Raw genomic sequence first — 66,247 nt, 5'->3', positions numbered from 1 at the left:
AAAGGATGGACGTTTTATAGTTTGCTGCCCTCTTGTGGTACGGAAGTGGTAAAAAGATGCTCATTCTCTTTCACAGTGTCCCGCTCACTGGATAAAGTGTGGAGCCGCACAGAGAAACACACACCGTCTCTGCTGAGGGAATCCCGGGCTGGTGCAGGTGACTTTCTCTCTTTTTTAAAAATTTTTTTCCTTCAAGTTTTTATTTCAATTCAAGTTGGGGGGCGCCTGGGTGGCGCAGTCGGTTGAGCGTCCGACTTCAGCCAGGTCACGATCTCGCGGTCCGGGAGTTCGAGCCCCGCGTCGGGCTCTGGGCTGATGGCTCAGAGCCTGGAGCCTGTTTCCGATTCTGTGTCTCCCTCTCTCTCTGCCCCTCCCCCGTTCATGCCCTGTCTCTCTCTGTCCCAAAAATAAATAAACGTTGAAAAAAAATTTTAAATTCAAGTTGATTAACATACAGGGTAATGTGAGTTTCAGATGCAGAATTTAGTGACTCATCACTTACATACAACCCAGTGGTCATCATCACAACTGCCCTCCTTAACCTGTCACCCATTTAACCCATCCCTCCTCCTTTCCAGTAACCCTCAACTTGTTCTTTTTTTTTTCAATATATGAACTTTATTGTCAAATTGGTTTCCATACAACACCCAGTGCTCATCCCAAAAGATGCCCTCCTCAATACCCATCACCCACCCTCCCCTCCCTCCCACCCCCCATCAACCCTCAGTTTCTCAGTTTTTAAGAGTCTCTTATGCTTTGGCTCTCTTCCACTCTAACCTCTTTTTTTTTTTTCCTTCCCCTCCCCCATGGGTTTCTGTTAAGTTTCTCAGGATCCACATAAGAGTGAAACCATATGGTATCTGTCTTTCTCTGTATGGCTTATTTCACTTAGCATAACACTCTCCAGTTCCATCCATGTTGCTACAAAGGGCCATATTTCATTCTTTCTCATTGCCACGTAGTACTCCATTGTGTATATAAACCACAATTTCTTTATCCATTCATCAGTTGATGGACATTTAGGCTCTTTCCATAATTTGGCTATTGTTGAGCGTGCTGCTATAAACATTGGGGTACAAGTGCCCCTGTGCTTCAGTACTCCTGTATCCCTTGGGTAAATTCCTAGCAGTGCTATTGCTGGGTCATAGGGTAGGTCTCTTTTTAATTTTTTGAGGAACCTCCACACTGTTTTCCAGAGTGGCTGCACCAATTTGCATTCCCACCAACAGTGCAAGAGGGTTCCCGTTTCTCCACATCCTCTCCAGCATCTATAGTCTCCTGATTTGTTCATTTTGGCCACTCTGACTGGCGTGAGGTGATATCTGAGTGTGGTGTTGATTTGTATTTCCCTGATGAGGAGCGACGTTGAGCATCTTTTCATGTGCCTGTTGGCCATCCGGATGTCTTCTTTAGAGAAGTGTCTATTCATGTTTTCTACCCATTTCTTCACTGGATTATTTGTTTTTCGGGTGTGGAGTTTGGTGAGCTCTTTATAGATTTTGGATGCCAGCCCTTTGTCTGATATGTTATTTGCAAATATCTTTTCCCATTCCGTTGGTTGCCTTTTAGTTTTGTTGGTTTTTTCCTTTGCTGTGCAGAAGCTTTTTATCTTCATAAGGTCCCAGTAGTTCATTTTTGCTTTTAATTCCCTTGCCTTTGGGGATGTGTCAAGTAAGAAATTGCTATGGCTGAGGTCAGAGAGGTCTTTTCTTGCTTTCTCCTCTAGGGTTTTGATGGTTTCCCATCTCACATTCAGGTCCTTTATCCATTTCAAGTTTATTTTTGTGAATGGTGTGAGAAAGTGGTCTAGTTTCAATCTTCTGCATGTTGCTGTCCAGTTCTCCCAGCACCATTTGTTAAAGAGACTGTCTTTTTTCCATTGGATATTCTTTCCTGCTTTGTCAAAGATTAGTTGGCCATACGTTTGTGGGTCTAGTTCTGGGGTTTCTAGTCTATTCCATTGGTCTGTGTGTCTGTTTTTGTGCCAATACCATGCTGTCTTGATGATGACAGCTTTGTAGTAGAGGCTAAAGTCTGGGATTGTGATGCCTCCTGCTTTGGTCTTCTTCTTCAAAATTCCTTTGGCTATTCGGGGCCTTTTGTGGTTCCATACAAATTTTAGGATTGCTTGTTCTAGTTTCGAGAAGAATGCTGGTGCAATTTTGATTGGGATTGCATTGAATGTGTAGATAGCTTTGGGTAGTATTGACATTTTGACAATATTTATTCTTCCAATCCATTAGCACGGAATGTTTTTCCATTTCTTTATATCTTCTTCAATTTCCTTCATAAGCTTTCTATAGTTTTCAGCATACAGATCTTTTACATCTTTGGTTAGATTTATTCCTAGGTATTTTATGCTTCTTGGTGCAATTGTGAATGGGATCAGTTTCTTTATTTGTCTTTCTGTTGCTTCATTATTAGTGTATAAGAATGCAACTGATTTCTGTACATTGATTTTGTATCCTGCAACTTTGCTAAATTCATGTATCAGTTCTAGCAGACTTCTGGTGGAGTCTATCGGATTTTCCATGTATACTATCATGTCATCTGCAAAAAGTGAAAGCTTAACTTCATATTTGCCAATTTTTATGGCTTTGATTTCCTTTTGTTGTCTGATTGCTGATGCTAGCACTTCCAACACTATGTTAAACAACAGCGGTGAGAGTGGACATCCCTGTCGTGTTCCTGATCTCAGGGAAAAAGCTCTCAGTTTTTCCCCATTGAGGATGATGTTAGCTGTGGGCTTTTCATAAATGGCTTTTATGATCTTTAAGTATGTTCCTTCTATCCCGACTTTCTCGAGGGTTTTTATTAAGAAAGGGTGCTGAATTTTGTCAAAGGCCTTTTCTGCATCGATTGACAGGATCATATGGTTCTTATCTTTTCTTTTATTAATGTGATGTATCACATTGATTGATTTGCGAATGTGAACCAGCCCTGCATCCCAGGAATGAATCCCACTTGATCATGGTGAATAATTCTTTTTATATGCTGTTGAATTCGATTTGCTAGTATCTTATTGAGAATTTTTGCATCCATATTCATCAGGGATATTGGCCTGTAGTTCTCTTTTTTTACTGGGTCTCTGTCTGGTTTAGGAATCAAAGTAATACTGGCTTCATAGAATGAGTCTGGAAGTTTTCCTTCCCTTTCTATTTTTTGGAATAGCTTGAGAAGGATAGGTATTATCCCTGCTTTAAACGTCTGGTAGAACTCCCCTGGGAAGCCATCTGGTCCTGGACTCTTCTTTATTGGGAGATTTTTGATGACTGACTCCATTTCTTCGCTGGTTATGGCTCTGTTCAAGCTTTCTATTTCCTCCTGATTGACTTTTAGAAGCGTGTGGGTGTTTAGGAATTTGTCCATTGCTTCCAGGTTGTCCAGTTTGTTGGCATATAATTTTTCATAGTATTCCCTGATAATTGCTTGTATCTCTGAGGGATTGGTTGCAATAATTCCATTTTCATTCATGATTTTATCTATTTAGGTCTTCTCCCTTTTCTTTTTGGGAAGCCTGGCTAGAGGTTTATCAATTTTGTTTATTTTTTCAAAAAACCAATTCTTGGTTTCGTTGATCTGCTCTACAGTTTTTTTAGATTCTATATTGTTTATTTTTGCTCTGATCTTTATTATTTCTCTTCTTCTGCTGGATTTAGGCTGTCTTTGCTGTTCTGCTTCTATTTCCTTTAGGTGTGCTGTTAGATTTTGTATTTGGGATTTTTCTTGTTTCTTGAGATAGGCCTGGATTGCAATGTATTTTCCTCTCAGGACTGCCTTCACTGCATCCCAAAGCGTTTGGATTGTTGTATTTTCATTTTCATTTGGTTCCGTATATTTTTTAATTTCTTCTCTAATTGCCTGGTTGACCCATTCATTCTTTAGTAGGGTGTTCTTTAACCTCCATGCTTTTGGAGGTTTTCCAGACTTTTTCCTGTGGTTGATTTCAAGCTTCATAGCATTGTGGTCTGAAAGTATGCATGGTATGATTTCAATTCTTGTATACTTATGAAGGGCTATTTTGTGACCCAGTATGTGATCTATCTTGGAGAATGTTCCATGTGCACTCGAGAAAAAAGTATATTCTGTTGCTTTGGGATGCAGAGTTCTAAATGTATCTGTCAAGTCCATCTGATCCAATGTATCATTCAGGGCCCTTGTTTCTTTATTGACCGCGTGTCTAGATGATCTATCCATTTCTGTAAGTCTATCCATTTCTGTAAGTGGAGTGTTAAAGTCCCCTGCAATCACCACATTCTTATCAATAAGGTTGCTTATGTTTGTGAGTAATTGTTTTATATATTTGGGGGCTCCTGTATTCGGTGCATAGACATTTATAATTGTTAGCTCTTCCTGATGGATAGACCCTGTGATTATTATATAATGCCCTTCTTCATCTCTTGTTACAGCCTTTAATTTAAAGTCTAGTTTGTCTGATATAAGTATGGCTTCTCCAGCTTTCTTTTGACTTCCAGTGGCATGATAAATAGTTCTCCATCCCCTCACTCTCAATCTGAAGGTGTCCTCAGGTCTAAAATGAGTCTCTTGAAGACAGCAAATAGATGGGTCTTGTTTTTTTATCCATTCCGATACCCTATGTCTTTTGGTTGGCTCATTTAGTCCATTTACATTCAGTGTTATTATAGAAAGATATGGGTTTAGAGTCATTATGATGTCCGTAGGTTTCATGCTTGTAGCGATGTCTCTGGTACTTTGTCTCCCAGGATCCCCCTTAGGATCTCTTGTAGGGCTGGTTTAGTGGTGACGAATTCCTTCAGTTTTTGTTTGTTTGGGAAGACCTTTATCTCTCCTTCTATTCTAAATGACAGACTTGCTGGATAAAGGATTCTCGGCTGAATATTTTTTCTGTTCATCACATTGAAGATTTCCTGCCATTCCTTTCTGGCCTGCCAAGTTTCAGTAGAGAGACTGGTCACGAGTCTTATAGGTCCCCTTTATATGTTAGAGCACGTTATCTCTAGCTGCTTTCACAATTTTCTCTTTATCCTTGTATTTTGCCAGTTTCAGTATGATATGTCGTGCAGATCGATTCAAGTTACGTCTGAAGGGAGTTCTCTGTGCCTCTTGGATTTCAATGCCTTTTTCCTTCCCCAGATTAGGGAAGTTCTCAGCTATTATTTCTTCAAATAGACCTTCAGCATCTTTCCCTCTCTCTTCCTCCTCTGGGATACCAATTATGCGTAGATTATTTCTCTTTAGTGCATCACTTAGTTCTCTAATTTTCCCCTCATACTCCTGGATTTTTTTATCTCTCTTTTCCTCAGCTTCTTCTTTTTCCATAATTTTATCTTCTAGTTCACCTATTCTCTCCTCTGCCTCTTCAATCCGAGTTGTGGTTGTCTCCATTTTATTTTGTAGCTCATTGATAGCATTTTTTAGCTCCTCCTGGCTGTTCCTTAGTCCCTTGATCTCTGTAGCAAGAGATTCTCTGCTGTCCTTTATACTGTTTTCAAGCCCAGCGATTAATTTTATGACTATTATTCTAAATTCACTTTCTGTTATATTGTTTAAATCATTTTTGATCAGTTCGTTAGCTGTCGCTATTTCCTGGAGATTCTTTTGAGGGGAATTCTTCCGTTTTGTCATTTTGGGTAGTCCCTGGAGTGGTGCGGGACTGCAGGGCACTTCCCCTGTGCTGTCTTGAATAACTTGCGTTGGTGGGCGGGGCCGCAGTCAGACCTGATGTCTGCCCCCAGCCCACCGCTGGGGCCACAGTCAGACTTGTGTGTGCCTTCTCTTTCCCTCTCCTAGGAGGGGGATTCACTGTGGGGTGGCGTGGCCCGTCTGGGCTACTTGCACACTGCCAGGCTTGTGGTGCTAGGGATCTGGCATTATCTGGGGTGGATCGGCAAGGTGCACAGGGTTGGGAGGGGCAGGCTCAGCTCGCTTTTCCTTCGGAGATCCGCTTCAGGAGGGGCCCCTCTTCCATGGGCCTCTCGTCTGCGCTTGGCTCCGGAGACTGTTCTGCTAGTCTTCTGGCGGTTTTCTGGGTTATTTAGGCAGGTGTAGGTGGAATCTAAGTGATCAGCAGGACGCGTGGTGAGCCCAGCATCCTCCTATGCCGCCATCTTCCCAGGATCCCCCTTTTTTTAATTTTTAAATTTTATTTTTTAAAATTTACATCCAAATTAGTTAGCATATAGTGCAACAATGATTTCAGGAGATTCCTTAGTGCCCCTGACCCAGTTAGCCCACCCCTGCCAGTAACCCTGTTTGTTCTCCATATTTATGAGTGTCTTCTGTTTTGTCCCCCTCCCTGTTTTTATATTATTTTTGTTTCCCTTCCCTTATGTTCATCTGTTTTGTCTCTTAAAGTCCTCATAGGAGTGAAGTCATATGACTTTTGTCCTTCTCTGACTAATTTCGCTTAGCTTAATACCCTCCAGTTCCATCCACATCGTTGCTAATGGCAAGATTTCATTCTTTTTGATTGCTAATACTCCATTGCATATATATATATATACCACATCTTCTTTATCCATTCATCCATCGATGGACATTTGGGCTCTTTCCATACTTTGGCTATTGTCCATTAGTGCTGCTATAAACATTGGGGTGCATGTGCCCCTTCGAAACAGCACACCTGTATCCCTTGGATAAATGCCTAGTAGTGCAATTGCTGGGCTGTAGGGTAGTTCTCCTTTTAGTTTTTTGAGGAACCTCCATACTGTTTTCCAGAGTGTCTGCACCAGCTTGCATTCCCACGCAGGTGACTTGCCATTGAACCAGGGCTGTACAAGGGGGCTGATGAACCCTTACCTAACTGGACTGCCCGGCCAAAGAGGTCAAACCCGGGAGGTTCCCAAGCCGAGCCTTCAAAGCCTCCAGCAGTGTTTGAACTAGGGTCGCTCTCCTTTTGAAAGGCTGGACTGATGAGCACAGACTGAGGTCCTTCAGCTGGCCTTACTCCCTACCCCTTCCTCCTCCCTTCTCTCTCACTTCTTCATTCTCTCCTTTTCCAATCCCTAATGTAGTTCTGCTTTGTCTCCTTTGTGGGCTGAATCGTGTCCCCTCAAAACCTTTAAGTGGAAGCCCTAACACCCAGTACTTGAGCATGTGACTGCATGTGGAGGCAGGGCCTCTGAAGAGGTGGCTGAGTTAAGATGAGGCTGTTAGGCCCTCACCCCATCTGACTTGGGTGTCCCCATCAGAAGAGGAAAGTTGGCCACAGACGCGCATGGAGAAAAGACCATGTGAGGACACGGTGAGAAAGCGGCCGTCTGCAAGCCAAAGAGAGGTCTCAGGAGAAACCTCAGGAGAAACTGAGCCTGCCGACACCTTGATCTTGGACTTCGAGAACTGTGAGAGATAACTTTGCTGTGTAAGCTCCTGTGCTGTTTGGCTGTTGGCCGGAGCAATCTAATCCGCCTCCCTCAAAAAATCCTCATTGCCACAGCGTCATTTTGAGGTTTTTTAATGTTTATTCATTTTTGAGAGAGAGAGAGAGAGAGAATGAGCAGGGGTGGGGCAGAGAGAGGGAGACACAGAATCTGAAACAGACTCCAGGCTCTGAACTGTCAGCAGAGCCTGACGTGGGGCTCAAACTCACGAACTGTGACATCATGACTTGAGCCGAAGTCGGTCGCTCAACCGACTGAGCCACCCAGGCGCCCCTAGAATGCTCCATCTTGTAGATGAAAACTTTCCTAACAGTTAACTTGTCCAGAGTCCCCTGGGCAGTGGGGGCCAGTCAGGATGCAACTCAGTGCTGCCTCCACGCACCACCTCCACCTCCGAGGCCCAGAGTGGCCGCCTGTCCTTGAAGGTCACGGCCGGGAGCTGGAAGCTGGCGGCTGTCTGGCAAACCGTGAGAATGCTGATCATTAGCCCTGCTGATCCCCGTGAGCGGCGGTCGGGTCTCTCCCTTACCTGTTCAGAAAAGGCTCCTTACCTCTGAACACCCTCCAACATGCCCAATATGGACATTCTGGTCTTTGTCAACAGTGACTCCTAACCACACTGTTATTCTTTCAAAATATTTTATTAGTGGCACATGGAATTTTAAGTTAAGCAGTTTCTTTCCAGAGAGAAGACCTGACAAGACTAAAAAATTGTCACAGCAGAAATACCATTTCCAGTGTAAAGAGAGATTAACAGAAGTAGCCTCCACTGAGGAAATTACTGTTTTCCCTGTGCTGACCACGTTGTGCACACGCCCACCAGACAGTGCGAGGACGCAGGAGGCCCCGTGCAGCCCTGCGGGCTGGGCGCCCCTGTCATGGCCGAGGCGGGGAGGTCCAGGGCCCTGTTACCCAGCACGAGGACCCGGAGGGGCTCCAGCAGGCGGAGGCTGGTGGCAAATGCCAGGTGGGCAGACTCCTGTGGGAGTCCTGGAGGGCCCTCAGGCTGGCAGGAGCTCCGCAGAGCCCCCCCCCCCCCCAAGCCCCCTCACCTCCAGGGGGCACTTTTGAAGTGTCTGCGACTACATTAGTAAGTCAGAGGAGACCCGAACTTTCTTAGAAAACTCAGTTTATCCTCTTCCAGGTTCTTTCCCCTGACATTCTTCTGACTCAAAGTGAATTCCACAGCATTCTGCGGTTCTCTGGGACTTGGCCCACGAGCTCTGCTGCTTCTGTGTACTTTCAGATATGCCACTGGGTCCTTTCCTTCCCGCCTCGCCCTTCACTGGGTCCCGTGGAGAGCCTGCAACCGTGGGAACTCTGGGAGCGTCTGTCTGACCCGCCCCCCCCGCTCTGCTGGGGGTCTCCCACTACCAGACAGCGCTCCCTGCGCGCAGGCGGCTGCTGTCACATCAGATGATGTCATTTCTTTCTAACCTAAGACGCTGGGGCCGATTCAGGAGAAAGACTCAGGACTTGGTCATGTGGACTAGTCTTACTTTGACCTTAATAGGGGGATTTCTCTGAGCACTTTCGGATCTGCCCCTCAACCAAACACTCAGATACTCATTGATCAAGGCGACAAAACAGTGACAGACTGCAGAATTTTCCATTTCTAGATCTAATTAATTAAGCTAAATCTCCACACCAGGAAGCTGGACTTTCCCTTCAGGACAGCACCTAGAATACAATCTTCACGGTCCTAGGGCAGGTCAGTGACATTGGTCTCATCAAGGTCAATTCCAGAGTGCAGCTGGCAGTCCTTGGCGGCCGCCCAGGGCATGGAGGCAGAGGTCCACTTCACTGCCCAGTCTCCTGCTTTGCTGACCAAGATGACGCCGCCTAAACCCTTCAGCTTTGACTTCATATAACCCAACGACATGTTGGCAGCCTCTTCCAGTGTCTTTCCTGAAAACAAGGAGAGGCTGTGAAACAACCTTTCAATAAAAAGAAATCTGATGGGAAAATCATTTGTAGCATGAAAAACCAAAGTGAGTTAACAAAGATTCTGGGCAAATGATTTCTTTTTTCTTTTTTTTAAGTGCTTATTTATCACGAGAGCGAGTGAGCGAGTGTGGGAGCGCATGTGCCTGTGCGAGTGGGAGAGGGGCAGAGACAGAGGGAGAGAGAGAATCCCAAGCAGGCTCCATGCTGTCAGCTCATGACCTGAGCCAAAATCAAGAGTTGGATGCTCAACCGACTGAGCCACCCAGGTGCCCCCAAACGATTTCTATGTGAATGCTTCATAGAAGGGTCCTCACCGTAAAAGACCCTCTGTGCACTGAGGCAGAGCTTGACATCAGCCTCAGCAGACCTGCTTTTCTCCCACACCCAGGCTCAAAGTCTCTCTACTGCCCGAGATGCCCAACTCAGACAATATTCTAAATGCACTTCTTTCCAAATCCTAACAGAAGGTGGGAAGAAGTCAAAGTAGGTAACAGCCTGAAAGGAACATCTAAAGCAAATTAAAAAGGGTTTCATCTACTTTCCCTCCTATTTACGAAGACCTTCCGTTCACTCGTCTTCAGACAGTATGCATTTGTTCTATGTACCTTGTTCTACGTGGAAGAGAGTGAGTCTGGCCAGATTCACCTTCAGGATGCTCTCCCCGTGCCCCGTTGTTGAAATGGCACCAATGTCATTGTCAGCATAACCTCCAGATCCTGCCCCCAAAAAGTGACAAACTGAGCAGCAACAGTGAAGAAAGTCAAACACAGATCAAGTCTAAGGCTACGTAAATACTAAATCCCAAAGAGTGCCAAAGTGTGGACAAACATCAGTAGCTGTGACGCTTTAGTGTGAACAAAGCGCCAGGTGATGACCCTGAATCCAGGGGGATGAAGGGAGCCCCGGGAGGGAGGGCAGGCCTGACCCTTCATGGAACAGCTCCCGGAGGGCACCGCGGGTAGTCTGCGCAGGGCGAGGCATATACAGCCACGCCTACCCCCGCCCCTCACCCGCTTCCAGAATGAGGCCATGTGCTTCCGTGTCCACGCAAACACTTCCACTCGTAACGTCGCTGGAGCAGCAGCGTGTGGCTTTCATGCCACTCAGATCCAGTAACTGCCCACTGAAATTCTCAGCTTTTTCTGTTTGTTAATTTGAGCCCAGGCCTGGGAAGAGGGTTCGTGTATGTAAACCTCTGGGACGAAGTCTGCAGATCCCGAAAACGGGGCTAGAGGGAAGAGGCCCTCGGGGGCTCATGGGGGACAACTGGAGCCTCCCCCGTCTCCCTCTCCAAGTCCTCCCCAAAGCCAGGTGGGTGACTGTGGATGGGAAGGGGCAGAGCCATCGGGGGGCCCACCTATGCATGGCGTGTCCCCAACCCGGCCGACCATTTTATTCACGATGCCCCCCGTCGAGGTCGCGTAGGCCACGTTTCCGTTGCGGTCCAAGGCCACGGCGCCCACGGTTCCTAGGTTTCTGCCAAAAACAGAGAGAGAAGTGACAGGCTGAGACGAGAAACACTCCCACAGGTAACAACGTAACTTAACAGCACTTACATTCCCACATTAGAGGTTAATGGCAAACGGGCCACACTTTGATCCCAATATTCCTGACTCACGGAAATGGCAAAGAAAGCCCGTTTGCCTTTTATTCTGCAGGTCGGGTAGATTACTAGACACTCTTCTAGACCTCGGCTTCAAGAGCACATCTGATCCCAGCACCTCTGACCTCTAGCTGTGACTTACTTGCTAAGTTTTCTTCTCTGGGTCTCATTTTCCCCACCTATAAAATGGGGACAAAGCAACTGGGTGCTGGGGCACCAGGGTGGCTCAGTCGATTGAGCGTCTGACTCTTGATTTCGGCTCAGGTCATCATCCCAGGGTCATGGGATCGAGCCCCTCATCTGGCTCTGTGCTGAGCATGGAGCCTGCTTGGGATTCTCTCTCTCTCTCTCTCTCTCTCCCTCTGCCCTTCTCCCCTGCTCAGGATTCTCTCTCCCTCTGCCCTTCTCCCCTGCTCATGCGCATGCTCCCTCAAAACAAAAGGCGCATCTCAAACTTCAGTGTGCATAAAAACCCCTTGGATCCCCGGGCCCACCCCAGAGATCCCGAGTTGGTGGGTACAGGGCGGGACCGAAGACCCTGCATTTCTCACAACCTCCCAGGTGAGGCTGATGCTGCCCACCAGACCCCACTTTGCCTCTTTCATGGCACTTGCTGCAAAGACGAGATAGGTTATTGTTTTCTCTAACGTTTTATTATACATTTTCAAGTAAAAAAGTGAGAAGAATATAATACAGTACAATCACAGCTCTATACCTGCCACCCAGGTTCTATAACGAACTGTACTTGAGGCACAAAGTGCCGGGCACAGCAGGGAGCTGAATCGACCACGTCCCTTCTCCTGTGCAGCTTGCGTTTGGGGGGCAGAGGGCAGCAGTGCAATACAAATTTGCTTTATGGAACGACAGTAAAAACTACCACGAGTCCAGAAGCATGGAGACACCTCAACACAGGGCCTCTCTGAAGGAGGTGAGGGCAAGCTGTGCCGATCGCTGGGGAGAACGCTCCTGAAGCAGGAACATGATTGCTAAACTCATGGAATCTGGAGGGCACTGTGGCTGGAGAGAATAAAGTGAGGGAGAGTGAGGAGGGACGGCCAGCACCCAGACCATGAAGGCTCTGATGGGCGGGGTGACCGTGCACCCCGGTTACTTACGACAGTCCTGATTTATGCCTTTTGTCCCTGCTTGTTTCACCTTCGCTCTCAAGATCAAGTTCCAATTTGAATACTAAATCACACGGTTCTCCTACGTAAAGGCCGTCGTCAGGGCTTTCACTCGGAGGCGGGGAGACACTGGAGCACTTGAGCCAAGGCTCATCTTGTCACAAGAGGAGTTAAGCTTTAAAAATACTATTCTTACCACGACGCGCGTCCACCAGGGTGGCTAAAACGAGGAAGACTTGGTACCAGGTGTGGCCAGGATGTGCAGGGCTGGGATGCCCCGTCATTCCTGCTGGAAATGTAAACTGGTGCCCACACCCCTTTGGAAAACCATCTGGTGGAATCCACTGAAGCTGACTTAGCAACAACGCTCCAGCATTTCTACAGTCATCTGGCAGAAATGTGGTGTTCACCAAAAGAGGACACCCAGATGTTCGCAGCAGGACTGTTCGTAGTAATGGAAAATGGAAAACGACACAAATGTCCAGCAGAGGTGGAGTAAATGAGTGGAGACACAGCCATGAAACAGAATGATGCCGGCAGGGGGTGGGGGGGTGGGGGGGTGGTAAGCTGCCGCTGCAAAGCTGCAAACAATACACGGATGAATCTGAGAAACCGGGCGATGAAGAAAAGGAATGGCAATGTGCTGTTTCCTGATCTGGGGGCCGATTGCATGGGTGTGTCCACCCTGTGAAAACTCACTAGGGGTACATAAGATTTATGCACGTCTGGGGTGCCTGGTGGCTCAGTCGGTGAAGTGTCCGACTTTGGCTCAGGTCATGATCTCATAGTTCGTGGGTGTGAGCCCCGCGTCGGGCTCTCTGCTGTCAGCTCAGAGCCTGGAGCTTGCTTTGGATTCTGTGTCTCCCTCTCTCTCTGCCCCTCCCTGGCTCGTGCACTCTCTCTCTCAAAAAGAAAAAAAAAATTAAAAAATTACATGAGTTATTAAAAAAGATTTATGCACCTCTGTATGTATGCCACATTTGTACACAAAGTCTCTCTTAACACGATTATTCTAGCAAATGTGTGTTGGCAGAGGGAGATGAGACTGGAACTAGAGACTGGTCAGGGGGTTTGAAGAGTCGGTGGCCTGTGTGAGGGTGGTGCTGTGGTGTGGAGAAGCAGGCTGGGCTGGAAACATTTTTTTAACAGAGAAGACAGCCTTAACACTGAGGAGGAGGGACGCAACGGCAAGGAAGAAAAAATGATCACAGGACACAGGCACATTCACAGAAACGAATGAACCACAGACAAATGCCAAATGCTCAAACTTGTTACTAGTCTAGGAACAGCAAATTAAAGCAACAAGTTTAGGGCGCCTGGGTGGCTCAGTCGGTTGAGCATCCGACTTTGGCTCAGGTCATGATCTCACAGTTGGTGGGTTCGAGCCCCGCGTGGGGCTCTGTGCTGACAGCTCAGAGGCTGGAGCCTGCTTCAGGTTCTGTGTCTCCCTCTCTCTCTCACCTTCCCCTGCTCGTGCTCGGTCACTCACTCTCTCAAAAATGGATGAATAAACATTACAAACACCCTACTAAATAAAAAAAAATTAAAGTGACAAGGTTACCCTTCTCATGTCAGAGGAAGAGAGGCAGTCCCGGGCTCAGCTGGTGGCGGACCCACGTTGAGGCAAGATTACAAATACAAATGGAGGCCCATACCCCATGTTTACTTCTGGGAAGTTGTAAATACGTTCTATTCTCTTAGAGCGATGCATAGGCTTTTAAAAATATTGTAAAGCTATGGCTCTTGTGTGGCTGAAAGTTGGCCAACTACCAGCGGTGACTTAATTTCATTATGATCGTGCCCATCTGGGTTCTCTGTTGATGGCTGGATGATGGGAAAAAGAGATGTGTGCACGCACGCGCACGCACACACGCGCACGCACACACACACACACACCGCCCCGGTAAGTGATTGCGTGTCTACTCCACAAGACTGGCTCTCCTGCTTTGCTTTCAGTTTGGGAAGCCGTTGCTCTTGTAGCTGTATGTCCGTACAACATTCTGTTCTGTTGACCGACTGCCATAAAGACAGATCTTTTTGAGTCGGTGTAGTTCTTAGCAGGTTTTTAGGTAATTTTAATTTGGCGAAGCTTCACTCTGCTGAGGCAGTAGCAGCTGGAATGACCGACAAAATTCCTCAAGCAATCCTTGGATTTGGAAGCGCCTCCCGATCTGAGCACTGGCACGCTCACATGCTCGAGGGCAGCATGTGGTAAAATGCTGTAGCAGAAGATTCTACTAAATATTTTAATCTGATCAAATAAATTACAATCGCTTGCTGTAGTCGTTCCTGTCACCTTAAACAGGAATCTAGATCCACGCAGAGTATCTTCGGCGTATTACACAAAATCTTAAAGCACAAGTATGTTCTTTGACTGTATGCAAATCTCTCTTCAAATGATACGTAATAAACAGAAAAACAGCCTCTATGGGAGCTGGTCTGGGGGTTATTTGTACACGAATCTTCTCCTTCAAGTCACACAAGTATTTTTGCTTCCTTCTTTCGGTTTCCTCTTATTGGAATGTCATTTTTCTCGCTTACTTCACATCCAGTTTGATTTTGTTTCCCTAAACTTCACGTTTTCAATCCTTTTAGACATAAAGTAGCCAAAAAGATTAATTTTAAAGGTTTTATTAAGCTTATCAATAGAAATGAACAGTTCCTACTAAGTGACAATAGAGAGCACAAATTCAAAATTAATTTCACTGTCAAAGTCCATAATTTTCTCCTTGAGGATCTTGTGTGGTTTCACTGAACTCTTTTTATCAATGTGATTCTCGGATCGGACCCTCTCCTGTCCCACAACATTGATGCTATCGGCACAGCAGGGGCACACCTTCCAGAAAGAGATTTAAACTGTGAGCCTACCTGTCACATGGAATACTTCTGGATTCTTGGCCAAACTTCACGGTATCTTTTATTTACTAACCATGTTAACTCCATTATCACAGGTTTGCTTTTGACAGTCTTTAAAAAAAAATTTTTTTTTAAATGTTTATTTGTTCTTGAGAGAGAGAGAGAGAGAGAGAGAGAGAGACAGACAGAATGTGAGCAGGGGAGGGGCAGAGAGAGAGGGAGACACAGAATCCGAAGCAGGCTCCAGGCTCTGAGCCGTCAGCACAGAGCCCGACGTGGGGCTCGAACTCACGAACAGTAAGATCATGACCTGAGCAAAAGTCCAATGCTTAACTGACAGAGCCACCCTGGTGCCCCTTGACGGCCTTTTAAATTCACGACCAAGATGGAAAGTTTTCCACTTCTTTTAATCCAAAACACCTACTTCAAAAAGCAGGTATAAAGCCAATAAAATGTCCACTGACTTTGACTTGTTTTTCTTCGCTGGCTAGCATAGTGATACATGTAATAAATGTTAGCTGCTCAAGAGTTCTTCTGACCATGGTACATTCTAGCTGAACAGAGTATTTTGTTAAAAAAAATTTATGTATTTGATTTCATCTCTTATTACCCATTAAATTAATCTGTCTAAGCTCAGAGCCTGGAGCCTGCTTTGGATTCTGTATCCCTCTCTCACTCTGCCCCTCCCTCGCTCATGCTCTGTCTCTCTCTCTCAAGAATACAAAAACAAAAAAACTAAAAAAAAAAACATAAAAAAAAAAATCTGTCTAAATGCTCTATCCTAGACAGTGACCATATTAGTTTTGTTATTTTTTTGTCTTAATTACATGTTCGGTGTTTTATCAACTTTTGAAATAATTTTTACCAAGCCCAGAAATTTTCTACTGGGTTCCATCAACACTGTGCTGACAGAGTGCCATGCAAAGCATCATCCGCCCTCGCTAAATATTGGACACGCGGTATTACTCTTCCAAGAACCTCACATCCATGTTCCGTGTCGTCTTTTCCTTTTTCTGCTCTCATCTATTGCCTGTTTCCTCCAATCCTAGTAATTGTGTCCTTTCAGTGTGTGAATCTTCATGAGGAGCAATGACATCATCTTCCTTTAGTCCAGAATGTGACACTGCTGGGATTTCATCTGAACTACTCAAATTGAGGATGTAGCAAGAATACTATGCTCGTTAATTTTCACTGTCTTGATGGGTAATTAAATCTTCACTGAACCAAGAAGCTGGAATGTCCTGCTTATGAACTTTCAGTGGATTGTCCTGGAAGGAGGCCGCTTACTTTACTGTTTTGTTTTTTAAAATGCACACGGAGTGTGTCCTGGAAGATTGTTTTCCTTTTTTTTCCTTTCAGCTTTTTGTTTTCCTTTGTGAGTTCCACTTTTGTACTCTTTTTCGTATCAAAATCTTGACTTAACACGCATTTTCAATTGTCTAGGGATTAAAAAAGATGTGATTGTCTTGAAAGTGTACAAAATTAGGATGTATTTTCATCAAACATGAAGAGCAAATAAAACTGAATCAATATAAACGAACTGCAGATACACTTTCAAGTGTATCTTGAAATATGCCAAATTATCTATTTATAGTAAATATCAATATTAAAGTCAGACATGAATTACCCTTAGCAAATACAAGATTTTGAAACAAAACTACTTAAATGTTGAAAATGTTAACATATTACAAAAATAAAACCATTCCGAATTCTAACATTCAGCGTCCATTCAGCTGCCAACATAAAGAGCTGGTTCCTCACGCAGGTTCTGTCCAGACCCTCACTGTCCAATGCGGCAGGTGCGAGCTACCTGTGCCCCTGGCCTCTGGAAGCGTGGGCAGCCCCCAGCGAGATGGGCCGCAGGCGTAACATATGGGGCAGGTTTTGAAGATTTAGTATGAAAGAAGAATGTAAAATATCTCAAATAATTTCTTATATTGATTACATGCTGATATGGTACTTTGGATATACTGGGTTAAATAATATTAAGTTCACCTGTTTCTTTTTAGGATTTTTAACGTGGCTACGAATGTAGCCCTTGTCTTTCTACTGGACTGTGCTGGTCTAGGCCTACATACCCGCGAATTTAAGAGTCACGGCAATCAGTCCTCATGTGCGAGTCTCACAGACATTGTACTAATTCATGAATCATGAATCCCGCCAGAACCACAGCATAAAACATGTAAGGAGGCAGGAAACTGAATATCTGGCACTATTGGGAAACAATACTTTGCTGCTTGAGAATTTGACAAGTTATTAATTTGTCTTTTTCTCTTACCTAAGTCCTTCTGCTGCTCCATTCTTCCCCCACTCCGAAGCAGTGTCCATTTCTGATATCAGCAGTGGCACAGTCCACAAATCTTTAGATTTAGGTGCTCTTTGGTTCCAAGACACAGAGCAAGATGCAGAGAAGCATTTCCCTGGGGGCTGAATGGTGTTAATCACAAGAGTGGATGACGAGGGTTATGGGTCATGCAGGCCACTGCTGAGTGACAGAGGCGCCCCAGGTGACTGTAATAAGCCAACTGTTTTGTGTATTTGTGACATGGGGGTCCTCTGAAGTGTAGAACCCGGGGCAGGGTCTCTCCTGCTTATATCTAGGGGCGAAGATGGCTGGTGGAGAGGTGTGCTATTGCAGCATTTTTGGAAAGCAATGTGGCAACATCTATTAAAACACCCACGAACCATCAAGAAAGCAACCCCATTCCTGTGACGTACAACCACACACTTGGTTATCAACAGCTACCAATATATGGCCAATTGTGTAAAACAGATTCTTAAGCTGGGGACACATCAGGATTACCTGGACACTTTTTCCTAACACACCTGCCTGGCCTCTTCACTTCTGACCTCTTAGGTTAGATTCTTTGCGGAGGTGGGCCAGACGTGCATACTGTGAAAAAGCTCCCTAGGCGATATTAAAGTATACCGCTGGTTAAAAATGATAAATCTTAAAGAGTATGCAGGGTTAATAGATTATATCCCATTATAAACTGCCAGGCCATATTCGAATTTTACTTTTCAAATGTTGCTTTGAATAAGGGGGCTTTTATTTGGGATTTTGAAATCTAATATAGAAAACCGTAATTCAGAACATATGACTAATTGAAACTTGTAAGAGCTGTCCTGATTTCTCTGTACTAGGACAGAGTGTTTAAGTAACTTCAGAGGATAGATCATAGAGAGCCTGCCTGGTCTGCTTTCAATAACAGACTGATCAAGAAGCATCCAGTAGTTAACACATTAACACAAGGCGCTCTGCCATTCAGTCATCTTGGAGAAGGAAGTCTCGGCCTAATTTGAGTGGTTATTCACAGAAGTAATAAATGAGGTCAAGTTTAAGAGAAGAGCAGTGTTTCCACTCTGTACTATGAATTATTTTGTACAAACACTGAAACTACCAAGTGATTCTTGACTTGTTTAAGAACTGTAGGTAATCAGACATTTGTCAAACTTCCACAGTCGAGTAACTCCCCAGACTGTGAGCCGCAGATACACTTACTTTTCAGAGTCTGGCTTTGGAGCACCTTTCTCATGCTTCTCTTTCTCTAGGCGTTTTATGTTTCTCTCGGTCACCAGCTGCTCTTTAGGAACTGTGGGAATCCCCATGGCTGTCGCAAATTTTGCTGCACCTTGGTCAGTCAGAAAGCAATGAGTTGTCTTCAGCCAGAAAGAAATGGGAAATGGTTAGATTTCTGAAACAGTTAAAATCTTCTTAACTGCTTCAATTGTATGGCTATAATTAGTTCTCTCTGGGTATGAAACCTCAAAAGTGCAAATTCCACTGGCTTGCTTCTCCAAATGCTGAGCAGCCTGGCGCTCTCGAGATTTTGTATTTTCAAAAAAACCCCCACATGATGGAATATTACTAGGATCTTAAGTTTAGAGAACAGAATTCATTTTTATTTAACACACGCTGTTTGTTTTTGAATTTTTTAAAAAAATGTTTATTTATTTTTGAGACAATGTGAGAGACAGAGTGCAAGCAATGAAAGGGCAGACAGAGGGAGACACAGAATCTGAAACAGGCTCCAGGCTCTGAGCTGTCAGCACAGAGCCCGACGCGGGGCTTGAACTCACAGACCGTGAGATCATGACCTGAGCCAAAGTCGGACGCTTAACTGACTGAGCCACCCAGGCGCCCCAATTTAACACATGCTATTAAACAAGGTCTGTTCCGTTTGTATGTGTTAAGTCATATGCATTGAGAGAAAACTGAAGAAAATACAGGAAGACAACATGAAAACAGTAATTACTGTCAAGGGATTACTAGCCAAACTACACTGTCAACAGAGTTGGAGTCTTGGCTTCTTTGACAAATTTAAATAGATTGCTTCTGTTCTTTTATATGACTTTAGGAGAACAGTGCTTGCAAGCATTTCCCTAGAGCAGGAAATTTTAGTCACTGAAGTACTAAAGTACTTAAAAAGTCCTATTTAGTCACTGAAGTATGGCGGTAGCAATTTCTTGCAAAAAAGGATGCTTTAGTCACATACCTTTTCCATAACAAGCCGTGCAAGTTTAATGGGATTTGCTATGCCCTGGACTGCAGAGACAGCTCCTGCAGACAGGTCTTTTCCATTCATGATACTAGCATCCATTTCCACATCACCATTTACATTCAAGACAGATCCACAACCTAAAACCAAAGAGAAGTTGAAAAGCAATAATTAAGAACTTAGAAATGACTCCCAGGTTTCTTCTACGCTGCTGACTTTGTTTATTTTTTAAAATGTTTTATTTTTGAGAGAGAGAGAGCACAAACAGGGAAGGGGCAGAGGGAGAAGGGGACAGAGGATCCAAAGTGGGCTCTGTGCTGACAGCAACAAGCCTGACACGTGGCTTGAACTTATGAACCATGAGATCATGACCTGAGCCGAAGTTGGATGCTCAACCGACTGAGCCACCCAGGCGTCCCTAAGCTGCCAACTTCAATTCATCTTCTACTTGCTGCCAGAGAAGCATGTTTGAAAACACAAATCTGGCTTGGTGCCCCATTACCTACAAAATAAAAAGGATGAAACCCTGATCTGGTCTCTGATCTCCTTTGCTGGTTTTATCTCCCCTCCTTGGCTACATTTTACTGAAACACTAGGTTTCCCTGAAAGTATCGTAAGTTCTCACTACTCTGGGCTCTTGTGCATGCTCTTCTCCTTACCACCAGCATGCTTTCTCCAACTTTTTTTTGCCTAGATGATGCCTATGAGTCTAGCTATGCTTAACCTCTTGTGCCTGTTTCCTCATCTGTAAAATGGGATAAGAACAAAGCTCAAGAATATTTAAAGGATTATAAAACTATCCAGTACCTAAAAGGTAAAATTTACAATGTCTGGTATCCAATAAGAAATTTCCAGGCACACAGGGAAATAAGAAAATATGACCCATAATAGGGAGGAAAAAGAACCCACTTAATAGTAATGGATCATAAATGACATAAATGACAGAATTAGTAGACAAAGATGTTAATAAAACAGTTGTTATAACTATATTCTATATGTACCAGGACATGGAGGAAAACATAAAAAGGACCCAAACAGAACTTCTAGAGATGAAAAAAAAGTCTCAAGTGGAAAATACACTGGATGGGATTAAAACAAAGTAAGACACAACAGCAGAAAATAGTAATGACTATGAAGAGATAGCAATAGAAACTATCCAAAATGAAAAAGAAGAAAAGATAAAAACCCACCAAACAGAGGATCACTGAGCTTGGGGACAATTTCAAGCAACCCACTCTATGTATATAATTGGAGTCTCTAAAAGGAGAGGGGAGACAGAGGGACAACAAAATATTTAAGAAAAAAATATATACAAAAATATCAAATTTGATTAATACTGTAAATTCACAGATCTGAGAAGCTCAATAAACTCCAAGCAAAAGAAACATGAAGAAAACTACATGCAGGCACATTATGATCAAACATCTTGGTCTAATCAGATAGAAAATCTTAAAAAAAAATTTTTTTTTCATATTTACTTATTTTTGAGAAAGAGAGAGAGAGAGAAACAGAGCATGAGCAGGGGAGGGGCAGAGAGAGAGAGGGAGACACAGAATCTGAAGCAGGCTCCAGGCTCTGAGCTGTCAGCACAGAGCCTGACATGGGGCTTGAACTCACAAACGGCAAGACCATGACCTGAGCCAAGGTTGGACACTTAACCAACTGAGCCACCCAAGAGCCCGGAGATAGAAAATCTTAGAAGTAGATAGAGCGAGACACATTAGGAAGTGAGAAAAAGATGAGAATGAGAATACATTTCTTGTCAGAAATGATGCAAACCAGAAGACAGTGGACCAACATCTTTAAAGTCCTGAAATTAAAAACAACAACCCCCCCCCAAAAAACCTGTCAAGTTGGAATTTAATACCTAGTGAAAGTATCTTTCAAAAACTGAAAACAAAGACTTTTTCAGATACACGACAGCTGAAAGAATTCACCCGTAGAAGACGTGCAATACAGGAAATGTTAAAGGAAGTCTTTCAGGAAAAAGGAAAAGGACAGTGGACAACAGTCATGATCCACACCAAGGAATGAAAAGCAGTGGAAATGGCTAGTATGTGGATAAGCAGAAATACTTTTTCCCCTTTATTTTATTTTATTTTATTTTTTTCAACGTTTATTTATTTTTGGGACAGAGAGAGACAGAGCATGAACGGGGGAGGGGCAGAGAGAGAGGGAGACACAGAATCGGAAACAGGCTCCAGGCTCCGAGCCATCAGCCCAGAGCCTGACGCGGGGCTTGAACTCATGGACCGCGAGATCGTGACCTGGCTGAAGTCGGACGCTTAACCGACTGCGCCACCCAGGCGCCCCTCCCCTTTATTTTAACAATATCTTTAAAATATAACAATTTAAAGGAAAAATAATAACAACGTATTAGGCAATTTATAACATACACAGAAGTAAAATACATGACAATAATGGCACGAAGGCTAGCAGAGGGAAAACAAGTATGCTGTTATAAGGTTCTTACATTATGCATGAAGTATGATATTATTTGAAGGCAAACTGTGACAAATGAGAGATGTATAGTATAAACTCTAAAATACCCTTAAAAAACTGTCTAGCTACTAGGCCAACAAAAGAAGACAGAATCATAAACAACACTCAATTGTCCCAAAAGATGGCAGAAGAGGAAAAAAAGGAACAATGAATGGATTGGACAAATAAAAAACAAATAACAAGATTGACAGATTTATACCTGATCGTATCAATAATCACATTAAATGTAAATGGTGTAAACACCCTGATAAAAAGAAGAGATGGTCAAATTGCATAAAAAGGTAAGATACAACTATGTCCTCCTGAAAAAAATCCACTTTAAATATAAAGATACAAATAGGTTAAAAGTAAAAGAACAGAAAAAGCTATGCAATGCTCAAATGAATTAAATGAAAGTGTGAGCAGCTAGATTAGTATCAGGCAAAGTAGACTTTAGGACAAGGAATGTTAAATAATAATGACATTACATAGTGATGAAGGGATCAGTTCACACAGAAGACAGCAGTCTGTGTATCTAACAACAATTTCTAAGCATATGAAGCAAAACTGATGAAGTTAAAGGAGAAGAGAAATCGCGAAATCCACAATTACAATTAAAGACCTCCTCATTCCTCTCTCAAGAATCAACAGAAATAGAAAATCAAGGTGTAGAAGATTCAAATAACGTTATTAACCAACTTGACCTTACTGAAATTTATATAACTTTCAATAAACAATAGCAGAGTGCATATTCTTATAAATGCAAATGGAATATTTACCAAGACAGACCATATTCTGGGCCAAAAACCAAACCTTACAAAGTTCAAAAGAATGTAAATCACACAAAATATGTCCTTTGATTGTCACATAATTAAAATAAAAATGAGAAGGATATTTGGAAAATCCACAAATACATTGAAATTATCACACTTGTAAATAAACCATGCTTCAACGAGGAAGTCACAAGGGAAATTATAACATGTTTTGAACAGAATGAGAATGAAGAGACGTGAAAACTTGTAGGATGCAATCAAAGCAGGACTTACAGGAAAATTTAAAGCATTAAGTGCTTGTATTAGAAAAGACTGGTCTCAAGTTATGATCTAAAGAGAACAGTAAATTATTTCCAAAGTAAGCTGAAGAAAGGAAATAACAGAGCTAAATCATTTAAATTCCGAAGAGAAAAAGAATGAGAGAAAAAACAATTCAAAATCTGCAAACCCTCCTAAAACCACAAGCTACTGTTCTTTGAAAAAGAAACAAAACAAAAGAAAAACTTGATAAACTCTAGCTAGACTGACCAAGAAGAAAAGACAGAAATTCAAATAATCAAGAATGAAAAGAGAGGACCTCTCTACAAACCTTACAGACATTAAAAAATAAAGACATATTGCAAATAACTCTTAAGCCTATAAATTCAACATCTTATTCAAAATAGCAATATTCCTTGAAAAACATAAAAAACTCAAAGAAGCAACATAACTTGAATAGTCCCACACCTAATGAAGAAATTGATTTCTTAGCAAAAAACTTTCCATTAAAGCAAAACAAAAAGCCAAAAGAAATTCCAGGCCCAGATGGCTTCACTAGCAAATTCTACCAAACTTTTACAAAGAAATAATACTGATTTTATACAAACTCTTCAAGCAAAACAGAAGAGGAGGGGTACTTTCCAATTCATCATTTGAAGCCAACATTACCCTCCTATCAAAGCCAGATGGATGTTAGAAGAAAATAAAACCACAGATCACTATCTTTCTTGAACATAGATGCAAAATCCTTAAGAAAACACTATCAAATCTAATCAAGCAATAAATAAAAAAGATAACACATAGTGACAGAGGGGTGTTAACCCTAGGGATGCAAGCCTGGTTCAAAATTCGAAAACCAATCAATCGATATCCACCATACCAACAGACAAAAGAAAAACCATATGGTCATTTCAATAATGGAGAAAGAGGATGTGATAAGCTTCAACATTCATACCTGATAGAAAGTCTTGGGAAACTAAGAATAAGGAAACCTCCCCAACCTGATAAAGGGAATCCATAAAATCCTACAACCCACGTTCTATTTAATGGTGAAAGACTTTCCCCTTAAAATTGGGACTAGCACAGGATGTTTGCTCTCACCACTCCTATTCAACCTAATATTGGATGGTCTAGCCAGAGGAATATGCAAGGAAAATAAATAAAAGTCATAAAGCCTGTAAAAGAAGAAACAAAACGGTCTCTATTTGCAGATGACATTTACTATAAAGCAATGGTAATCAAGAAAGTGTGGTATTGGTGAAGAACAAATAGATCGATGGGCCAGAACAGAGAGCCCAGAAACAGACCCACATACATATATGGTAAAATGATCTGTGACAAAGGAATTGTGACATTGTGATTTATAACAAACACATGTTTTGGTCTTTGCCCATGGTTCCCGGCTCTCAGCTCCCAAAACCCTTGGAATTTCCTAGGGGTTGAGTGCAATGGGAGGACCTTTTATTACGACTTTTGGTCTTTCGTCCTCAGTTCCATAAATCACTTCAGTGTCACAAAGGTGAAATGGATATCTTGTCGCATGACAAGCTGCTTTCACCCATAACTCAGTTTATGTTAATGAGGTGACTTTTGGAAACCCTCTAAAGATGGGGGGGGGGCTGGTTGCCAAGGGAACCAACCATAGCTGGAGGGTTAGAACTTTCAGTCCAGTCCCCGATTTCCAGGGAGGGGAGAAAGACTAGAGGTTCAATCAGTCACTAGTGGCGAAGAACTTAATTAACCATGTCTATGTAATGGAGCTGGCATGAAAACCCAAAAGGATATGGTCTGAACAGTTTCCGGGTTAGAACCAGAATGCTTCCATGTGCCACTGTGCCAGGGCCCAAACTCCAAGGAGACAGAAGTTCCTTTGTTGGGCACCTGTCTCTGTACCCCTTCATCTTGCTTTTGATTTGTATCTTTTGTAATAAACTGGTGATCTAATGAGTAAACTGGTTTCTTGAGTTCTGTGAGCCTCTCTGGCAACTGACTGAACCCAAGGAGGGGGTCGTGGGAACCTCTAATTTATAGCCAGTAGGTCAGAAGCACAAGGAACAACCTGAATTTATAGGTGGCGTCTGAAGTGGAGCACAGTCTGGTGGGACTGAGCCCTTGACCTGTGGAATCTGATGCTATGTCTAGGTAGATAGTGTCAGAAATGAGCTGAATTGTAGGATACCCAGCCGGTGTAGGAAAAGTGCTTGGTGTGGGAAAACTCATACACACTGGAATTGGGTTCAGAGTCTTCAGACAAAGGCAATCCAATGCAGCAAAAAAGAGAAGTCTTTGAACAATAGTGCTGGGCACTCATATGCAAAAAAGCCCAATCTAGACATAGACCTTACACCCTTCACGAAAACCACTCAAAATGGGTCACAGATCTAAATGTAAAATGCAGAACTATAAAACTCCTAGAAGATAACACAGGAGAAGGTTTAGATGACCTTGGGTTTGGCTTTCTAGATACCACACCAAAATCACCATCCATGAAAGAAAGAAATTAAGCTGGACTTCATTAAAACAAAAAATTTCTGCCGTATGAAGGACACTATCAAGACAATGAGAAGACAAGCCATAGACTGGGAAAAAGTATTTGTAAAAGGCACACCTCATAAAGGCCTGTTATCCAAAATACACAAAGAACTCTTAAAACTCAATAAGAAAACACCCTGATTAAAAAATCAGACAAGGATCTTAACAGACACCTCACCGAAGAAAATCTACAGATGGCAAGTATGAAAAAAAACTCAACTGTATTTTCATATATTAGCAACACATACTGCTAACTGTAATCTTAAAAAGTAGCATTTACAGGGGCACCTGGGTGGTTCAGCCAGTTGAGCAGTTGAGCGGCCAACCGACTCTTGATTTTGGCTCAGGTCATGATCTCATAGTTCATGAGATCTGCATGGGGCTCTGCACTGACAGCACTGACCCTGCCTGAGATTCTCTCTCACCCTCTACCCCTTTCCCCCACTAGAATGTTCTCTCTCTTAAAAAAAAAAAAAAAAAAAAGTAGCATTTACAGTAACACCAAAATACATGGAAGAAGTATAAATCTAACAAAGCATTTGTAAGATATGCATGCTAAAAACTACATAACACTGATGAAAGAAATAAAAGATTTACTTTTTTTATTTTTACTTTTTAAATGTTTAATTTACTTTGAGAGACAGCATGAAAGTGTGGGGCAGGGGGGCAGAGAAAGAGGGAGAGAGAATCCCAAGGAGCGTTCTCACTCTCAGCATGGAGCCTGACTCGGCGCTTGATCTCACGAAGTGTTAGATCATGACCTGACCGGAAATCAAGAGTCAGATGCTTAACTGATTGAATCACTCAGGCGCCACAGAAATCAAAGATTTAAATAAATGGAAGTTTATACTGTGGTTTGGAAGTATTGGATTGAAAGGCTCAGTCTTGTTAAGATGTCAGTTTGTCCTAAACTGATCTATAGAGTCAACACAGTCCTACCGAAAATCCTAGCAAGAGTTTTTTTTTTTTTTTTTGGTAAAAACTTGACAAGGTGATTCTCAAATTTGTGGGAAAGACAAAGGGACTAGAATAGTCAAAACAATCTCTTTCTCTTTCTCTCTCTCTCTCTCTCTCTCTCTCTCTCTCACACACACACACACACACACACACACACACACACGACTCTTACTACCTGATTTTAAGACTTAATATAAAACTATAGTTATCAAGACAGTGTCGTATTGGTGAAAGGCTACACATACAGACCAAGAGAACAGAATCCACCAGTAGACCTGTACATATAAAGTCAACTGATTTTGACAAGGGAGGAAGGGCAATTCTATGGAGAAAGGTTGATTTTTCAACAACTGGTACTGGAACAATCATGCAGAAACAACCTTGACATATAACTCATACCTTATGCCAAAAAATTATTAAAAATGGATCTGAGGCCTAAATATAAAACCTAAAACTATAGAATTTCTAGAAGACACGTAAGAGAAAACATTTGTGACCCTGGGTTAGGCAGATATTTCTTAAGGTATGACACAAAAAGCACAATCCATTAAAAAATGGGACTCCTCCAGGGGCGCGTAGGTGGCTCAACTGGTTGAGTGTCCAACTTTGGCTCAAGTCACGATCTTGGAGTTTGTGGGTTTGAGCCCTGCATCGGGCTCTGCGCTGACAGCTCAGAGTCTGGAGTCTGCTTCGGATTCTGTGTCTCCCTCTCTCTCTGCCTCTCCCTTGCTCACGCTCTCTCTCAAAAATAAATAAACATTAAAAAAAATTATTAAAAAAAATGGGATTCCTACAAAATAAGGAACTTCTGTTCTTTGAAAGACACTGCTAAGAGAAAGAAAAGACGAGCCACAGACTGGAAGAAAATATTTGCAAATCACGTATCTAATAAAATGCCAGCATCTAGACTATATAAAGAACTCTTAAAACTCAATAATAATAAAAAACACAATAGAGAAGTTGACAAAATACTTGAAAAGATGTTAAAATAAACATCATTTGCCAGAAATTACCACCAGAACGAGGTCCCACCACACCTCTACGACAATGGCTAAAATAAAAAATACTGACAATACCAAGTGCTTGTGGGGATGTGGAGTCATTAGAGCCTTCATACGCTGCTGGTGGGAATGGAAGTGGGAGTCACTCTGGAAAACAGTTTGGCAGTTTCAAATAGTTAAATATATACTTGCCACATGACCAACTTCAATATTAACCCAAGAGACACAAAAACTTACATTCACACAAAAACCTGTATGTAATTGTTTATAGCGATTTGTAATGGCCCCAAATCGACCATGTCCTTCAGCTGGTGAATGACTGACACTGTGGTATATCCATACAATGGAATACTACTCAACAGTACAAACAGATGGACTATTCGTACTTGTGTCAACGCGGATGGCCCTCCAACGCATTATGCTAAATGAAGAATCCAGACTCAAAAAGCTACATGTTGTCAGACTCAAAAGGCCACGTATTGCATGATTCTACTCTCTTTTCCCTTAATGTGCTGCAGAGCAGACACCTGGGACAGTAGAAGCAAGTCACTTAGAATGGCAGGCTCTGGTACAGGGCAAAGAGATGAGAACTAGCCACTCCAATTCTGAATTCATACTTCCCAGTTCATGCAGATGACTGATCCTGGTAGTTGAGAGAGGGTGGGAGACCAGAAGACCTGTTCCAAATCAAAGTCCTTTGTGAATAAGTGGGTGTTCTGTCAGTCAGAGGGCCCTGACTGCTAACTGTATGTAATTTAACAAGCCTCCCTCTGAAACAGCAAGCCACTCCTCTTGCTGGCAAGGAGTAGCATCCAGTAAATTCTGGCTCAACCAACAGAGCCATAACGATGCACTTACGCCTCATTCTATGGTCAGGCAGACTTCAGAAATTTTGTGTAAGTGTTCAAGAGCGCAGAAGCAAGGGGATGAACAAGACTCAGGAAGTATTTGATGACTAACTGGTTCAGATTTCCTGAAATTCTTTTCTCTGACAGATGTTGGGCAGGTGGGTATCATCCCCCAAAGTATTTTAATCCCTAGATTTCAGGTTCTCTATTTTACTTTTATGTATGTATGTATGTTTATTTATTTTTGAGAGAGAGAGAGTCAGAGTATGAGCGGGAGAGAGGCAGAGAGAGAGGCAGACACAGAATCTGAAGCAGGCTCCAGGCTCTGAGTTGTCAGCACAGAGCCCGATGCGGCACTGGAACCCACAAACCTGGAGACCACGACCTCAGTGAAGTTGGACGCTCAACTGACTGAGCCACCCAGGCAACCCTGAATTTAAAAAATTCTTAAAGCAACTTGGTCAACTTAAAATATGAAGTTATACTGAAAAGCTTCTTAGATTGACACTTTAGATTCGATGTATTTAGGGGGGAGAAGATTAACTTGATTTGGCATCATTTACTAGCTGCAGTGCAAGTTTACCTGCGTTGAACTCAGGATCATCTTCCAGGACGGTCACAGCTCCTTCCACAGCATCAACTGCGCTCCCTCCGTCCTTCAGGATTCTGTAACCCTCGGTAGCAGCTCTGATGATGCCCTGACGCACCCGCTCTTTCCTGTCCTTAGAGATATTACTGGCTCCGCCACCGTGGACCACGATGACGGGATTCATGTCGACAGATCCTAGGGATCAGGAAAATGAAAGTGTCTTTTTGAACAGGCCCAAGAAAACTACCCTGGATGTAATCTCCTGGGGGAGATTCCACTGGAGACTATGTCCAGTTTCTACCCCTGGAAGGGAAGCAAGGTTTACAGCCTCAAGCAATTTCCTGCACGGAGAGAATGGGGGATGGGGGCGGGGGACAGAGACAACTTGCTTTGAACTTTACACAAAAAGTCCAGAGTGCCCCATGGTCTCCCTCCCTGATCCCCTCCAACCCGCACCTCCAACACCTTCAGGCTTTGGGCCAGGGCTTTGGGACCCCCTCCCACCGGCTGCCATCTGGCCTCAGGAGAACCCCAGCCTGTGACCTGTGCCAGGGCCTAGCCTCCAGGGCCAGAGCTCCAGCCCTACCAATGGGCTCTTTCCGGTCTCGGTTTCCCCTGGGATGGTCCCTTTTCCAGGACTGTGAGTCCTGCATATCTGCAGATAGGCACCACACTGTGGGTCATGTAGGGATAGCCCGGGACACAGGTGGGGCCTCTGGGAAAGACACCGGGATGTCAGGGTCCAACCAGTTTCAAAGCAAAGTTACTAGAGCAGCCAAATCTTGCTGGATATCAGAAGCCATCTTGGGGCTGTTAGAGCTTAGGACTGGGAGACCGCTGGCAGCCATGATCGCCAGACAGGCCTCAAAGAAAAAGGGTCTGAGGGCAACCACAATTCCAACCTCCTCATCACTACTGCAGCGGGAGGAAACGCTGGCCTCAGGATAATTCCCGGTGGGGTAAGACAGGCCCTATCTAACAGGTCTGGAGGGCTGCGGACCTAGGGCAGGTGCGCTGGTGTGAACTGTGCATGCCCTTGCCAGCGAAACTGAGCATCCAGGCTCCCCGGGGCCGTCCCTGGTCCAGGCCGTGTAGGGACAAACTGGGCTACAGGCATGGACTTCTAGGGGATACACCGCGTTGCTGAGGCCCAGTCCTCCCAGCCCCCCCAAAAAGAGATGCGCCACATCTCACTGGAATCCCTTAGCCTTGACATTCCCGTGTGGTGCCAACTCGTCGGTCCCACCCGCCACGTCCCAGACCCCGGCACCGCGCAGGGGGCTTTCCCGGTCTCCGGCAGGGCCGTCGACTTACCGAGGACACCGCGGGCGGCGGACGCAGGGGCTTCAGGCTGGGCCGAGCCGCCCGGCCGGCCTCCGAACCTGCGCGGCCCACCGCCTCCGCGAGCCCTTCCGGGAGACCGCTGGGTTCGCAACCGCTCCGCCACAACGGCCCCGCGCTTGCGCACGAGGGCGGGGCCGGCGCGCCGCGCAATTACCGTAAAGCCCCGACCCGGGGCCGCCGCGCAAGCGCCTCTCAACTGTGCCCTCGTCTGGGCTCCCGGCAGGACCTCAGCAGGCTGGCTCCCGGCTCGGGTACCACGCTGGCCCTCCACCCACCTGAGCTTCCTGGTGGGCTTCGGGGAACCTCCCCTTCCTCCTTTGGGGCTGGAGGCGGGGTGTTGGTGGCAAAATGCGCGAAGTGAGGTGCCGAGGTTTTGCCACCGAAGATTGAAAAGCAGTGCTGCGCGCGCGGAGATCCTTCCTCTCGGCCCGAGGTGTTTCTCGGGCTTGGTATGTTTCAATTGAAATCTCTTCTTTTTCATCGTCTTTCTTTTTAACCTTTCGTAAAGAACAGAAAGAAAATAAACTATAATTGGTCCGGTTCCGTGCCAGGGGCGCACCGAAGCGTCTGAAACCCCCAGCGAACTCCCTCGGAGCTTCCAGGAGCCCAGTGCTACATTCCTTGCTTAAACCACCTGTGCCCTTATCTTTTGGCGGTTGTTGACACATTTTCTCCAGCCTGCCCCAGAGAGTTCCTTTAAGGCTCTGACCAATCCCCCCCCCCCCCCATTCCTAATACCAGCATCCTTCCAATAGGAGTTTACATTTTTTAAACTTTATTTAAATTATTTAATTAACACGGTGCTGCTGTTATGCCATTATTTATTATTATTATTATTATTATTATTACTATTATTATTATTATGTTTATCATTCCCTTACCTCCACTTCCCCAGGAAAGAGGAGTGACTAGTTCTGTGTCTTCCATCATTAGAAGTTCCTTGGTGAGGCGTCTGGTTGGCTCAGTCAGTTAAGCCTGCAACTCTTGATTTTGGCTCAGGTCATCATCTCACGGTTGGTGGACAGGCTCGCGTTGAACTCCGTGCTGGCAGTGCTGAGCCTGCTTGGGATTCTCTCTCTCTCCCCTTGTCTCTGCCCCTCCTCGGATTGTTCTTTCTCTCTAAAAAAAAAAAAAAAAAAAAAAAAAAAAAGATTGAAAAACAGTGTAGAGGAAATGAATGCACAAGGCAGAGCTGTGTCAAAAGCAATTTGCTACTTTTGAAGATTAGGAATACAAGCTTCCTGGCTTGTATTTTCTGGCTGGCCCAGTCGGGAAGCATGCGGCCCTTGATCCTGGGGTCGTGAGTTCGAGGCCCACGTTGGGTGCGGAGCCTACATTAAAAAAACCAAAAAACAATACAAGCTTTTCTTAAAAATTACAGCAGATTCAGCCACCCCTATAGCAAAGTTACTGTCAAACACTCACATTCTGATTTTATGTTCCTCAGAGGAAGAGAAAGAGGTGACGTTGTCACTGGCTGAAAGGAACTGCACGTGGCTGGGGATAGGTGGGTAGGCAGGCACCAGAGGCAAAAGCCCGAGGTAAAGGTTTGGTGTGATGCTCTGATTCCCAGAGCTGAAGAAGGCCAGCCTCTGCTCCAGGGTCTGTTTTAATTCAGAGCTTGCTATAGCCGAGGAATCAGCTACTATTGCTTGTGTTTGGCAGGGACTCAATGACAGGCAGGGAGAAAATGTCAGGTGTGCTCTGACTGGAAGTTATTGGTGGGGGGAAGCTGGAGGAAGGCTGGCCGGAAGTGGGCATCCTATTTGATTGCTTAGGGGAACATGGCCTTCTCTGGTTGGTCTTAAGTTGGTCTGGTTGGTCTTAAGTTGGAAGTGGGGACAAAGACCGGGGAAGCTGGTATTTATTGACCAAGTCCTGACCATATTCATTCCCTTTTTTTTTTCCTGGTTATAGACCTTGAATCCACAGCCATTGGCATGGACCCATAAACCCAATCTGGGCAATCATGATACTCCATGACTGTTTGGCAACAGTAATTGGCTCAAAAGGTGACCGTGTGATCCAAGCAGGGCCCAACTATGTAACTTCTCTAGAACTGAAGTTTGGACATTAGAAGAAAGAAGTTTTGTCCACTGCAGCCGCTAAATAGAGAGACTGTCGATTTGGGGCTACTGGTGGTCATCTTTTCCACCACGCGGAGAATCTGTTTACAGAGTGAAGTTTGTATAGTAAAGGACTAACCTTACCCAAAGAAAGATGTGGCCTTTGCCCTTTGCTCCTGGGAGAAGCTCTTTAAACCCGTGGCAAGTCCTACCTGACAAGAGTGTCTCTGTGTACCCCGGGGACTTGGGCCTCACCAGGTGGCCTAACAATGTGACGATAAGATGGAAACTGGGACACAGAGAGGGAGAAGACCATGGGAAGGTGGAGGCAGAGATTAGAGTGATGCGTCTACAAGCCAGAAAACCCAAGGATTGTCAGCAGTGTCCAGCAGCTAGGGAGAGGCAAGGGAGGGTCCCCGCCTAGAGTTTTCAGGGAGAGCCTGGCCCGACCAACATCTCCATCTTGGACTTCTAGCTTCCACAACTGTGAGGCAATATACCTCATTTTTTAAGGTTCCCTGGTGGTTTTATGGAGGCTCTCCTTACAATCACAACAAGAACTGCAGGGTTGGACTAGTTACCACATAAGCTCCAGTTAGAATGTGTCTGTGAACCATCAAGCAAGTGGCCCTGGGCCCAGTGAGTGCCCCAGGCACTCCTAGTCGATAGCGGCACTATCGATATAGGCTTTGACCATCACAAAGCAGACTGAAAGGAAAAGGCCTCACTGAGGACATAATGTTTCAGCCCATATCTGAAGGAGGTGAGGGAGAGAGTGTGAAGTGTCTGAAAAACGAGCATTCCTGGTGGAAGCACTTTCTAGAGTCTGGTCAGACAGTTCTCTTAGTTTTTCCATAAACATGTACGGTCTTCAGTTATTTTAGAGAACACATTCCAGAAAATAACACACTTAGGTTCTGTTGACCAACATGTGGAGCAACTATCAGAAGACCCTGGACAATGAGCGTTCGCTTTTTAACCTTCCATTCACTCCTCATCCCCATGCAATCTGGCTTCTGGACATGTGATGTTGCAACGTTTAAGACTGAAGCAAATAAGTAAAACCAGCTGTCTTCTATTGAGCCCGACATGGAGACGCGGAAAAATCCAAAGATTTTCTCACTGAGAGAGAGACATCTGAGTAAAGACCAAAGAGGTGAGAGAAACTGAAAAGAGAGTAAAACAGGATTTAAGAATTGCGGCACACTGCATATTCGTATGTGTTAAAAATGCAATTAAAAGTAATTCTTTAGGGGCACCTGGGTGGCTCAGTTGGTTAAACATCTGACTCTTGGTTTTGACTCAGGTCATTATCTCACCATTTGTGAGTTTGAGCCCCATGACGGGCTCCGCACTGACAGCGCAGAGCCTGCTTGGGATTCTTTCTTTGCCTCTCCCTCTGCCCCTCCCCTGCTCACTTGGACTCTCATTTCTCTCTCTCTCTCACAATAAATAAATAAACTTAAAAAGTCAGTTTTCTGGGTTGTGTATTTTTGGAAAATACACTGTTCAGAGATAGTGCAAAGTGGCAATCTATTCCATTTGGTTGCAGAGGTCATTTTAGAGTCTCTGATATTTTTCCTTTACCTCCAAAATACATATATATCTTCAATTTTTTACTTGCTTTTAACGATCTCAGTGGGTTAAAATGGTGGTTTATTATTAGTGCAGCTCAGTACAATGCACTTGGCCAGGACGGGGAAGATGCTGTGTGCTCCCACAGTGAACCAAAGAATGGGTGCACTGTCTGTGGAGAATTAAAAAAAAATTTAATGTTTATTTATTTATTTTGAGGGAGAGAGAGACACAGTAAAAGTAGGGAAGGGGCAGAGAGAGGAGAGAGAAATCCCAGGCAGGCTCCAGGCTGTAAGCACAGAGCCCGATGTGGGGCTACAACTCACGAAATCGTGAGATCATGACCTGAGCTGAGATCAACAGTCGAACACTTAACCGACTGAGCTACCCAGATGCCCCTGCAAATTTAAAACTGACCCTGGGGTGCCTATGTGGCTCAGTTGGTTAAGCGTCTGACTCTTGATCTGGGCTCAAGTCATGATTTCATGGTTTCCTGAGTTCAAGCCCTGCATGGGGCTCTGCACTGACAGTGCGGAGCCTGTGTGGGATTCTCTCTCTCTCCTTCTTTGTCTGCTTCTCTCCCACTTGCATAAGCATGCTCTCTCTAAAAATAAATAAACTTAAAAAATATGACCATGAAATGGAATAAAAGTCAACTGCTTTTAGTGATCACCATGAGCTAGTGTGTCTAGGCAATATCACAGACAACTTGCTCCACCTTGCTGGACATTCTAAATAATTGTTACATTGACCTAGAGCAGGGTGCTCTCAGTGGACCATGCACCATGCTCTCATGCACCATGACCACATCCAGTCATTCAGGAACCCAGACTTCTCCCATTGAGTGGCTCCAGCTTCTCTAAGGGTCTTGGGGCCTTACTGGTTCTCTGCATTCAGTGGCAGACATTCTGGAAGTGTCAAGACTATGGGGACATTGAGAAGAGCAGTGGTTCTCAGGGGTTGGGGAGAGGAAGGAACGAACAGGCAGAGCTCAGATGGTTTTAGGGGCAATGAAATTCTTCTGTACTGTAATGGGGGGGTGCACATCACATACATTTCACAAAAGGCATAGAGTGTATGACACCAAGAATGAACCCGAATGTACACCATGGACTTTGGGTGATAAGGATGTGTCCATAGAAGCCCATCAGTTGTAACCAATGTACCATCTGGAGGGGATGATGCTGGGGGAGGCTGTGCATATGCATGAGTAGGAGATCTATGGGAACTCTGTGTGCATTCAGCTCAATTTTTCTGTGAATCTCAAACTCCTCTCAGAAAAAGCTCTATTAAAGACCAAAAAAAGGAGGAAAGTACATTGTTGAGAATATTCTCTTCGACCATAAAAAACAAACAATCTTATTTATTTATTTATTTATTTATTTATTTATTTATTTATTGGAGAGAGGGAGAAAATGCAAGTAAGCGAGGGTAGAAAGAGAGAGAATCCCAGGATGGAGCGGGGGGGGTGGGTGGGTGGGTGGAGAGAGAAGCAGGGCACACCCAAACAGAACTCGAACCCACGGAACGTGAGATGATGGCCTGAGCCAAAGTCAGATGCCTAATGACTGAACCACCTAGGCACCCACAAATAATCTCATTTGTCAATGGGCAGAAGATATCCAGATGGCCAGCAGATACATGAAAAGATGCTCAACATCGTTCATCATCAGGGAAAGAATGAAGAGTCTGTGCTCATCACAATACGTTTTTGCCTCAGGAATGCAGTTTTTAACTTTGTCCTTGGAAATAACTTCAGAGTTACACAAATGGTGTAATGGTGTAATGCAGGAGGAGAACATCCATATACCTTTACCCTTAAGCACATTCGTTGATGTACTACTGGATTTACTTTTCTATACAATCTCCTTTTTTCTTTTTCCTGTTCTAGTTCTAGATTTAGTACTGCCTTTTCCAACGATTAATCATCGGGCATCCTTCCTCTTCCCTTTCTGCTGCCCCAGTCCTTCAATCATCTTCATTATCAATTCTTGCATGAAATTGGCTCTGTTCCCTGGGTAGACTCACTCATGAAATGGTCCAGGGTCCTTCTGGACAGAAGCAAATTTCTGCCTATCTATGTGTCCATCTCCAGTTCCTATGGCCAAATGTCTTCCTTTTCCTCTCCTCTTATGGTCCAAAAGAGAAAGAGAGGGTGGACTGAGTTTCCTATTATTGAGAGGCAGAGAGAGGGGTGGGCTTTCTTCTCCACTGAGGACACACCCAAAGCACTGAGAACTGAGTATGGCCCATGAGTTCTTAATAAATGTGTGTGTGTGTGTGTGTGTGTGTGTGTGTGTGTGTGTGTAATAGGGGGGATCTTTTAAGGTGTGGAAATGGGCAAGGGTCCATTAGCCTGGGCCTAATGGAGTCACTGACCCTGAGGTGTGTGGGAGAAGGTAGATGGCAGGGATCCATTATGACTTTTGTAGGTCTTAGGTCCTTTTGGCCAGTTTCCATAAAAACCATATTAAATACCGTACCTTACAACTGCACTGGTATAAAGAGGAGTATGCTCCACTCTGGTTCATGGGTCTATATTCATTATGATGACAGTCACTTTTGGTTAATTGTTTTCAAGAAATTCTAACATTTTTGGAGGGGGGGCTGGGTGGCTCATTCAGTTAAGTGTCTGACTCTTGATTTCAGCTCAGGCCATGATCTCAGGGTTGGTGGGATTGAGCCCGACATCAGGCTCTGTGTTGACAGCTCCAAACCTGCTTGGGCTTCTCTCTCTCTCCCTTTCTCTGCCCTTCTCCTGCTCGTGTTCTCTCTCTCTTCAAATAAATAAATAAATAAACATTACAAGAAAAATAAATTCTATGGGGTGCCTGGTGCCTCAGTCAGTCAGGCATCTGACTTCAGCTGAAGTCATGATCTCATGGTTCATGGGTTGGAGCCCCCGGTCAGGCTCTGTGCTGACAGCTGGGAGCCTGTGGCCTGCTTCAGATTCTTTGTCTCCCTCTCTCTCTGCCCCTCCCCTGCTCATGCCCTCTCTCTGTCTCTCTCTGTCTCCCAAAAATTAAAATTAAAAAAAGTAAATAAATAAAATGAAGCCAGGATTCACCCCTGCTTTGGATAAGTCACATCTCTCCCTGGCTTTACTCCTGACCCCACTCACTTGGGTCAGGTGCAGAGGGCTGAGAAGGGGGCCTAGCCGCACCAGTGGATCAGGGGTACTGCATGTAGTCCAATCAGCAAAGCCTAGGTCTTGAGGACTTCAGAGATAGTCCCAGGGAAAATGGGGGCCACGAGGGTGGAAAAGCACATTTCCAGAGTGAGGACCCCAGTTGTGCTACACGTGGGAAGGAACAGAGCGTTTTTCAGATTCCTCAGTCCTTCACCCATGTGCTCTCCAAGGAGCAGTTCCCTATAAGCGTGTGTGTGGGCGTGAGCTCAGGCACAGGAGGCTCTCCACAGCCTCCATTTTGATCACATCACATGAAAAGAATTTTCCATTTGCAGATGCTTTATTGAAATGAAAATGTATTTGAGGTTTCAACAGTTGTCTTGCAGTTTATAGATGAAAAGAGAAAGAAGGAAGAAAAGTCGTGGTTTATATTCACCGGCCGTCAGTTGCTGACCATTCTCTGTCGTCCTCGGGGTCTCCGGTCTCGGGGAAAGTTAAAAAGAGGCACACGACTCACTGGAATACATTATTTGCTGGAAAAAAAAAACACAGAGACATGACTCCGATGTTCAGCTCTCTGTTCCAAAGTCAAGAGTTGAAAAACGCTGATTTCTTCTTGGCTTCTAGGATTTGTCCACACACATCTGGTATCCAAGAAGGATTGTGCTCGAGTCAAGATCAGAATGATCTCGTCTCTCATGGTAACGATCAGGAGACTTTACTGATGCCAAACAGGTGCTGGTGTTTCCAGATCTCTTCCCCAACAGGGATCCCTATATTTATCAGGGTGCATTTATTTCAACAAAGAATCATTAAGTCTCAGCGCAAATACAAGGAAATGGGTAGTTTTTGAGTTCTGGTGTGGCCTTACGTGTTAGAAATACCGAAAACGGTCTGACACCAAGAACTTTACCTTTGACACTTACAAAACAGTGGAGATGTGCACTCCAAGCCATCAGTCTAATCGACATTTTCAAAGAAAACATTCCAGGGGCACCTGGATGGCTCAGTCAGTTAAGCGTCCGACTTAGGCTCAGGTCATGATCTCACAGTTTGGTTCATGGTTTCGAGCCCCATGGGCTCTGAGCTGCCGTCTCGGAGCTGGAGCCTGCTTCAGATTCTGTGTCTCCCTCTCTCTCTGCCCCCCCACCCCCTGCTCACACTCTGTCTGTCTCTCTCTCCAAAGTGAATAAACTTCAAAACAAACAACAACAAAAAGCCCCATTCCATTATCCTTGATTGAAGGGAATTTCACTTTTTAAAATGGTTAGTTATGCTAAATACACATAAGATAAAATTGACCATTTTCATCTTTGTAAGTATACAGTTCTGCAGTGTTAAGTCTATGTATGTTGTGGTGCAACCAATCTCCAGAACATTTTCGCCTTGCTATTGTTGAGCTCTATACCCACTGAACAATCCCCATTTTCCATACTAGCCAACCCCTAGAAGCCACCATTCTACCCTCTGTTTCTAGGAGACTGGCTACTCTAGGAGATATAAATGAACTCATGCAACATATTTGTCTTTCTTTTTTTGGTGGCTTATTTCCTTTGTCATAAGGTCCTCAAGGTTCATCCATGTTGGCTCTTCTGAGTGATGAACACTTTTGTCTTTAGCTTTGGCAGTATTTCTAAATTGTCTACCCTGGAATGTTTCCATAGGAGTATCAAGATAGGGAATACATTATGGAGAACGAAACACTGCTTGTTGTTTTCAACAATTCCATCCCCCAAGGCCGATTCATACCCAGGATCTGTCCTTGTCATCTATGGGGTATTTAATTAATAGTCGAGGAATCCCATCATTTATACTGACAAATTTTGATTGCTTGAAAGCACATTTTAAATTCTTTTAGTAAGAGGTACAGAATCTTCTTCATAATGGATTCTTCTGGACTCTATTAAAACATTCTCATGAACATTTTATTATTTGTTCCTACGAAGAAGGGGATCATTGATGCCGGTGCCTTCTACAAGTAAGGGACTTCTTGAGAATCAGATGTGTTTTACCTTGATAGAAAATGAGTGTGGAGGTGCCTGGCTGGCTCAGTGGGGAGAGCCTGTGGCTCTTGATCTCAGTGTTGTGAGTTCGAGCCCACGTTGGGTGGAGAGTGTACTTAATAAAAGTCAAGAAAAAAAATTTCAAAACAAAGAAAAAAAATGAGGGGCGCCTGCGAGGCTCAGTCGTTTAAGCATCCGACTTTGACTCAGGTCATGATCTTGTGGTTCATGAGTTTGAGCCCCAGGTTGGGCTCTGTGCTGACAGCTCAGAGCCTGGAGCCTGCTTCTGATTCTGTGTGTGTCTCTCTCTCCGATCCTCCCCCCACTTGCACTCTGTCTCTCTGTCTCTTTCTCAAAAATAAATAAAGAATTTAAAAAAAGGAAAATATTGTGGCTCCTGGGTGGCTCAGTTGGCAGGTCATGATCTCCCAGTTCCTGAGATTGAGGCACGTCTGTCTCTGCACTGATCGGGCAGAGCCTGCTTAAGATTCTCTCTCTCTCCCTGTGTCCGCTCCTCCTCTATGCGTGCTCTCTCCCCCTGCCCCTTAAAGTAAATAAATAAACTTAAAAAAAGAAAAAAAGAGAAAGTTTGTGTGTGGATGTGTGAGTGTGTACTAGGATACTGAAGGGTAGTTCAGCCTTTATACGAATATTGTCCCTCATTTGCCTTTTTCATTTATCATTCACTAAAGATTCCAAGAAGCGCAGAGGCAAATCGGCACTGGGACCTTGGCTGGCTTTCTTGATGTCAAAGTACTCACATGCAGCCACAATTACATTCACTGAAATAAAATAAAGCATGTTGAACACTTGCTTTGGCATCATTAGTGACAAACGTAGAGCCTACTAGTCCCTGCCCCGTGGTTTGAAAGCACATCAGAAGAAACTGTAATTACCATCATCTGTGCAAAGTTGTGCAGAGTTTCGTTTGACTGGTTGAGAAAACACTGCTTCGCATCAGCCAAGGCCTCTTTTTCCTCAGTAGTCTGAGCAAAATCCTGAAGAAAATTTTGGTATTCACTAACGCTCACTTCAGGACTGATTGTTTTGTTAACCACTTCCTCTAGAAATGGGCATCCAGAACCTGAAAGAAAACACATAAAAGCGATCTCAGTTCGGTAGCCCTGAAGCCCCTTTTTGGGAGCACCTAGGATGTTGGTCATCCAATCTGCATCCCAGTAGACTCATACTTTCAGAAAGATGATGGTGAATGGTCTTGAGTTCTCAGTTCTCAGAGAGTAAACTCAGGACCTACGGTTTCCTTAAGCCTGAAAATATCTGTGCCCCCTTTCCACCCCTGCACTACCTCCACAGCCCAGAGAAGCCAAACACTACATAACCATGAAAAACAAAGACGCTGAAGAAATGAGGTGGAGCCTGTTGGCCTGAATTTGGGGAACTGGAGGTCTTCCAGAGGGCCCTGACACGACCAACAGCCCTAAACCTGTCCTTGCTGCACAGACTCACCAGCAAAGCAGTAAAGGGGGAGTGCAACCAGCACAAGGACTCTCAGCAGCTTCATGGTTGAGGGCAGCTGGCGTTAGCCGGTCAGTCCGACGTGGCAGGGAAGAAAGAACTCACTTGGGAGCTGAGCACCTAGAACTCCTCCTTTTATTCTCCCGGCCATCACCTTAAGCCCTCCCCGAAGTGAGGGACTGAGTCACACAGTAAACGTGGCACTGGGCCAGGAAATGACAGCAAGAATCAGCTCAGCCAGCCTGTGCCCTGTTTGTAGAAACCAAGGAGACAGCTTGGACCCAAAACTGTTTCGGAACTGCAATAATGATAACATGGCTTTAGATGAAATTAATGCAAAAGTGCTTGCTAGCTAATGAGACGACGACACAGTGCGCCTGTGTTGTCATCCTTGTTGTTTTATTATTGTTGCGGTCTTTATTAGTCTCCTTCCACCTGTCCTCCTTCAACAGATGGATAGCTTCGTATCCTGTGTTCCTATGGGCTCACTATGCATCTGGGCTCGGTGCAATACCAGATAGCTCCTCAGGAGGGCAGACTTCCCGTGTCTCTAGACCCTTTTAACAAGGGGCTGGACGTTTAGGAAATCCTAACAATGTCTAACTTTCTCTAAAGGCTGTTTGTGCAAAGACTATCTCAATTGATTAATTAATTTCATAAATTCATTCTATTCTGAATCTATGAATAATCTTTTTTTTCGTTGTTTGGGTTTTTTTTCCCCATCAGTTAAAGGTGATGTGAAGCAGCAGAGCAACTGATCACTCCCCAGAGGCAGTCCTGAATGGAGGAATGGTGGTAGGGACTGGGCTCAAGCAGATGTGGATTTATTTTATTTTTTCAGTGTTTGTTTCTGAGAAAGGGAGAGAGAGAGAGCGCGCGCGCTCACATGAGTGGGAGGAGGGGCAGGGGAGAGGGGGAGAGGAACCAAGCAGGCTCTGAGCTGACAGCAGCCAGTCCAACGTAACACAGGGCTCAAACTCACAAACTGTGACATCATGACCTGAGCTGAAGTTGGACGCCCAACTGACTGAGTCACCCAGGTGCCCCAAGATGTGGATTTAAATTTTGGATGCAGGAAATAATCATGAAGTTTCTGAGGGCTAAATTGCTGGTTATTTCAAGCTTCTTTTGCCTCATTTCTAATATGTAAATAAACCAGACCACACCTGGTTTTGCAAGGATGACAGACATGCTGTAAAGAACTTACTGTGGGGCTTACAACAAGGTAATCATGAATACATGGGAGGTACCATCCATCCATCCATCCATCCATGCATCCATCCAAGCATCCATTGTTCAAAGGTAACCATGAGCTTCCCCCATGAGTGGATCCTGTGCTGCATGCTCCAGATTCAGCTGTCAGACCAGGACCTTGCTCCTGTGGAGCTTACCTCTTACAAAGGAGGCAGCAAAAAGCCCCTAACTGGGGGGCCTGGGTGGCTCAGTCGGTTAAGCACCCGACTTAGGCTGAGGTCACGATCTCACAGTTCATGGGTTTGAGCCCTGCGTCAGGCTCAAAAAAATTTCACAAAACCATAAATAAAAAGCTCATAACTGAATGAGTGACCTCAGAAAGTGATTTGTAGGGAACAAGAAAACAACGATGAGGGGCAGCATCCTGTACAGAGGGCCAGGCCAGCTATAGGAGGAAGGGCTTTAAAGCCTAGATGAGTGGACAATGATTATCAAGGGGAAGATCTTGGGACAGGTGTTCTAGGCAGAGAGCACAGCAGGTACAGGGGTTCTCTCTAGAGCAGTTGGTACTGGGCAAGAGAATGACAGCAAGGATGGTGTGCCTCTTGGTGTCAAGAAAGATAGGACAGCCTCATAGTTTAGAAAAGCCACATCAGTTTAAGTGGAGATGATATGAAGGTGAAAGGAACAAGAGAAACTAGGTTGGCTCAAGTAAAAAGAAAGAAAGAAAGAAAGAAAGAAAGAAAGAAAGAAAGAAAGAAAGAAAGAAAGAAACAAAAAAAAGAAACTGATGAGTGAGTCAGACAGATGAGTTGATTATTTGTGAATGTCGTATTTGCTGTTTAGATGATCTGGGACTTCCCATAACTCAGCCGGAACATAAGTTGCCAAGAAAAATACTCCTTTAGGGACAGGCTAGCAATAGGGAAGAAGGTTATATTCTTCTGTGCGTACTTTCTCGCCCAGTTGACCATTGATGCCAATCTCCATTCCAAACGACAATGCCCAAATTAAGAACTTTACTGATGAAATGGGAGACGTTTTGGCTAGGACAAAATGGGGACTGTCCCTGGTGCCCCAGTTGTTAGGGACTTGCCCTGTTACCTGCTGGGATGCCTGTCTCTTCAGAGGTTTCGTACCCAGCTCAGCTAGGCTACAATCCCACCTCGCATGCTTGGTGCCCATAAGAAAAAGGTGTATTTTTTTGTTTTACCTTCATGTTTCCTCATTCTTAGGTGAATCCAATAACAATAACTCAGCCCACAAAGGACTCATTTGCGAGCCAGTGGTTACAAGGAGAAATAGAAGAAACCACAATGCTTGTGTAGGCAGCCTGACTTTTTTTCTCTTCCCCGAAGGAGCTTTCACTGAAGTCCCCAAGTGAAGTTCAGAAATTAGCCTTCAGCTTCGGTGTTTGGGTGACACTTACTGATCACCTATTATGACAAACCATGGTATGTGGGTGAATTTGCACAGGTACTCATTTCACTGTGAATACCTTGTGTTGTGGGAGAGAGAGAGAAAGTATGTGGCACGACACAATTATGTTTGGCCTGTCCTCAGGCTCATGCAAGACCTGAGATGTACTCACACCAAGTTGATCATTTGAGGCTTTGCCATCCTTAATAAAAGTGACAACAGTCTGTGAGAGCCATTTTTTCCCCAGTGATTCCTGCATTGGCACCAAAGTCTAGGAAGGAGTTATTTTGACATTTAGATGGTCTTTAGGCATTTTTAAATTGTAGGTTTCTGATACTGATCCACTTGACAGTATTTAGGGACATGATAACCCATATGTTTTTGCCCATTCATTCTGTAACACTGGTTCTGCCCCTCCCTTCCAGGGCTGCTGGGACATTAACCTCAGGCATGTTTTTTGAAAGTGAAGCTCTTCTTCAGTAAGATCGTGCCAAAGTCTAGGACTTGGATGGGAAGGTACTTCCATGGGCCAGAAACTTTCAGAAAGGTGCTGGCCTTGGAGACATCTGGATGGCAGTGCAAGGTGGGTTGTTCACATTACCTGGGCCTTTCCAGGTACACCTCTTGCCTTGGGCCAATCCTGGTCTGGAGATTTCCCAGCTGTGTCTCTTTGTACAATGGGAACATCCTGGGGTTGTCATATGTCCTCAGAACGGGTTTGGGCACAGAGCTGGTGCCATGTACCTGTCAGCCGCCAGTGTTTAATTTCATAAAAAGGTGAAAGGCCTTATGCTAACCCTTGGATGTCTAGGACCAATGGGGACCCCTGGAAACTTCCTTCAACTTCACATTCTCTGAAAGATCTGGAGAAGATCATGTTCAGAGCGCAGGCAAAATCCTACGTTTGAGCCTAGAGCACGGTATTTTGATCCATGCTTACTTGATACTATTCTGACTTCCTGGAAGAGTTTCATTGAGACAACACGTAGAGTCTCTGTCAAACATATTCTACATCTGGTTGGTTTATTAATCTTCTCAAGGCCCAAGGCAATGAACAATTACCCGTTTTTAAAATTCAAGAAAAGATAAGAGTAAAAAAATTTTTTTTTTTTTAAAAGTGGGGCAGGCGCCTGGGTGGCTCAGTGGGTTAAGTGTTCGACTTCGGCTCAGGTCACAATTTTGAGTTTCATGAGTTTAAGCTCCACATCGGGCTCTTTGCTAACAGCTCAGAGCTTGGATCCCACTTCGGATTCTGTGTCTCCCTCTCTCTCTCTGTTCCTCCCTCACTTGCACTCTGTCTCGCTGTCTCTCTCTCAAAAATAGATAAAGAATAAAAAAAATTAAGAAAACATGAATAGCAAAACATGGTGAACACTCAGGGGATGCACTGGATTAAAGGAGGTGCAAACCTCCTTTAATCGGATGACAACACAATGCGTCGGATGATGATGAAATTTGTTGGCCAAATGGGGATGCTTTGGAGTGTGAAAGAGGTCACAAAATGGATGGAGTGCCAGGACAACAGCATAAACCAGGATTCTCCTGAGGAAACTGAGATGTGTGGTCACCCTCCATTAGTGGCAATCTCCTCTCCGGTTTCGCGGGTATAATCGGAAACCAGTCCCTGTATGCAGAGGGCAGGGAGAGACAGAAGAAAAGGTGACCACTCCAGGTTGGTAGGTGGCAGGTTTAATGAACAAAGGAACCGACACAGGAGGGCACCTGGGTGGCTCAGTTGGTGAAGCGTCTAATTTCAACTCAGGTCATGATCTCACAGTTTGTGAGTTCAAGCCCCACGTTAGGCTCTCTGCTGTCAGCACAGAGCCCTCTTTGGCTCCTCTGTGCCCCCCACTCTGTCAGCCCCTCCCCCGCTGGTGCTCTCTCTCCCCCTGTCTCTATCTCAAAATAAATAAATAAACTGAGCATGAGAGGCACCTGGCTAGCTCAGTCGGTGAATCGTCCGACTTCAGCTCAGGTCTTCTATGGCTCAGGGCATAATCTCATGGTTCGTGAGTTTGAGCCCCACGGGGGGCTCTGTGCTGACAGCTGGGAGCCTGGAGCCTGCTTCAGGTTCTGTGTCTCCCTCTCTCTCTGCCCCACTCCTGCTTGTGCTCTGTCTCTGAAAAATGAATAAACATTAAAATAAATTAGAAAAAAGAAAGTAAAGACAAAAAAGATGGGTAGGTCTCCACACCTATGTTCCAGAGTCAGAAACTTTATACAGAGGCAGTAAGTGGGTTCATCCACACTGAACACAGTTCAGATGGTCTCAACACGACATCATACTGTCTCAAGGCATTGTTGTTGGAGCAGCTTCTGGGGTGGAAGAGGACTAAGTGGAACCCACATTCCAAGAACAGGGCTGGTGGGTGAGGAGCCCCCAGTTTCCAGGGTCCAGCTCATGGGTCAACTGGAGGTCACATCCTGTCCCCCAACCCCTCCCCATGAGGAGTGCGTGTCATTTCTCCCTATATGTAGATAATGGGACAAGGGATGTCACGTAACTTGACCAACGGCACAGGGCTTATGGTTGGCAGAGCTCCTTAGGGAAGGAGCCTGGTGTTTCTGACTGAGAGATAGCTCCTGACACTATTGACCTTTTTGGTTTAACCCTTGTGGATGTCCACTTTATGGCTCCAATGGATTCTGGTGATCTTGACTCACACTACTGCCCTATGTGAACTCCAGGTTGAATTCCGTGTGCACCCGTTCCCTCTGCCCTCCACCCAGTTTCTTGCTGGAGGCCTTGGCTCCCTGTGGACTCCCTTCCCCACTGTTTTGCCTCAGTCCTACAGAGTTGAAACTCCTCATTCACTCCTGATGCCACATCCAAGACAGCCCGCCCACTGCTGCCCTTCCCTGGGCCCTGAATCTCTAGGGATCTCCCTTGTCGACACCCCTTGGCACTCTGCGAGCAGCTCTCCCCTGACATCTTCAGAATCCCGATCCCATGGTCCCTCCTCTCTGTTAGGCTCCCCGAGGACACTGCCTGTGCATTGCTGGCCATTGTGTGATGGCAGCGACAGAGTGGTGCTAAATGAATTGTTGTGTAACTGCTTTTCAGGGCAGATGTTGAATTTATACAAAGATTCTACTGATGATATTACATGTTTTATCATTAGGTCTATTTCGAGAGAGAAGCACGTTTACATTTCACTCTTTAGTAAAGTCAGGGATCAAACCCAACACTAAAACCAGTCATCCACCTGTCATTCTGGTGCTACCTCCACTTTCTTTGTGTTCCTGAATGAAGACTCCTTTCTCCTCTCTCCTTTTTTAAGCATTATTTTTTAATTGATTTGTTTAAAAAAAATTTTTTTTTACGTTTTATTTATTGTTGAGACAGGGAGAGACAGAGCATGAATGGGGGAGGGTCAGAGAGAGAGGGAGACACAGAATCTGAAACAGGCTCCAGGCTCTGAGCTGTCAGCAGAGAGCCCGACGCGGGGCTCGAACTCACGGACAGTGAGATCGTGACCTAGGCTGAAGTCGGACGCTTAACCGACTGAGCCACCCAGGCGCCCCTGATTGATTTGTTTTAAATTTACATTCAATTTAGTGATCATATACTGCAACAATGATTTCAGGAGCAGATTCCTTAATGCCCCTTACCCATTTAGCCCATGCCCCCTCCCACAACCCCTCCAGTAACCCTCTGTTTGTTCTCCCTATTTAAGAGTCTCTTATGTTTTGTCCCCCTCCCTGTTTTTGTATTATTTTTGCTTCCCTTCCCTTATATTCGTCTGTTTTGTATATTAAGTCCTCATATGAGTGAAGGCATGTGATATTTGTCTTTCTCTGAATGACTAGTTTTGCTTAGCATAACACCCTCTAGATCCATTCACATAGTTGCAAATGGCAAGATTTAATTCTCTTTCATTGCCGAGCAAACTCCATTGGGTGTATATATATTGTACACACAGAATATATATGTCTTCTTTGTATATATATACACAATATAGATCTTCTTTATCCATTCATCCATCGATGGACATTTGGACTCTTTCCATACTTTGGCTATTGCCAATAGTGCTGCTGTGAACATTGGGGTGCATGTGTCCCTTTGCAACAATAGACCTGTATCCCTTGGATAAATACCTAGTAGTGCAATTGCTGGGTCGTAGGGTGGTTCTGTTCTTAACTTTTTGAGGGACCTCCATACTGACTTCCAAAGTGGCGGCACCAGCTTGCATTCCCACCAACAATACAAAAGATATCCTCTTTCTCCGCATCCTCGCCAATATCTGTTGTTGCCTGAGTTGTGAATGTTAGCCATTCTGACATGGGTGAGGTGGTACCTCACTGTGGTTGTGATTAGTATTTCCCTGATGATGAATGCTGCTGTGCAGTTTTTCACGTGTCGGTTGGCCATCTGGATGTCTTCTTTGGAGAAATGTCTATTCATGTCTTTTGCCCATTTGTTCACTGGATGATTTGTTTTTGGGGTGTTGAGTTTGAGAAGTTCTTTATAGATTTTGGATACTAACCCTTTATCTGTTATGTTGTTTGCAAATATCTTCTCCCATTCCTTCGGTTGCCTTTTAGTTTTGCTGATTGTTTCCTTCGCCGTGCAGAAGCTTTTTATTTTGATGAAACCCAATAGTTCATTTTTACTTGTTTCCCTTGCTTCCGGAGATGTGTTGAGTACGAAGTTGCTGCGGCCAAGGTCAAAGAGGTTGGCTTGCTTTCCCCTCGAGGATTTTGACGGCTTCAGCCTTAAATATAGGTCTTTCATCCATTTAGGGTTTATTTTTGTGTCTGGTGTAAGAAAGTGGTCCAGGTTTATTTTTCTGCATGTCGCTGTCCAGCTTTCCCAGCACCACTTGCTGAAGAGACTGTCTTTATTCCTTTGGATATTCTTTCCTGCTGAGTCAAAGATTAGTTGGCCATACGTTTGTGAGTCCATTACTGGGTTTTCCATTCTGTTCCATTGATCTGAGGGTCTGTTTTTTTGCCAGTACCAGACTGTCTTGATGAGTACAGCTTTGTAATACAGCTTGAAGTCTGGGATTGTGATGCGTCCTGCCCTGGTTAAAGTTTCAAGATCGCTTTGGCTATTCAGGGTCTTTTCTGGTGCCATACAAATTTGACGATTGCTTGTTTTAGCTCTGCGAAGAGTGCTGGTGGTACTTTGATAGATATTGCATTGAATATGTAGATTGCTTTGGGTAGCATTGACATTTTAGCAATATTTGTCCTTCCTCTCCAAGAGTATGGAATATTTTTCCATTTTTTGTGTCTTCTTCACTTTCTTTCATAAGGTTTCTATAGTTTTCGGTGTACAGATTTTTCACTTTGGTTAGATTTATTGGTAGGTATTTTATGATTTTTGGTGCAATTATAAACGGGATCGATTCCTTGAATCTCTTTCTGTTGCTTCATTGTTGTGTATAGGAATGCAACCGATTTCTGTGCATTGATATGTATGCTGAAACTTTGCTGAAATCATGGATCAGTTCTAACAGTTGTTTTGGTGGATTCTTTTGGGTTTTCAATATAGAGTATCATGTCATCTGCACAGTGTGAACGTTGGACCACTTGTCCTGGATGAGGACTTTGATGTCACAATAGGGAGAGGGATGTGGAGTGCAGGAGGAAGTGTGAGCCCCTGCCCTCCATGGACTGGGCCGCCTCAGTCTCCCTGTTCCTTAGAGGTAACCATTATCTTGATCCAAGTGAACTTTGATCCAATGTAACCCGGATCTATCTCATGACTTGAGGCTACACACCGGATTTGGAAGCCACGCCAGGATCAGGTGTTGCCTGCAGTTAATTCTCCTTGGCTCATTCACCAAAACCCTGAACTTTACACAACTTGACATTTCCAAGAGACATGTGGTTAGCCATTTACTCCCGACACACGTGGGACAGTTCATACAGCTCATTAGATATCTAGACCATTATCTTCTTGATTGACTTAGTAATTTTCCCTCCACTATGTGCCAAGATTTTCTTGCCAACCATAGGCAAGCACAGTTGTGAACCTCTGGTCCTCAGGGGGTACTACAAGAAGGACATGGGCGAACTGATATAAAGCATTTCCACTGGAAGGACAGGACTTTCAACTGAAGCTGACTGACTCCCTCCTTCCACCCAAACCTGTGGACATTTGTCAATGTCGGGAGATGTCTTGGGTGTCCCCACAGGGTGAGGGGGATGCCACTGGCATCAAGTGGTAGAGACTAGCCGATGCTCAGGTGGTCTACTCAAAACAAGAAGTTTTCAGCCTCAATTGACAATAAGGCCTTGATTCAGAAATCTAGTGCTAGAGAAATATCTAAAAACAGTTGTCTGTGTAGTGAACGATGAGTAGTGTTAGGTAGCCTCACGTTAGGTGGACAGTGAGCAGAGCCCCAGTGCAGACAGGTGCCAGTGGGAGCGTCAGCATCTGTGTTGTTTGGTGAGCAGAGCTCAGTCTCATGTCACGTCCAGGGCTTTGCCCAAGTTTGTTCTTGGTCACGGAGGACCTTGGCTTCATTCTGTCATCCACATCCTCGTTTTCCTTCAAAATCCAACTCAGTCATCAACCTCCTCCTATAGTCTGCTTTCAGGGAGAATGCGTAGCTCATAAGGGTCTAGTTCTTTGGTGAATGTCTACAGGCCTTTGATTTCTATGATGGACTCTCCCTCCCAGGAATATACTTGATATCTTTCTTCAGTTCTCTTTTGTCTTGTCTTTTGACCTGATCATGAGTTCCTTAAGGAAATCCATTAATTCTTTCCATAAAAGACACAAGTTGCTCCTAAGTTTGGTACAGTGCACATTCCAAGTTGACCTGAGATAATTTGCCACATCACAACCTATTTCTTGCCACATTTCCACCTGACCATTTCTTTGGCCCCTCTTTTTCTATCCTGTCCTTTCTTTTCATTTCGAAGAATGTCCTGTGGTTTTCAAATTTTGCATTTTAAAATAGGGATAAGGAAGCACTGTTCAAAAAGGAGACTAGTGAGAAACGGCTTCCACTGAGAAGCACTGGAGCCATGTCTCTCCGTATCCACACCATGTAGCCTCATCCTCAGCTACCACTTCTTTCACTGTGTCTCCTGGTTTTGATGTGTTTGCAATATTGTTAAGTGTTCTCTATTGATTCATTCATTAAAACCTGTGTTATAGCCTGTGTTGACTGGATCCCATGCCTTATCTTTCCTCATCTAGTCTTTTTTGGTAAAGCATATCCTCCCATGCCTTTTGAGAAAAAGCTCAATGGAAATAAAACTTTTGAAGATTTGCACTTCGGAAATCTCCATTCAGCTTCATGCTTAAATGACATTTGGCTGCACAGAAAACTCCATTCATATGCAATGAAAGGTTTAAGCCTGTGAATTTTTACTATTACTCCTGTGTCTTCCAGTCTCTTGTTGAATGGATTTTTATTCCCCATCCTTGGATATGACCTCGTATTTCCTTCAGAAAGAAATACCTTTCTTTGAGGGATGTCGAAAAAAAAAAAATCACAGAAATGTGTTTTGATGTGAGGAGTGAGTGAGATACTCAATTTCATATTCTTCATTTATAGGAAATTTTCTTGTAGTCTTTCTTTGATTTTCTTCCCACCATGATCTGTGTCATTCTGGAAACCTGATAGCTGGGTCTCATGGACTTATGCTTTCACATGCTTTTCTTTTCTCCAACTTTTGTGTTCTCTATTTGTGTTTCCGTAATACATACATTATTTTTGTTCCAAGATTCTGCTTTGTCCTTCAACTCGTTATTTTTTTCCAGCTGTCACATTTTTAATTTTTCCAGAGCTCTTTGTTTTACTCTGAATGTTTTTTTAAGCCATAAAGAGATGAAGAGATCTTGGTAATCTGGGTTTTCTGAAGATCCATGAAAGAATCCATGGGAGAAAGAGCTGCCTGGCCCAGAAACTATGGACTAATTGCAAAAGAGTATGAGTCAGTTAAGAACTTTCTTGTCTTCTTGTCTCTCCTCATTTTAGGCCCCAGCTCTGTCAGAAACGATGGTTAGCTGCTGGGGGGCAGAGAAAGTAGTAGTAAAGGAGAGAGAAAAAGGAGAAATCTCCATTTTGGAACAATAGGAGGTTTTGATGATTATACAGGCCTGAATACGCTAATTTCAGAAGAGAGATATTAAACTTCATATCCTCCAAAATGGAGAACCTTCGAACGTTTGCTCGAAGTAAGCAATGGCAAAAGCAGAGCTTTGTGTTCAGAGTGTTGACCTTGTCATAGAGAGGAAGATGGATGTAGGGAGAAGCCTAGGACGAGGGGGTCCCTGGGCAGAGAGTGGTCATCTGTGTTCAGGGGGACAATGAGAAGCCTCAAGGACAAAGTCAAAAGACTCTGTGTACATCAATCCTTCCTACTTAGTGTAACTCAGTTGTGAGTTCGAGTCAGAGTTTCTGGAAAATTAGGTGTATCTCAACCAAGAAGAATCTAGGAGGCAAATCAAACAGAGAGTTGACCCCAGACACCATTTGAGTGTGAGGCTCAGCCGCTCTGGGGAAGTATGTCCAGTGGAGATTGCATTACAGGCCTGCTCCCATTTAGTTACCTTTCTCCTGCCTCAGAGAGCTATAGCTTCTGGAGTCTGTGTGTGCACGCACACATGTGTGTATACGTGCTTGGGTGCGTGTGGGTGTTTGGTAAAGTAGACATAACATAAAAGTTACCATTTGAACCACGTTTAAACGTACGATTCAGCCGCATTAAGTGCATTCACAATGTTGTCATGGCTACCCATTTCCAGAACCCATGTCAGACAGAAACTCTGCCCTCAGTAAACACGAATTCTTTCAACTTCTCTTCTCCCAGCCCCAGCCTTTACAGTCTTTCTTGATCTAACTTCACACTCTTGATCAGCAGCTCACGTAGGAAAATGTTCCCATATGAGACCCTGAGTTTATTAGTTTTATAACAATGTAACCGCTGAATACACCTGAAATTAGTGGGCTTGAAGGGCCACAGAAGTAGCTAAGGAAAGGTCTTAAGGGAGACGGTGGCTGGCTGACTCAGTGGGAACAGCACGGGACTCTTGATCTTGGGGTCATGAGTTCGAGCCCCCTGTAGCGGGGAGAGACTACTTCGATAAAAATAAAACTTAAAAAAGGAAAAGAAGGATCTCAAGGTGAGCACTGTGGTGATGCTAGGGTCATCGGAGTCTCATGGAGGTCCTGCCCTTCTTCCCGGTCAACAGGTGGCACCTGCTTCCCTAGTCACTGAGCAGCTGGCACCCGAAGGAGTTGGAGATGAGGAAATGAGGGCTGCATGGGTTTTACCTGCAGAGATATCTACATGGGTGTACAGCAGCTGGGGGGAAGTCTGGGCATCATTTTGCTTTTTAGGTCTTCCTGGGTGATTCTAACACAGAGCCAGGGGTGAGGAACGCTTGAGTAAGACATTCTTCCTCCTCACATTCCATGGTGGTAATCATCTTTTCCCTTCCCTGATACTAGCAGGGACTGACACAGAACATGTAAACCTTCTGGGATAATGACCCACCCATAAGAGGGTTCGGTAGATATAAGTGCTCACTATTTGATCAACAACAATAATGATTGAAACAATTTGTTGTTCTGAATTATTGATTTCTCTCACTCTCAGTTCGAACCCACAAACCGTGAGATCAGGAGCTGAGTCGACATCAAAAGTTGGACGTTTCTCAGAGTTTGCAAGAGCTCCATGATCCTTGTGTCCACCGACCATAGTTTGTAGGCTGACTATGGAATGCGTTTCACACAACGGGGACCTATTTCAGTGTGCATGTTTCCTGATGTGTTAAAAATACACACCTACTGTAAGGCGTTGCTAATAATTGATGATACTAGATAGCTGTTAGCTTCTATTTCTTGGCCAGAGGTAGCATCAACTACCTAGTATGATTTGAGAGCTAGGTTTAAGATTCACAAAGTCCTCTTACTCATATCATAGCATTTGGAAGCCCATGCCCTCTAGTAGTTCATGGTTATAGAAGTGAGATCACATTCACAGCTTGAGAGGATGGTGGCTGTGACATCGATGAGGAGGATGTACTACAGGAAGGGTATTACAGAACCCAGGGAATCATGTAGGAGACTTTGAGCCAAGCTGGACAGGACTGGATCTGGATTGTGATGACAGCCCTGGGGATGGCAAGGAGGGGAAGCTCAGAAGTGAGGATGTGGGAGTGGAGGGAGCAGAACTCAGTGAAGTTTTGTATGTCGGGGTGGGGGGAGATGAATGTAGTAAGCTACCAAGAAGACACACACATCTTTTTTTTTTTTTGAGAGTGAGAGAGAGAAAGATACAAAGTGGGGGGAGGGGTAGAGAGGGAGGGAGACAAAAATCCCAAGCAGGCTCTGCATTCTCGATGCACAGAGCAGCACAAGACTTGAACTCACAAACTGTGAGATCGTGTCCTGAGCTGAAATCACGAGTCGGATTCTTCACCAGCTGAGCCACCCATGAACCCCAAACCATACCCGCATCTTATTCTCGGCAGCTTGCAATTATGCCCCTCATGGTTAAAAAAAAAAAGAGGACTTTGTAGATGCAATAAAAACTAGATTCTGACATGGGCAGCTTGTCCTGAATTTTCAGGATTTCTAGGATATATGCAACCCCATATATTTTATATGAGGGAGACAGAGGGAGATTCAGAGACACAGAAAAGGAGAAGGCCCTGTGACATCTGAGGGCAGAGATCAGAATAAAGGGGGCAAGACAGGGAATGCTGGTTTCCAGCCATCAAAGCTGGAAGCAGCCATGAATATATTTTCGCCTCAATCTTCCAGAGGGATGTGGCCCTGCTGACACGCGACTTCTGCCAAGTGTTACAGAATGAGGACCTCTGTCACCCAAAGTCTGAGAAAATAATTGGTGTAAACCACCAAGCGTGTGGTAGTATTTTTCAGCGGCCACTGGAAACGAATCCAGGAGCCTAGGATGCATCCACATTTTCTGCATTGGGTACCTCTTTGTTTGGGGCATTAGCCAGAAAGGGGGTTCAGGGAAGGGAGAGTTGGTTGTAGGCAGACAGGGTGTACAGTTTTATATATTTCTTCGGAAGTAACTGTGGCGCTTTGAATGCGGATGCTTCGATGGCAGCTGGATGCCGTTTCTGGAGCTCTTGGGAGAATGTGTGGGATAAAGCATCAGCTCCAGGTGTCGTTGAGTGGTCTAGTCCTGATGAGCAACGTGTGTGTGCAAAGTGAAAAAAGACGTAACTGAAGGAGGAACTCTGGAGAGTCACTAACGCTTCAGAAGTGGACATAAGACAAATTGCACGGGACAATTCATAGGATGGAAACCACAGCAAAGGTGTGAGGACCAAGCAGTTTGGCTGTGCTTGTGATGAGGACAAAACATTAGTGATGCTGCTGGTTGGGAAGCATATGACTGGCTAGCCAGCTGGGCTGTGGGTATCCTTCAATACAAAACCATAGCAGGAATGTTTTCATTGCTCCTTGCCCTAAAACTCTGTTTTCACTCAAGGCCATGTGAATGGGAAATGTATAAAATGATGCAGGATGATTCCTGCACAAACATTTCCTCCTGTGATCCTGCTTTCTCAGGCCCCCATAGGTAAGTGACATTAGCGCTCTGAACTTTACTATTGACAACACCCAATGGCCACTTTGCAGCAAGAGCCATCCCAGCTCAAGGCCGGATGTGTTGGATAATAACAAGAGAAATAGAGAAGTGCAGGGCAAATGAATTATTGAAGCAAGATGTTGAAACCTTTACATTTCCAGAAGATCAGGTAATCACTGCAAGACAGGTATTACGATGCAAGATTTAAATTCCACACGATGCTGTGATTTACCCCTGAAATAGATAAAGAAAGAGAGAGAAGGTTATTCATACTGCCCCTGAGGATGACACATGAGCATAGACTGTCAGTCACAAGAAGTTGTCAGTAAAGTTTTAACGGACAAAAGTCAAGTAGAATGGGCACAAGACAGGAAACTGGGGAGGCCAGTCAACTAAATATACCTGAGGTGACTACAACAAACCATGCAAGTCGTGAGGAAACCATTCCCACAGTCTGGCAGATAAACCCAGAGGTGACTGAGAGTGAGGGTGAGGTTTCTAGTGGAAGGAGGAGCCTCCCAGAATCTTTCCTCTGATATGCCAGGGCAGAGGACTCTACTTTTTCACTGCAAAGGGGATACAAGAGTGAAAGACTGGAAAAGGGGTGGGAGGGGACTTTGGGGGTACTGCCTGGAGATTCCCAGGCTCATGGTGTGGCAACTCAACCCGATGGCACATCTCCTGGGTACTGAAATTCAGTCCCTGTGGGCATTTGTGACTGAACCTGGTGTCCTCAACCCAGCAGTCGATGTGCTGAGAGTCTCCTTTAAATATCTTATTTCTTGACAAACATGTAATTTAAGTGTGTCACCTTCACATGTGGGCACTAGAGGCACAGAAGGCAAGGCGTGTGGTCGTGGGCGCCATTATGGACAGAATCAGAGGCGGGGAGTGGCGGAGTGGGCCGAGTTGTGGTGGGGAGAGGACCTGGCTCTGTAGGAGCTGGCTCAGTGCTGAAATCATGGATAAGTTCTAGCAGTAGTTTTGGTGGATTCTTTTGGGTTTTCAATATAGAGTATCATGTCATCTGCACAGTGTGAACGTTGGACCACTTGTCCTGGATGAGGACTTTGATGTCACAATAGGGAGAGGGATGTGGAGTGCAGGAGGAAGTGTGAGCCCCTGCCCTCCATGGACTGGGCCGCCTCAGTCTCCCTGTTCCTTAGAGGTAACCATTATCTTGATCCAAGTGAACTTTGATCCAATGTAACCCGGATCTATCTCATGACTTGAGGCTACACACCGGATTTGGAAGCCACGCCAGGATCAGGTGTTGCCTGCAGTTAATTCTCCTTGGCTCATTCACCAAAACCCTGAACTTTACACAACTTGACATTTCCAAGAGACATGTGGTTAGCCATTTACTCCCGACACACGTGGGACAGTTCATACAGCTCATTAGATATCTAGACCATTATCTTCTTGATTGACTTAGTAATTTTCCCTCCACTATGTGCCAAGATTTTCTTGCCAACCATAGGCAAGCACAGTTGTGAACCTCTGGTCCTCAGGGGGTACTACAAGAAGGACATGGGCGAACTGATATAAAGCATTTCCACTGGAAGGACAGGACTTTCAACTGAAGCTGACTGACTCCCTCCTTCCACCCAAACCTGTGGACATTTGTCAATGTCGGGAGATGTCTTGGGTGTCCCCACAGGGTGAGGGGGATGCCACTGGCATCAAGTGGTAGAGACTAGCCGATGCTCAGGTGGTCTACTCAAAACAAGAAGTTTTCAGCCTCAATTGACAATAAGGCCTTGATTCAGAAATCTAGTGCTAGAGAAATATCTAAAAACAGTTGTCTGTGTAGTGAAGGATCCGTAGTGTTAGGTAGCCTCACGTTAGGTGGACAGTGAGCAGAGCCCCAGTGCAGACAGGTGCCAGTGGGAGCGTCAGCATCTGTGTTGTTTGGTGAGCAGAGCTCAGTCTCATGTCACGTCCAGGGCTTTGCCCAAGTTTGTTCTTGGTCACGGAGGACCTTGGCTTCATTCTGTCATCCACATCCTCGTTTTCCTTCAAAATCCAACTCAGTCATCAACCTCCTCCTATAGTCTGCTTTCAGGGAGAATGCGTAGCTCATAAGGGTCTAGTTCTTTGGTGAATGTCTACAGGCCTTTGATTTCTATGATAGAATCTCCCTCCCAGGAATATACTTGATATCTTTCTTCAGTTCTCTTTTGTCTTGTCTTTTGACCTGATCATGAGTTCCTCAAGGAAATCCATTAATTCTTTCCATAAAAGACACAAGTTGCTCCTAAGTTTGGTACAGTGCACATTCCAAGTTGACCTGAGATAATTTGCCACATCACAACCTATTTCTTGCCAAATTTCCACCTGACCATTTCTTTGGCCCCTCTTTTTCTATCCTGTCCTTTCTTTTCATTTCGAAGAATGTCCTGTGGTTTTCAAATTTGCATTTTAAAATAGGGATAAGGAAGCACTGTTCAAAAAGGAGACTAGTGAGAAACGGCTTCCACTGAGAAGCACTGGAGCCATGTCTCTCCGTATCCACACCATGTAGCCTCATCCTCAACTACCACTTCTTTCACTGTGTCTCCTGGTTTTGATGTGTTCGCAATATGGTTAAGTGTTCTCTATTGATTCATTCGTTAAAACCTGTGTTATAGCCTGTGTTGACTGCATCCCATGCCTTATCGTTCCTCATCTACTCTTTTTTGGTAAAGCATATCGTCCCATGCCTTTTGAGAAAAAGCTCAATGGAGATAAAACTTTTGAAGATTTGCACTTCGGAAATCTCCATTCAGCTTCATGCTTAAATGACATTTGGCTGCACAGAGAACTCCATTCATATACAATGAAAGGTTTAAGCCTGTGAATTTTTACTATTACTCCTATGTCTTCCAGTCTCTTGTTGAATGGATTTTTATTCCTCATCCTTGGATATGACCTGGTATTTCCTTCAGAAAGAAATACCTTCCTTTGAGTGATGTCGAAAAAAAAAATCACAGAAATGTGTTTTGATGTGAGGAGTGAGTGAGATACTCAGTTTCATGTTTTTCATTTATAGGAAATTTTCTTGTAGTCTTTCTTTGATTTTCTTCCCACCATGATCTGTGTCATTCTGGCAACCTGATAGCTGGGTCTCATGGACTTATGCTTTCACATGCTTTTCTTTTCTCCAACTTTTGTGTTCTCTATTTGTGTTTCCGTAATACATACATTATTTTTGTTCCAAGATTCTGCTTTGTCCTTCAACTCGTTATTTTTTTCCAGCTGTCACATTTTTAATTTTTCCAGAGCTCTTTGTTTTACTCTGAATGTTTTTTTAAGCCATAAAGAGATGAAGAGATCTTGGTAATCTGGGTTTTCTGAAGATCCATGAAAGAATCCATGGGAGAAAGAGCTGCCTGGCCCAGAAACTATGGACTAATTGCAAAAGAGTATGAGTCAGTTAAGAACTTTCTTGTCTTCTTGTCTCTCCTCATTTTAGGCCCCAGCTCTGTCAGAAACGATGGTTAGCTGCTGGGGGGCAGAGAAAGTAGTAGTAAAGGAGAGAGACAAAGGAGAAATCTCCATTTTGGAACAATAGGAGGTTTTGATGATTATACAGGCCTGAATACGCTAATTTCAGAAGAGAGACATTAAACTTCATATCCTACAAAATGGAGAACCTTCGAACGTTTGCTCGAAGTAAGCAATGGCAAAAGCAGAGCTTTGTGTTCAGAGTGTTGACCTTGTCATAGAGAGGAAGATGGATGTAGGGAGAAGCCTAGGACGAGGGGGTCCCTGGGCAGAGAGTGGTCATCTGTGTTCAGGGGGACAATGAGAAGCCTCAAGGACAAAGTCAAAAGACTCTGTGTACATCAATCCTTCCTACTTCGTGTAACTCAGTTGTGAGTTCGAGTCAGAGTTTCTGGAAAATTAGATGTATCTCAACCAAGAAGAATCTAGGAGGCAAATCAAACAGAGAGTTGACCCCAGACACCATTTGAGTGTGAGGCTCAGCCGCTCTGGGGAAGTATGTCCAGTGGAGATTGCATTACAGGCCTGCTCCCATTTAGTTACCTTTCTCCTGCCTCAGAGAGCTATAGCTTCTGGAGTCTGTGTGTGCACGCACACATGTGTGTATACGTGCTTGGGTGCGTGTGGGTGTTTGGTAAAGTAGACATAACATAAAAGTTACCATTTGAACCACGTTTAAACGTACGATTCAGCCGCATTAAGTGCATTCACAATGTTGTCATGGCTACCCATTTCCAGAACCCATGTCAGACAGAAACTCTGCCCTCAGTAAACACGAATTCTTTCAACTTCTCTTCTCCCAGCCCCAGCCTTTACAGTCTTTCTTGATCTAACTTCACACTCTTGATCAGCAGCTCACGTAGGAAAATGTTCCCATATGAGACCCTGAGTTTATTAGTTTTATAACAATGTAACCGCTGAATACACCTGAAATTAGTGGGCTTGAAGGGCCACAGAAGTAGCTAAGGAAAGGTCTTAAGGGAGACGGTGGCTGGCTGACTCAGTGGGAACAGCACGGGACTCTTGATCTTGGGGTCATGAGTTCGAGCCCCCTGTAGCGGGGAGAGACTACTTCGATAAAAATAAAACTTAAAAAAGGAAAAGAAGGATCTCAAGGTGAGCACTGTGGTGATGCTAGGGTCATCGGAGTCTCATGGAGGTCCTGCCCTTCTTCCCGGTCAACAGGTGGCACCTGCTTCCCTAGTCACTGAGCAGCTGGCACCCGAAGGAGTTGGAGATGAGGAAATGAGGGCTGCATGGGTTTTACCTGCAGAGATATCTACATGTGTGTACAGCAGCTGGGGGGAAGTCTGGGCATCATTTTGCTTTTTAGGTCTTCCTGGGTGATTCTAACACAGAGCCAGGGGTGAGGAACGCTTGAGTAAGACATTCTTCCTCCTCACATTCCATGGTGGTAATCATCTTTTCCCTTCCCGGATACTAGCAGGGACTGACACAGAACATGTAAACCTTCTGGGTAATGGCCCACCCATAAGAGGGCTCGGTAGATGTAAGTGCTCACTATTTGATCAACAACAATAATGATTGAAACAATTTGTTGTTCTGAATTATTGATTTCTCTCACTCTTAGTTCAAACCCACAAACCGTGAGATCAGGAGCTGAGTCGACATCAAAAGTTGGACATTTCTCAGAGTTTGCAAAAGCTCCATGATCCTTGTGTCCACCGAGCATAGTTTGTAGGCTGACTATGGAATGCATTTCACACAGTGGGGACCTATTTCAGTGTGCATGTTTCCTGATGTGTTAAAAATACACACCTACTGTAAGGCATTCCTGATACTTGATGATACTAGATAGCTGTTAGCTTCTATTTCTCGGCCAGAGGTAGCATCAACTACCTAGTATGATTTGAGAGCTAGGTTTAAGATTCACAAAGTCCTCTTACTCATATCATAGCATTTGGAAGCCCATGCCCTCTAGTAGTTCATGGTTATAGAAGTGAGATCACATTCACAGCTTGAGAGGAGGGTCACTGTGGCATCGATGAGGAGGATGTACTACAGGAAGGGTATCGCAGAGCCCAGAGAACCATGTAGGAGACCTAAACCAAGCTGGACAGGACCGGATCTGGAATGTGATGACAGCCCTGGGGATGGCAAGGAGGGGAAGCTCAGAAGTGAGGAAGTGGGAGTGGAGGGGGCAGAACTCAGTGAAGTTTTGTATGTCGGGGTGGGGGGAGATGAATGTAGTAAGCTACCAAGAAGATACACACATCTTTTTTTTTTTTTTGAGAGTGAGAGAGAGAAAGATAGAAAGTGGGGGGAGGGGAAGAGAGGGAGGGAGACACAAATCCCAAGCAGGCTCGGCATTCTCAATGTACAGACCAGCACAGGACTTGAACTCACAAACCATGAGATCGTATCCTGAGCTGAAATCACGAGTTGGATTTTTCACCAGCTGAGCCACCCATGAACCCCAAACCATACCCGCATCTTATTCTCGGCAGCTTGCAATTATGCCCCTCATGGTTAAAAAAAAAAGGGGGCGCCTGGGTGGCTCAGTCGGTTAAGCGTCCGACTTCAGCTCAGGTCACCATCTTGCGGTCCGTGAGTTCGAGCCCCGTGGTGGGCTCTGGGTTGAGGGCTCAGAGCGGGGAGTCTGCTTCCGATTCTGTGTCTCCCTCTCTCTCTGCCCCTCCCCCGTTCATGTTCTGTCTCTCTCTGTCTCAAAAATAAAGAAACGTTAAAAACAAAAAAAAAAAAAAAAAAGAAGAGGACTTTGTAGATGCAATAAAAACTAGATTGTGACATGGGCAGCTTGTCCTGAATTTTCAGGATTTCTAGGATATATGCAACCCCATATATTTTATATGAGGGAGACAGAGGGAGATTCAGAGACACAGAAAAGGAGAAGGCCCTGTGACGTCTGAGGGCAGAGATCAGAGTGATGGGGGCAAGACAGGGAAAGCTGGTTTCCAGCCATCAAAGCTGGAAGCAGCCATGAATAGATTTTCGCCTCAACCTCCCAGAGGGATGTGGCCCTGCTGACACGCGACTACTGCCAAGTGTTACAGAATGAGGACCTCTGTCACCCAAAGTCTGAGAAAATAATTGGTGTAAACCACCAAGCGTGTGGTAGTATTTTTCAACAGCCACTGGAAACGAATTCAGGAGCTTAGGATGTATCCACATTTTCTGCATTGGGTACCTCTTTGCTTGGGACATTAGCCAGAAAGGGGGTTCAGGAAAGGGAGAGTTGGTTGTAGGCAGACAGGGTGTACAGTTTTATATATTTCTTTGGAAGTAACTGTGGCGCTTTGAATGCGGATGCTTCGATGGCAGCTGGATGCCGTTTCTGGAGCTCTTGGGAGAATGTGTGGGAAAAAGCATCAGCTCCAGGTGTCGTTGAGTGGTCTAGTCCTGATGAGCAACGTGTGTGTGCAAAGTGAAAAAAGACTTAACTGAAGGAGGAACTCTGGAGAGTCACTAACGCTTCAGAAGTGGACATAAGACAAATTGCACGGGGCAATTCATAGGATGGAAACCACATCGAAGGTGTGAGGACCAAGCAGTTTGGCTGTGCTTGTGATGAGGACAAAACATTAGTGATGCTGCTGGTTGGGAGCTGGGCTGTGGGCATCCTTCAGTACAAAACCGTAGCAGGAATGTTTTCATTGCTCCTTGCCCTGAAACTCTGTTTTCACTCAAGGCCATGTGAATGGGAGATGTATAAAATGATGCAGGATGATTCCTGCACAAACATTTCCTCCTGTGATCCTGCTTTCTCAGGCCCCCATAGGTAAGTGGACATTAGCGCTCTGAACTTTACTATTGACAACACCCAATGGCCAATTTGCAGCAAGAGCCATCCACTCAAGGCCGGAATGTGTTGGATAATAAGAAGACAAATAGAGAAGTGCAGGGCAAATGATTTATTGAAGCAAGATGTTGAAACCTTTACATTTCCAGAAGATCAGGTAATCACTGCAAGACAGAGGTACTACGATGTAAGATTTAAATTCCACACGATTTTGTGACTTTCACCTGAAATAGATAAAGAAAGAGAGAGAAGGTTAGTCACACTGCCCCTGGGGATGACACATGAGCATAGACTGTCAGTCACAAGAAGTTGTCAGTAAAGTTTTAACGGACAAAAGGCAAGTAGAATGGGCACAAGACAGGAAGCTGGGGAGGCCGGTCAACTAAATATACCTGAGGTGACTACAACAAACCATGCAAGTCGTGAGGAAACCCTTCCCACAGTCTGGCAGATAAACCCAGAGGTGACTGAGAGTGAGGGTGAGGTTTCTAGTGGAAGGAGGAGCCTCCTGGAATCTTTCCTCTGATATGCCAGGGCAGAGGACTCTTCTTTTTCACTGCAAAGGGGATACAAGGGTGAAAGACTGGAAAAGGGGTGGGAGGGGACTTTGGGGGTACTGCCTGGAGATTCCCAGGCTCATGGTGTGGCAACTCAACCCGATGGCACATCTCCTGGGTACTGAAAATTCGGTCCCTGCGGGCATTTGTGACGGAAACTCGTGACCTCAATCCAGCAGTCGATGTGCTGAGGGTCTCCTTTAAGTATCCTATTTTTTGACAAAGATGTAATTTCGGTGTGTCCCCTTCACACGGGGACACAGGAGGCACAGCGAGCAAGGCGTGTGGTTGTGGGCTCCATAAGGGACGGAATGGGAGGTGGGGAGTGGCGGAGTGGGCTGAGTTGTGGTGGGGAGAGGCCTTGGCTCTGCAGGAGCTGGCTCGGTGTCCCCCTTCTGCCCGCACCAGCTGCCCTCCATGCTGTCAGGGCACCGAGCTGATTCCCTCCCTCCAGCTGTCTCCCTATTCAACATCCCAACACCTGACAAGAGATTCCCCAGTGACTGTGTCCACTGGGCGAGGGGAGCTCGCCCTCAGAAGAGCTCCCAGGCAGGGGGGCAGCCACACTTTGACCCTTTAACACCACTGCGTGGGGTCCCAGTTGTCCTCCTCCTCAGGGCACTATGGGGCACCTGGCGCCCAGGGAAGTGACCTGAGCAGGAATGTGCCCAGACTTAGTGTAGCTCCCACATGTAACACCATGCACCCTGTGGCCACCCATCACCCTCTCAGGAGCAAGCTGTGAGGCTCCGCCTCCTGTGCCCCTGACAGAGCAGCACCCTGACTGCCTTCCTGGCTACTCAGCTGAGCAGAAGCCCCTGTGCACAAAGAAGAAAGAAGTTACCAAAATATTTTTAAGTGCCTGTCTTCTGGAATCGGAGATGTTATCTGTGCAGCTCTTCACATCCAAAACGGCCTGAACGTTTTCTGGAGGTGCTCCATATTTTGCAAGTGATGCCTTGAAGACTATTGTAGGTTTCCCGAGAAAGCCTGAGATATCTTCAACAAAGGCTGGACAGGGCAACGCATTGGCTAGCGAAGAAAAAGAAATACAATCAATATAAGGAAAATCACGCATTTCCTGTGGTTCCCTGAGGTTAGAACTAGACAGGAACCCCAGGGGTTTTATGATCTCATCCCACAGCGGTCCCAACATGGCAGCTGGGGCTTCCTCAGATCTCAGAGGAAGCACAGAAGAGCCAGGACTAGAATACTGGCTTACTAATCCTTAGTTCAGTTTTTATCCTTTTTGAAGCACATCCCTTTGTCTCCAGGACTCTCCTGGTTTGCTGACATTCACTTTCTTTATAATTTGAACAATTAAGTTTTGCCTATACAGGATGACACCTTGTTTTTGTGTTGAATATCAGAGAAGAGGAGGTTTGAGTATGAATTTTTTATTTTTTAAAAATGTTTTAATGTTCATTTGTTTTTGAAAGGTAGAGAGCACAAGAAACGGGGTGTGGTGTGGAGAGGGGTTACAGAGAGAGAGAGAGAGGGAGACACAGATTCCGAAGCAGGCTCCAGGCTCTGAGCTGTGAGCACAGAGCCGGGCGTGGGGCTTGAACCACACGGACAGTGAGATCATGACCTGAGCCGAGGTCCCACACTTCAACGACTATGCCACCCAAGTGCCCCTGAGTATCAAGTTTGTAAGTGAATAGCAGAGTGAGACCTTACCAGAGAGCGGAGAAGTGTGGGTAATCTGGAGAAGAGTACATCAAACTATATATATATGTTGGAGGATGCTACTTAGAGACTAAATCAAAGAATAAGATTGTTATTGGATGCAGGCATGGTAAAAAGTTAAACACACGCATACAAAAGAACCCTCAGGTCACCAGTCTGAACACCTTTAAATCTTATACACAAAGTTATGATTGTTTTATTTTCCCTGCAGTGATGTACAGAATTCCTTAGAGAGGGTGAGTGACAGGAACTGAGGCTCTTTCCTGAACCCAGTGGGATGTTGCAGAAGCCTGAAATGAACACTGGTTCCTGGTGTGGGCTCTTTATCCCCCACCCCCTGTCTTTGTAAGCATGCTGCAGCTGGGAAGTGCCCTACTAGGCTCTGATCTGAGCCCTGATCATAGAAGTTGAGAGGTTCAATCAGAGGCAACGTGGGGAAAGAGGAGGGTATTTAAAAAGTCAGATGAAACAGAATGACTCAAGAAGATGTGGGTCCGTATCACGGGTAAGAAGACTTACAAAAATATTGTTGAATGGATGGCTCGAATTGATCCAGATGGACAGAAATCCCACGATTGCACGAGTTCTACTAGTCCTAGCTCTAGTCTTCGCAGAACTGGTAGTACTCGTGGAAAAGCAGGGAGACTGGCAGATACAGTGCGATCTACTCACTAGTAGGTATAGTGAGTGCTGCTGCTTCCCAGAGCCCCCTTGAAGACTTATTATTTAGAGACTCAGAGAACACTAGCTCTTCTGCCCCTTCTTCTTCTTTTTTAAAGAAAGCCACTTAAGTTGACCTAGTTCAGAGAAGGGTACTCACCAGGGCTGGTGCTGGTCTGATTAGAAATGATACTCACCCTCATAGCAGCAAAGAGCCAGAGTGACCAGCAGGACACTCAGGAACAGCCTCATGGTTTATTTTGCTTTGAGTTTTCAGCTTTAGTGAAGGGTGAGCAGTTAGTCACTGAACTCAGGAGCCTGAGGGGCCCAGGAGTATATATAGCTAGAGGGCCTCCCTCGTGCTGCCCAAATAAACATGTGGTTACGTCACGGGCCTGGCTTTCAGCCCTCCCTTCCTTAGTCAGGGCTCGTGCGATCTATCGGTGTCACAGACCTCAATGCCTGGGTCAGTGTTCCTGTATACAGGCATTGCTGGCACCAGGCACGTCTCCTTTGTAGCAATAACTGAGGTTGTAGTTTTACAAGTGTATAGTCGGTTAGTTGATGCACACCGCCCTTGACATTAACTCCTTGACTGAAGATGCAGCCTCTGGTTCTGTTCATCTTTACTTAAGCGTAGTGCCCGGCACACCGGGGAAGAAAATCAAATATTCTTTGAATAAGTGAAGGACCTGAATCAAGAAACCACTGCTCTTGGTTAGGGTATATCTTCAATGTGAAATGATGCTTGCTAGGCCGGGTTTGCCTCCGGGCAGGTGAGAGGCAGAAAGGTCAGTAGCATCAGAATCAGAGTAAGAAATGAGTGGTTTTCGGTATCCCAAGATGCCACCGGGAAGACTCCCTCCCCAACTAATTTCCCATTCTAAGCTCAGATGTTTAAAAGTATCAAAAGATATTTCTTTTTTTCCCCAATATATGAAATTTATTGTCAGATTGGTTTCCATACAACACCCAGTGCTCATCCCAAAAGGTGCCCTCCTCAATACCCATCACCCACCCCCCCCTCCCTCCCTGCCCCCCATCAACCCTCAGTTTGTTCTCAGTTTTTAAGAGTCTCTTATGCTTTGGCTCTCTCCCACTCTAACCTCTTTTTTTTTTTCCTTCCCCTCCCCCGTGGGTTTCTGTTAAGTTTCTCAGGATCCACATAAGAGTGAAAACATATGGTATCTGTCTTTCTCTGTGTGACTTATTCAAAAGATATTTCAAATCAAGTCAGGCTCTCCATTGACCAAAAGAAGCTCCTTGTTAGCTTTCTTGTCCACTGGAAGGGTCAGATCTTCTGAGTCATCAGGGTCCAGGCAATAGAGATACCCAAGGGGCTCATCCTTGGCCTCTCCCCAGCTATGAGCAGCGTGCTCTCTGGCAGCACAGGGGAGGCATGTAAACTTCTTACCGAAGGTATTAGGACATCAGTCTTGTTATACAGAGGGAGCCCCTGTGAGAGCCATTGCAGGGTATATAGAATTCTGACGTAAAGGAATA

At 44.7% G+C, this 66,247-nt stretch overlaps 2 protein-coding genes and 2 long non-coding RNA genes across 5 annotated transcripts; 1 reads left to right on the top strand and 3 right to left on the bottom strand.

Moving 5' to 3' along the window:
- Positions 1–7,983: 7,983 nt before the first annotated feature.
- ASRGL1 (asparaginase and isoaspartyl peptidase 1) lies at positions 7,984–30,292 on the bottom strand. 2 transcript variants are annotated; one of them, XM_043581394.1, is made up of 7 exons: positions 30,144–30,292; positions 28,824–29,024; positions 19,388–19,530; positions 18,394–18,551; positions 10,666–10,784; positions 9,914–10,024; positions 7,984–9,269 (listed from the first exon to the last, which is right to left on the bottom strand). In XM_043581394.1, the coding sequence occupies exons 2-7, from the start codon at positions 29,011–29,013 to the stop codon at positions 9,064–9,066; spliced, it is 927 nt and encodes a 308-aa protein (XP_043437329.1). In that variant the 5' UTR covers positions 29,014–29,024; positions 30,144–30,292; the 3' UTR covers positions 7,984–9,063. The 2 variants fall into 2 exon arrangements, with proteins under 2 accessions (XP_043437329.1, XP_043437328.1); XM_043581393.1 differs by having other exon boundaries at positions 9,914–10,045; positions 30,144–30,290.
- Positions 30,293–30,371: 79 nt separating this feature from the next.
- Positions 30,372–39,759, top strand: LOC122483880. The gene is made up of 3 exons (XR_006297488.1): positions 30,372–30,622; positions 32,091–33,395; positions 39,640–39,759. It is a non-coding gene; the product is annotated as an uncharacterized LOC122483880 (long non-coding RNA).
- Positions 37,257–39,956, bottom strand: LOC122483881. Its single transcript, XR_006297489.1, has 2 exons — positions 39,844–39,956; positions 37,257–37,477 (listed from the first exon to the last, which is right to left on the bottom strand). It is a non-coding gene; the product is annotated as an uncharacterized LOC122483881 (long non-coding RNA).
- A 14,788-nt stretch (positions 39,957–54,744) lies between these two features.
- LOC122482851 (secretoglobin family 1D member-like) lies at positions 54,745–65,062 on the bottom strand. The gene is made up of 3 exons (XM_043579142.1): positions 64,942–65,062; positions 63,240–63,427; positions 54,745–54,805 (listed from the first exon to the last, which is right to left on the bottom strand). Exons 1-3 carry the CDS (start codon positions 64,994–64,996, stop codon positions 54,800–54,802), a joined length of 249 nt encoding a protein of 82 aa, XP_043435077.1. The 5' UTR covers positions 64,997–65,062; the 3' UTR covers positions 54,745–54,799.
- Between the last annotated feature and the right edge of the window lie 1,185 nt (positions 65,063–66,247).

The sequence above is a fragment of the Prionailurus bengalensis genome, chromosome D1, assembly GCF_016509475.1.
Source record: "Prionailurus bengalensis isolate Pbe53 chromosome D1, Fcat_Pben_1.1_paternal_pri, whole genome shotgun sequence".
Taxonomy (NCBI): domain Eukaryota; kingdom Metazoa; phylum Chordata; class Mammalia; order Carnivora; family Felidae; genus Prionailurus; species Prionailurus bengalensis.
Note: the sequence above shows the minus strand (reverse complement) of the source record. Positions and strands in the feature narration are given on the sequence as shown.

Bases quoted from the DNA above. Each gene is read 5' to 3' on its own strand.
- LOC122482851 (XM_043579142.1), bottom strand. From the start codon at position 64,996: ATGAGGCTGTTCCTGAGTGTCCTGCTGGTCACTCTGGCTCTTTGCTGC. The intron at 63,428-64,941 runs GTGAGTATCATT...TTTCTTCGCTAG, and splicing joins GGCTCTTTGCTGCTATGAGG to CCAATGCGTTGCCCTGTCCA.
- ASRGL1 (XM_043581393.1), bottom strand. From the start codon at position 29,013: ATGAATCCCGTCATCGTGGTCCACGGTGGCGGAGCCAGTAATATCTCT. The intron at 18,552-19,387 runs GTATGTGACTAA...TTCTGGCTGAAG, and splicing joins CACGGCTTGTTATGGAAAAG to ACAACTCATTGCTTTCTGAC. The intron at 9,270-9,913 runs GTACATAGAACA...CCTTGTTTTCAG, and splicing joins TCTCTTCCACGTAGAACAAG to GAAAGACACTGGAAGAGGCT.